The sequence below is a fragment of the Petaurus breviceps genome, unplaced genomic scaffold (assembly GCF_028583685.1).
Source record: "Petaurus breviceps papuanus isolate PSGF00001 unplaced genomic scaffold, PetGlider_PUasm1.0 214, whole genome shotgun sequence".
Taxonomy (NCBI): Eukaryota; Metazoa; Chordata; class Mammalia; order Diprotodontia; family Petauridae; genus Petaurus; species Petaurus breviceps.
In genome coordinates, this window is record NW_027185863.1 from 19,844,872 (window position 1) to 19,898,233 (window position 53,362).

At 36.7% G+C, this 53,362-nt stretch overlaps 1 long non-coding RNA gene across 1 annotated transcript; it reads left to right on the plus strand.

Moving 5' to 3' along the window:
• The first annotated feature begins 9,424 nt into the window (after positions 1-9,424).
• LOC138165789 (uncharacterized) lies at positions 9,425-44,226 on the plus strand. The gene is made up of 2 exons (XR_011169459.1): positions 9,425-9,483; positions 39,095-44,226. It is a non-coding gene; the product is annotated as an uncharacterized lncRNA (long non-coding RNA).
• Positions 44,227-53,362: the final 9,136 nt, after the last annotated feature.

Here is a 53,362-nt window from a genome sequence, read left to right on the forward strand (position 1 = left end):
AGAGAGAGAGAGAGAGAGAGAGAGAGAGAGAGAGAGAGAGAGAGAGCTGCTTTTCCTCTAAGATAGGCCAAGGACAAAAATTAGGACTCGAGATGTCTTACATTCAGACTTTTTTTATGTACAGTTTTCTCTTGTAAACATAATGACTAGACATCAACATGGAGTCAGGAAGAACTCAATTTAAATCTTGCTTCTAATTTGATAGCCCTGAGACTCTGGCTTTGATTTCCTCACCTGTTAAATGAGCAGTTTACACTCAATGATCTATATGGGCCCTTACAGCTCCTTATATATGATCCTCTCATCTTCCTTTGGAGCTTTTGGATTGCATTGACTTCCAGTCTGGAACAAGTTACATATGTACATTTTGGTCCTGCTCTATAATTTCATCCTATGTGAATTTCCGGGATGGAAATTCCCTCCACTGGTACAGATTAGCAATACTTCTGAAATTTTCAGTTTTAAAGAATTGCTTGGGAACAAGGAAGACTTGCTTATGGTCATATAGCAAATATTTATCAGAAATAAAATGGAAACTCCAAACCTTCCTGACTCCCAGATGAGACCTTTATTATGCCACGTGTTAGCACATTAATCATTGTCAGGATCAACCCTTGGTGTTAGAATGAACCAGGTGAGCCAGAGACTAGACAGACATTCCAGGCAGGAAATTAAGGCAGACTTCCAGAAGTCACCAATGAAAAGAAATTCCAAGAGTTGGGTTGCTAGTACTTGTAGATATCTCAGTGTATAATAGTGTGGTGGTGATGTTTAGTTGTTTTTCAATTGTGTCCAAGCTTTTGACCCCTTTTTTTCTTAACAGAGACACTGGAGTGATTTGCCATTTCATCATTTTGCAGGTGAAGAAATTGAGGCAAACAGGGTTAAGTGACTTTCCCAGGGTCACACAGCTAGTGTCTGAGGCCAGATTTTAACTCTGGGAAATAAGACTTCCTGATTCTAGGCCTGGCACTCTATCCACTAGGCCATCTAACTGCCTCAAATTGTTGTTCAGTCATCTTCAATTCTTCATGAACACACTTGGCTTTTTCTTGTGAAAGATGTTGGAATGGTTTGCCATTTCCTCCTCCAGCTGATTAAGCAAGCAGAGATTAAATGACTTGCCCAGAGTCACACAGCCAGTGAATACTTGAGGTCAAACTTTAACTCAGGTCTTCCTCAAGAACTCTATCCACTAAGCTGACTAACTGCCTCTCATGGGGTTGGGGGGAATCATAAAAGCATGGCATTTCTAAGTTTGTTCAGTCCTTTTGTGTCCAACTCCTCATGACCCCATTTGGGTCATCATGGCAGATACCAGAGTGGTTTGCCATTTCCTTCTCCAGCTCATCTTTGTTACTGTTTTATGGTTGAGGTGTTTCAGTTGTGTCCAACTTTCTGTGATCCCATTTAGGGAAACCCATTTAGGGTTTTCCAACTCATTTTGCAGATGAGGAACTGAGGCAAACAGAGTTAAGTGACTTGCCCAGTCATAAATCTAACAAGTGCCCATGGTCAGATTTGAACTCACAAAAATGAGTCTTTCTGACTCCAGACCCACACTTTATCCATTGTGCCACCCTAATGCCCTTAATAACAGTGTATGACTGTGATATTAGGACATTTTGGTAGGAGTCAATAGAATGGGAGGAGTTCCAGGAAATGTATAAAGAAGCTAAGAAAGCAGGTATTCAGGATGCAAGCCACAGGGACTTGTGTAAGACAGAAGAACCCCAGTAGATATCCTAGGAAAAGATTCACACATTGAATGAAGACATTTGTCAAGGAACAGCCTTAAGAATGATGAATAAGACAAAGCTCTAGGAAAAGCAAGCAGCAAGGGAAATAATTCTTAACTGCCCAGGTCTAAGTATCCCTACATTTCCTATATTGTGGTAATAGATGGACCTCTGAGTCTGAATTGGGGCTGAACCTTCATGTGGTAGCCACAAGAACAAACTAAGTTGTTGAGAAGGTTGATAGGCAGGAAGCCAGGGAGTCATTACAACTGTTTTGATAGAATCAGGGAGTTCTCACACAGACACTTTTAATATGCTAGACTTTAAATAAACTCTCTGAAACAAAAATTCCCATTGAAAGTGTCAGCTTGAAACTTCAGCACATTTGGCATCTACTCTTCACCCCCAAACACACACACACACACACACACACACACACACACACTCTCCTACCCAGAGGTTATACATTTGTACTTTCAGTATTCCTACTTGTTGTATAGACCTTTGAACTGATCTGGCCATAGGATGGTGATGATGATTAATTGATTGATCCCAGTGGTCAGGCTGAAAACAACTCTTAGGCCAGGGGCTCTTAACCTACAGTTTCTAAAACTAATTTTTAAAATATATATTGGATAACTACATGTAACAGCAAGCACCCTAGCATACCCAGGATGTCTGCTAGCACAGATTCCTTGATCTGCTTTTCTAAAGGAAAGCAACTCAAAAAGGGTTAACAATCTTACTTTAATCAAACATTTATAGCATTTACTTAGTTCAGGGGAAAAAGTCAGCACCTTGAACTTCAGAAAATACAAATAGAAATTACAAGTAGACAAAAAATACAGAGAAAATAACACATTTCAGCAAACCAACAGACAGGGCTTCTAGCTGTCTGACCATTGCCAATGTACATAGTTAGTTATCAGAGAGAGAAGCACTAACATCTGGGTTTTCAAAGCCAGAGGGCTTTACAGCTGCCCAGTGTCTCATCTGACCAAATCACAAATTCTTGCCATAAGTGAGCCCCAAAGCAAAACATCACCTTGGAGTATATATACCCTTCTTCAGGGTCAGAGGACACCACAACCTTTGTGACCCACTGCCTAATTACAAAGTAACAAAAGGTGTGGGCCTTCCTGAAAAACAAGCCTCCCCCCTATAAAGCCCTTACTGTTGGGTTCTACTTGAGGCCCAGTAAGGGGCAAGGGAGATCTTCAAATTCCCTGGGCCTGTTGAGGGGCAGGGAAGATTTTCAAATTCCCTGACCATTACATTACATTTCAATATAATTACTTTTCTTTGCAATACTATATATTTCAGTTGATGTTATTACACTGATTACCATGGCCTCATTGCCTAAAAGGTTAGATAAGTTAAATTTTGCCCCACCTCAAAGGTTTTCAAGTACCCTTCAGGGGTTTAAGGGTAATTAGCTTTTCTGCCAGTGTACCCTCACTGATCATGTTCCCCCAAGAGTAATGAAGAACAGGAACTCACAAATTTGTGGTAGAAACAGCAACAGATATAGAGACCTCAGTCTCCCCAGTTATAACATTGCAGCCAATTTAAGTTACACAGCCAGTCAAAGCAACCTATACCCATATACTGGGAAATGGCACAGAAGTCTCCATGTTGGCAATTTTGACATGCTCCAAAGGCCCCTGAGGGCATTTCCATATTAGATGATCTGGGAATGCCTGGACAAGGTCAAGTCATACAAAATAACCTGTGATACCTATCCATTTGAAAACATTTTGAGGAATCCATGGGTTTCACTAGATTGCCAATAAAGTCCATGCTACGAAAAAAAAGGATTGACCTTAAAAAAAAAAACCTGTCTTAATATGATAATATTAACTCTCATTTTTTATTATCTCTTTGGGCCTAATTACTATACAACAACCCCTCAAGTGTAGCCTGAAATTATATTTCAATCATAGCAGCCAGATCTACTCAGCGTAAGCAACTTGACCATCCAGACAAGTGGGCTTTGGGGATAGATTATTAGTTTAAGAGATGGCCATTCTGAGGGTGCTCAGTGCAATATACTGGATTCTTGTTTACAACTCTCAGAAAGGGGAGAGTGAATCTTGATTCTGTAACTGATTTGCTCTATAGTATTGAGGGCTAGATTCCTTTTTTTTTTACTTGAAATATTTTTAAACAAGGAAAAAAGCTGTCCTTTTTTCTTATTACTAAGGATCTGAATCATAATGTACCAGACACACATTTTGTCTGTGCCTTAAGTTCATCCCTATATCCCTTACCCACCACCCACAAATTTTTGTGTATCGGGAATTTTATTCAACATCTCTATTATATAGCTTGATATCCTTTTTTTAACTATAGTTTGCCTCTCTAGACATTATTGCCATCATCATCATCATCATCATCATCATCATCGTCATCATCATCATCATCATCATCATTCTTGGAGGGCATCATTAGACCCCGGGGGAAGTGTACAATATTTAAAATAAAATCTGACTAGAATAGCAAGTCTACTGCTTTCCCTTTAATTGGTTTTAATTTCTGTGTAATGCAGTGCATTGTTTTCTGTGGTTTGCTAGTACTGCCGTTTCAGCTAGGAATAGAGCTAAGGAGGGGAAAAAAGGAAGGATTGGAACCGGTCCTTCTTAAAGAAAGTCCTAGATACTCAACAGCCCATTGGAAATACAGGCTGAACCCTGAGTGTTATTGTGAGGGCCAGGCATTATAATTTTTTTTTAATTTTGGAGGGCAATTGGGGTTAAGTAACTTGCCCAAGGTCACAGGGCTAGGTTTTTTTTGTATGTGTGTGTTAAGTGTCTGAGGCCAAATCCGAACTCAGGTCTTCCTGACTCCGGGCTCAGCACTCTACTCACTGCGCCATCTAGCTGCCCCTGGGCCAGACATTATAAAAAGAAAGATTTTTCATGTAGGAACATGAATCTAAAGCAATTCTCTATTTTTCTTCTGGTAAATGAAGCTAATTTAATAAGATATATAAATGATATACAGAGGAATTAATATGTAGTAGTAATAATTTGAATATTTATGGCTAACATTTTCTGTTGTTCAATTTCTATGAAATAATGTCAGAAAAGGAGCAGCTAGATGATGCAGTGGATAGTGTGCCAGGCGTGAAGTCAGGAAGATTCATCTTCCTGAATTCAAATCTGGCCTCAGACACTTACTATCTGTGTGACCTTGGGCAAGTCACTTAATCTTGTTTGCCTTAGTTTCTTCATCTATAAAATGAGCTAGAGAAAAAAAAAATGTCAGACCACTACAATGTCTTTACTAAAGAAAACTCCAAAAGGGGTCATGAAGATTCAGACACAACTGAAAATGACTAAACAACAAATGTCAAAACAAAATTTCAACTGTTTTTAAAAATCCTATTTAAAGTTATTCACAATTTTTTTTTATATTATTGGCTACCAGGAGGAATAGCCCTTTCCTTGGCACTTATATGGTCATAATGGGGGGAAAGGGTGTGTTTTGGCCTAAATAAAAAAGATACTTTCTACTAATAATCCACATCTAAATAGCACAGTAGCACTTTACAGGTTACAAGGTACTTTTCCTTTTCTCACAACTTTACTGTTAGGTGGATCCATGTAAAATATTATTAGCCCTATTTTACATGTGAGAAAACTACAGTCACAGACTTTAAGTGACTTGACCAGGATCATATACCTAGAAAGTAATAGAAACTTGGAGCAGCCTTTGGCTCAATGGATAGAGAGCCAGGCCTGAATTCAGGAAGTCTCATCTTCCTGAGTTCAAATCTGACCTCAGGAAGTTACTAGCTGTATGACCCTGGGTAAGTCACTTAACTCTGCCTCAGTTTCCTCATCCATAAAGTGAGCTAGAGAACGAAAAGGCCAACTACTCCAGCATCTTTGCTAAGAAAATACCAAATGGGGTCACAAAGAGTCAGACAGGACTGGATGAGAAGTTGAAACTTGATACGAACTGAGTCTTTTGACTCTAAAGTACATAGATACCACTACTCTAAGAAACTGCTTCAAAATGCTAGTCCTCCCAGCACCAATCCATCTCAAAACTCCTGCTGCAATTTTGAATCTCCAAGTAGTCATTGCTACAGATATTAATGTGGAAAGATCCCTTTGGGAAATCGCTGCTGTAACAGCATAATGCTGAGTCATTTGTCATGGAGCTGAGAGGGAGGCCAGTAAATCTTGTATATTGTTTTTCAGTCATTTTAGTTGTATCCAACTCTTCATGACTGAATTTGGGATTTTTTTGGCAGAGATACTGGAATGCTTTGCCATTTTTTCTCCAGTTCATATTACAGATGAGGAAACTGAGGCAAACAGGGTTAACCTACTTGCCCAGGGTCACCCAGCTAGTAAGTGTCTGAGGACAGATTTGGACGATGACAGATGAGTCTTTGTGACTCCAGGCTCAGCTCTCTTTCCATCACACCACCTAGCTGCCCCTAAATCTTGTATACATGTGTCATAGCGTAGATTTAGTCGTGGGAGGGATTCCTGAGATCACTTAGTACAGTCCCTCCAACTTATAAATGAGGACACTAGGCCCAGAAAGATGAAGCAATTTGCCTGAGGTACCTTAAGTAATAGATGTCATGGTGGTGATTTAAAACTGGGTTCTTAGATTCCAGAGCTAATAATTCCACCAAGAAGTCACTGACTCTCTGGCCTTCATGCAGCAATAGTTATTTAGAGAATGGCCACTAACCAACAGAAGCAAATTGTCAAAATAAAATTAAATTCTTTTTTTTTTCAGCCAAAGTTTATTAAAGGTTCTCCATAGTGGGTAGACTCTTAAGGAGCCTAGGTAACTGTGATGCTTGTATGGGACAAGCAGGCCAGAATCATCTGACACAGAATGAGTCTGTGCTAGATAATTCTGGCAATGAAATCCAATTCTTAGATAAATTTGACATGATTAGCTGTCTCATGGTCTTACATATATTTTTGACTCAAATTCCCATGTGCTTAGGAAGAACTAGTCTGACTAAAACAGTTAATAAAGTTATGTATCTAGGTGAACATTTGGCTTAGTATATGGAGCACAGGGCCTGGGGACAGGAGGACTCTTCTTCCTGAGTTCAAATCTGGCCTCAGACACTCACTAGCTGTGGTGACCCTGAGCAAGTTGCTTAACCATCCTTGCCTCAGTTTCCTCATCTGTAAAATGATCTGGAGAAGGAAATGGCAAACCACTCCAGTATCTCTGCCAAGAAAACACAAAATGGGGTCACTGAACGTTAGACATAACTGAAAAACTCCTGAATACACACAGAGGTAGCCTTAAGGTATATGTAACTTAGGACAAATGATGGGAGCATACTTTAAGAGACTCCACATATTCACAGGTTATAGCAACCCTAGATGAATAGGCTACCCATAAAAAAGGTTAGGGTTGCTCCGGAGACCCCAAAATACCAACACACCCAGTCCTGCCAAATGAATTCCACTCGAATCTTCTCAGCCAAAGAAAAGTAAAACTTATTAAAAGTTCTCTTGCATTAGACACAGTAAGTCTGTGCTTGGTCATTCTATGATGCTCTCACTCTTACATGGCACTCTCACATGACATGGTGTGAGATGGGGTCTTATATACAGAAGGTTGTGGGAGGAATCTAGGGGTGGTCTAGGGGAGAAGTTTGGGGAGGGTCTTCAGGAGGAGTTAATGAGGTCAATGAGTGATTTAGGGTGGGAAGTCACCTGGAGACTACAGACAATGGTGGGATAGGCCAGTTTTTCAAGGGTGGATTGACACTTTCTAGATAGGCTCCAGGGTGGGAAGTAGATGAACAACAGAGGGCTAGGCTAGTAACTAGGCTACAGTTAGTAGTTAGTAACTAGGCTAGAGGTCTGGGCCCAGCCCCTATGTAAGGCTTATTGGGACATGCAAATGCCTCATCAAAGGAGACAATTTAATCGGAGTCCAAGGGGGGTTCCCACAGCCTGTACAGCAAGGACTCCAGGAGAGCTCAAGGGGCTCCCAGAGCCCATACCTCATCATAGAGACTCCCAAATCCAAGCTGATGATGAGAATGCAATGAGTATGAGGGTTAGGGGATTAAATGACTAAATTTTGGGTGATTCCAAATAATCCAGTGCTCGGGTATCTAGATGATTGGGTAAATACAGTGCTGGAACTGGAATTAGGAAGACCTCAGTTTAAATCCTGCCTCACATACTTACCAGCTCTAAGCCCCTAAGCAATTAATTGATCTCCTGCCTCAATGTATTGATATGTAAAATGGAGATAATACTAGCATGTACCACTAGGGGTTGTTGTGAGATTAAAGGGACATATTTGTAAAGTGCTTTAAAACTTAAAGTACTATATACATGCTAGCCATCATCATTATCATCTTCATTGAGATGAATGAACTGCCCAAGAGACAGAGTTTCCAGGTAATTAATAGTTATTAAATTACACAAGCTGATAATAAATTGATGTTTTGTGGTTTTGGTTACAAAAGACAAAGCCGTAGAGATCAGTGAATGCTTAAAAACCTTTGGAAAAGGAAGTGCCCCTGACTGGCAATAATCAACCCCTATTGGTGAGCAATTAATGAAACAATAGACATATTAGTGAGGAGGCAGGCTGAAAGCCTTCAGTTCTTCCTGCTGAAACCCTGACTTGATCAATTCTTGAACAAAGGAATCCATCCCAAAGCACTCTGGTGGGTTTCTACTTCAGAATTAAATGCATTATTCTCCTTCAGAAGAATTCACCTAGACTAGATTCTGTTTCTAAGGCCTTGTATTTGGGCGGTGTCCCACCCAAGATACAGAGCATGTACCTGAAGGATTTGGGCAAACTCATCAATCAGCAAAGTCCTTCAGATAGCTGACTGGCTTACCAGGGTTGGTCTCTGAATGAAGAAATAAAAAGGAAAAACCTCAATGCTGATTTAATAATGGGTTATTAATATAATAGAAAAACAATTACTTCTCATCATCATGAACATCATTATACTATGATGCAGAAAGTTATAATATAAAAGACTTTAGTCATAGAGTAAACCAAGGTTAATTATCAGGAGGCAAAGGAACAGGTAAGTGATATTTCCATAAACAATGAATGCAGAGCCCAGAGCAGCCCCCAAAGCCAAACTCGGGGCTCAGATTCTTGATTACTGGGCAGATGTCAGTCCTGGTCAATATGCCACCAAGGGCACATGGTGACAGTTAATATCTCTAAGCACTGAGTGACTCAAAGTTTCTTCCACAAGGTTTGTGTACCCCTTGTGACTAAGTGGAAAAGTACTGAGAGCTGGGTTTTTGTTTTGTTTTGTTTAGTTTATTTTTGTGTTTCCATTCAAACTAGTTCCAGCAGGATGGAGAATTACAGCAGAGACTGTGACCCAGGACTTAGGGCTTTATCATTGTTTCAAGATGAAATCCTGCCTAAACTGACTATATACAGGGCATTTGGAAAAAAAAAAAGAAAAGGAGGGGGGTGTGATCTACAGGAAAATTGCCCTGTGCCTGAAGGGAAAGCCAGGAGCTAAGAGAAGCTAATTCCTAGGAAACAGAAATTTAAGTAGAAAAGCAAAACTCAAGACATAATAATAATAATAATAATACCTAGCATTTAAAGGGGGCTTTATAATTTTTAGACATTTTACAAATATCTCATTTTGTCCTTGCAATAATTGTGGAAGGTAGATGCAATTATTATCTTTATCTTACAGTTGAGGAGCCTGAGGCAGAAAGAAATTAAGTGACTTGTCCTGCACTTACAGCTAGTAAGTATCTGAGGTCACATTTGAACTCACATCTTCTGACTCCAGGTCCAGCACTCTGCACCACCTAATTGCCTCACATTTCACACACATGACAGGTGATTATCAGATGATGAGTGGGGCTGGAATAAGATTTGAACCCTTTAACCTGATTCATAGGCCTCCAACACAACTGGTATTCATCACAGAGAATATTCCTGTCACTGGCTTCCCCTCATGGCCTTCTCACAGTTGCCAAAGCTAGCATGCATTTTATTGGTCCATCTTCATTCTGGATCTGGATTTGTTCAGAGCTCTAATATAGATCTTGATATCTATTCAGGAAAGTTGAATCTAACTTCCAACCCTCCACACGCCTTCAGAAGTCACACCTCTCATTCAGAGTGTATCCAAGGGCTTCCACTCAGGGTTCCTCTAATGTCCAAATGCATTCAGGAAACACCAAACTGCATGTAATTCTTTTGCTGGATGGTACAAGAGGCTCCTAATAACAGATTGGTGCTTTTAAGTTAGAAGCTGGAGATATGATCCCCAAAGTACTGTTCTACCCATTCTGACCATGTGGCATGAGAGACAGCTCCCAATTCTTTTTCCTTTCTCCTTTGGCTAGTAGTACATCAATACTGAGACTTCTGAACATCCCCTAAAACTTTAATGCTGTTCCTTAGGGTAGTGGCAGGCTCAAAACAAGCTGTCCCCAAATAATTAAGAGTGAGTTGTAAATGTTTGGTAGAGGTAATGCATTTAATTAGTTTGTACCTGATTTGCATATGGGGTATAATTTGCATGCCAATTACCTACTTTGAATGTTTTCAATTTGTCCATAATTTTTATTACTGTTATCAAAACTTGTCCCCCTAAATCCTGAAGAATCTAAAATTGGTTATGCACCCAAACATTATATGGAGTAGCTCTAATGAAGGTTTCTGTGATCACAGGGTCCAGGCACAAGCCTGGAAGAAAAAGTGACTTTCTTATGAAATGCTTAATCTTGATTCTGCTGCAGCTAAGACACATTATTCAATCTTGTTTTTGGCTTCTCTGTTAATAAAATGACACTGGAGGGGTGTTTAAAAAATTAATTAGGGAGTGTTTCTGAAATGCTACTAGACTTGAATGTGTCATCAAGCATTAGTAACCTAAAGGTCTGGAGGATAGATCCTAATTCACAATCAGTCCTGTTATTTTAGAAACCCATGCTCCTCATCTGCAAAATAAAGAAGGTGAACTAGAATTATGATTCTATGATCTCAGTCCTTCTCTGTGATAACCATCTGGTTTTGTTTTTGTTTTGTGTTTGTTTGTTTTTTTCTCTTTCTCTCTCCCTCGAGTCCCTCTAAGAAGCCCACGTTGTTTTCTTACAATAAGGAACAAAAATTAAAGAAGCAAAGTTACTCGTGTCTGTTCCATAGTCGTTAGGTCTTCTAGTGGCAAGCACCATGAAACCCTTGGATTGATTGATTCAGAATGAAGACTGAGAATGATTGGCTACTGCATTTTTCATAGGCAATTATTAGAACCAAAAAGGGGGGAGGGGAGAAAAGGTGGTCCTTTGAGGGTTACTGACAATGGAGATAAAGCATGTTTTTGAAATTATATGTAAATGCTGTGTTCAATTTTTCAGCTGTGACAAGAATAAGGTTATGTTTCTTTCTCTTGGGAAAATACTGTGGGCGGCTGTTGTTACTTACCTTGACAAGCCTCTTTTATGACTTCTGATGGAGAATGGGAGACACCTGGTGGACACTGTTCATTATTGCAACATGTGTAAAAGGAAGCTGGTAAAATCGAATATTAATGCTTAAAGCAGTGAGAAGGAAGAAAAATGATTCTGAGAAAAAGTAGAACAGAATGTTCTGGTTTATTTATTGGCTGAATTATGATTACCTAATTGATAATTCACCTGTAAAGGAAAAGAAAGGTAGAAGTTAAGTACTTAGCTTTAAAATAGAAATTTGATAAAGACAAAAAATAGAGGCCTTTAAATAAGAATTTAAATGGAATTTTTAAAAGATTTTATATTACTAAGAATATAAATTATTTCTCTGGAAGTTAGGTCCTTACTAAGGTTTTGAAAATATTACAACACTTCCCCCTCCTATAATACTTCCACTCTAGAAATCTGTTTATACACACAAATATGTATATGTACATTATGTTGTGTGTTCATATATATATTTATATATGTGTGTATATGTATGCATACATATATGCATATATTAGTAAGTCATACTTCCCCCTGGAAATCTGTTTATACACACATATATGTGTATATGTACATTATGTTGTATGTTCATATATATAATATATACATACATATATTAGTAAGTTGTTGTAAATTAAATGTTCTTGCTATATTGACATCTCATTCTGTCATTGCATGATGCAGGATCACAAATTTCTCTAAAGAATATCCCAAAGGAGAAAAAAAAAAAGATGTAAGCAGAGTAATTTTAATGACCACAAGTTAAATAAAAGATGGTAACTCAATTTATATAGTTTTACATTTTTTTCTAGATACATTTGACTCTTTGCTGACTGGTCCTTTAAGATCTCAAGACAGACATTATTCCCTTGGGCTCTCTTCACAAACCTGTAAAATTCCCACATTAATATCTGACTAGTGACTTATAGAATCCAAAACAGCTGATGATAAGAATGCTGAGCTTTTAGACAAACCAAGAGTCAGGGTTATTTTCTGCCCCTTCCTTGTACCTTCTTCATTCATTACACTTTTGTTCTTACTATCATCTCATTCTGATCAAAGATCGATAGTTGTGTGAAAGCATCTTGGAAACTGTAAAGTGCTTAGAAATGTAAGGTGCTATTCTTACTGTTATTGCTATTATGAAATACATCCTGTTTTCCTCCTCCCAACTCATCAATCCTAGAGATGCAATCAGGCTTGACTCTAGCATGGATTGAATATGTGTAATATTTCTGGGTTCAGAAAAGAATCGATGCTGGTAAAGGAAAATATACATTTCAACATGGAAATGAAAGAAGAAAAAGGGATTTCCTTGGTTAGATTTCTCCTGGATAAAATTTATTTAGACTGTGTCTCATGCAAGGCACCCTTATATATACAAAGTTAAATCAGAAAATAAGACCTATTTCAGAATCTTTCCACCTAGCTTGCTCTAACTCACTTTCCTCTTGTAAACATTCATGTAAAGTGAAACCTGTGCTTTAGAGTCCTACCTAAATGTCTCTGCTACCGTGGTGAGAAGCAAGGAATGAACAGGATTGAATTTGTTAATTTCCATTGGGTTCCCAGTCAGCATCTCCAAAGGGCCATAACTCTGGAAATAGCAACTTGGTATAAATGCAGCTTAGCACAGTGAGAACAGGTCCACATTAGTGTCCCTCCCCACTTTTAGGGTGAACACATGCAAATGACTTTTGTTTTTTTGGCCTGGAATTCAAACTATTCAGTGACTTTTTTTTTTGATGTGCTTGTCCGTGTGTAGTCATGAATCACAGAAAAGAGAATGTCAGCACTGAAAGGGCTTCTTATTTTATAGATGGGAAAACTGAAGCCCAGATAATTTACCAAATCTTTAGTCTAGCTGATCACCCAATGAGCTATTGGTGAAGTCAGGACTAGGATTTGGGCATCTTGAATTCCCATTCCTGAACTCTTTCCATTAACTTTTTATTTCATTTTACTAAGGTAATAGAATTCCATTACAACTCTAAACTCTTAGCTATTAGTAAAGGGCTTGCCAAGGGAAGGTTCTTAGATATAGTCATTCTTTTTTTTTTCTAGCTACCATGTTTCCCCGATAATAAGACACTGTCTTATTATTTTTTTTTGGACAGTAACCCTGTACCTTGGGACCCAGATCAATCTTCTTCAGATACTTGTCATCAACTGTACCTGCCTGGTTGTCAAAATCTATGGGTTTACGTTGTCAGTTTCATGATTTTTCAGAAGCTACATCCTTTGATTTCCATTCGGAAAACCCTTCTGGGTTTTCTACTCTGTTTCTGAATGACACTTCCAGGGGAATCAGGAAGTATTTATGGATAGACTCTATTTGATATCAACTTCCAGACCTGTGGGTAAATACATTTCCATTATCCCTCATTCCTTCTACCCACAGACCAAATGAAAAATTGTGAAGTAGGAAAAGTTTAACTTTAGAGCACCTAATTCTGTGTCTTCCCCCATTCTCCTTAGCATAAGCCTTCAGGCAATTTCCATACTTATTTTCTCTTTTCCATTAAGTCTTCTTCTATCAAAAACAAATCTCAGGAAAGATTAGGGATTTCATTCACACTAAACTAAATAGCAAGTAAAAAGGCTTAAATGGTTAAGCTTTAAAATTTGAAATTTTTAAACTTTAAAATGTTTAAGCTTTAAATGTTTAAGCTTCGTTTCAATAGGCTGACAAAACTTTTACACAAAACAACAGAGGGCAATAGCGAAATATCTACGGACGGTAGAATGTTTCCAATACCCCTGAAATCAAACATAAGTAGGTATATTTTCCACTTGTAGTTAAAGTTGGTTGAGTGACCAATTTTCCAGATACTAGTTGTGGCTTCACTTGGTATTAAAATTTTTGGATATAATGCTACAGAGGTCCCTCCAATTGTTTTCTGTTGAGACAGCCCTATTTTTCCCCCAAGCTCCAGATGGATGTTTCTTTCCAATCAGTAAAGCCAGTTTCAAACCAATTAAACATGGAAACTTATAAAAGGTTAACTCAATGATCAATGTTTTAAAAGGAATACAGCAAGAAAATAGAGTTTTCTAGAACAGATCAATAAAGAGATGTTTGGAAATATCTACATAGAAAATGATTATGACAACCAAGAACAGGTCATGCCAGAATAATCTAATTTCCTTTTTTACATTATCATTAGATGGGTACATAAGGGTGATGCTATTGATATCATTTACCTAGATTTTAGCAAAGCTTTAAATAAAGTATAAAATATATCAGCAGTTACTAATAGTCTAAGGCCAAAATGACAGGAGGTATCTAGCAATACACCAAGAGTTTGGGCTTATTCAACAAGAAGAACCACTTGCAATGGGAGAAATTTCAGCAAGCCAATTTAGCCTTTACATAAGAAAAAAAATAAATCTGTCCAAAAGTAGAATGGCTTTCTTTAAGAGGTGGTAGATTGCCCCACACTCAAGTAGAGACTGAATGATCATAGGTTATGAAAGATTGTTTTCTGGAATTGAGTTGGGCATCTAGATGGCTGCTTAGCCTTTCCAACTCTAAAATGATGTGATTTTATGGATTAAGCTATTTTCTTTAATGTGTACTAAAATGTTTGATCACATTTTTTACAATACTCCTTGTGTGAAAGTTATTCTTCAAAATTATGATATACCTTACTTGCCCCCAGCATGTCACCTACATGGTGGTGGATAAAATTCACAATATATAGCTAATTCTTAAACCAAGATATTGTTGTTGTTCAGTTGATTTTTTCAGCATATCCAACTCTTTGTGACCTCATTTGGAATTTTCTTGGCAAAGATACTGGAGTGGTTTGCCATTTCCTTCTTCAGTTCATTTTATAGATGAGGAAACTAAGGCAAACAGGGTGAATTGACTTGCCCAGGTCACATAGATAGTAAGTGTCTGAGACCAGATTTAAACTCATGGAGATGTCCTATAACATATAGCAAAGGTCCTAAATGACATGTAAAATATTTACCTTGGGAAATTATGGAATGATTCCAATGATATTACTATTATTCAAAACATATTTGAAACTCCTCTTTACAAGAGATTCCTGAGTCTCTGGCACATTCCTTTAAATAACCCTTAATGTTGGCAAATCTTTTTGCTTTGAGAATAGACTTGATATTTGGAAAGAGCCAAAGGTCATTCATTATTCAGTCTGAAAACCAATGTGAATAACCAAGTCAGGTGAAGCATTTAGATTTAGAAATGTGTTGTGGCAGGAGAATAACGAACTTGATTTTCTTGTGTGGCTTGTGGCTTATAACTCATTTCAAATGATGAGAGACTTCACTAAGTAACTTCAGCAATTACAATATCACTGAAATAATTCTGTAGCTTCCTTTGTTGATGGCTTTGAAAAAAAGCAATTGGAAATTATGAAGATGTCTTAAACATGCAGTCTCATTACATAGCCAGCACTTCTATTATTAGACATTAACTGGACTATTCATTTGATTGATATACATTACCTTAATGGTCATTCCAAATTATTATGTAGGATTTATCCATTACTATGCTGAAAATATAGACTTCATTTTGTCATACCTATTTTTTTTTTCCTCCCAATGGATTTAGGGACCTTTTGAATTTACTTCTCCTTCAGTGCAGTGCAGTGGAAAGAAAAGAGCCTTTGGGGTCCACAGACCTTCATTCATTCTATCCAATCTTGGCTCTGCAACTTACTTCCTGTTTGATCTTGAGCAAGTTACTTAACCACTCTGTACCTCAGTTTCCTGTAAGATGAGAGTACTGGACTTAGTGATTTCTAAAGTCTCTTCTACATCTGTTTCTAGTATCCTTCTGTTATCTTTACACATTAGACATCTATAGATCACCAGACAACCAAAGTGGTCCACAATACAAAAGTAGGTTAAGAACTTCTCTTCTCAACAAACCAGTGCACAGTTCATGGTAATGATCACAGTTCAGATTGATCCTGAATTGTTACAAATGATGTAATTTCGTATCAGAAACTGAGATTTTCAACTCTGTTTACATATGGTTGGAGGTATCCTTATTTTTACTTTTAAAGAATGCTGACATTGTGATTGTCATAATTTTCAGATCTTCTAATACCAGGAAATTTTAGAAGTATTAGGATGCTTTTCATAACAAGGTTAATATTAGCCCTGGGGCTTATAAATGCAAATAAAATACAAATTATGACTCATTTCCTAATTGTGCTTGACTTTGCCTGGCATCTTTTTAAAAAGTTTGCATATTTGATTGAGCTACTTGTGGGTGTGTAATCCTCATTTGCTTTCTCTTTTCCTTCCCATAGTTTTCTTAAGTCTTTGCTAAAATTCTGCTCACTGTTCTGTATCCCTCCTTCCAAATCCACCCAACATAATTTGGCCAATCTATGCCACAAATTTTAGCACTTTATCCTTTATTCTAAGACCATTTATAAGAACTTAAAATTGGGCTGAGGGAGGACATGAATTATAGTCCTTACACATATAACCACTCATTTACAACATTCATTTCTATTAGTAAATAACCAGTGTATTCAATTTTGGCCATGTCATGCACACGAACTGGTGAAATCCAGAAGTTTTGATTAAGTGGAGTAACCCCACTTACTTTGAGAAGAATATTACAGAAAAAAATAATTTTATTGCAAGAGAGTTAAATATTTTGAAATATGACTAGATTTCTAATTGTACAATGAATTCTTTTACATGGATAATTTTTAAATGCATTTTTCTCATGCTAGACAGTTGGCAGTGACTAATATAAAAGCTACTGCCTCTGTGCTAGGCCAAGGTAAAGAATGAGGACATCTGGGAAGAAAGAAGTAGAGATTTTTCTGAAAATAGAAGAATTCTGAACTCTTGTAAAATAAACTGGATATTAGAAATCAGATACAAAGTTTAAAAAATGAGATCATTTTCAGTATTTTATATTCTGTGTTTCCACTATAATGAAATGAAATTCCCCTCTACTAAAAAACATGGTAGTCAGTATTTGCACTGTTTTTACTATACAGTAAGTTCTTTAAAAAAATAAAATTCTGTCCATTCCAATAAAACTTGGAATAAATGTGATTCTGGCCTGTGATTTTCCTAAGTAACAAGAAAGAACCCTTTTCACGTGACTTATCATTAAAAATCAATGAGAATCATGCTGCCAAAAGCCAGATGAGATTTTTGGAGAACATAACCCTCTGTGGCTGGACACAAGAATTTCCACCCCCTTATGAATGTTATTTTATTCCCTTAATTCTTATATTTTTCATTCCTCTTGTCATAAATAATTTAAAGACACATAGTAATTAATATTTGTTCACTTTCCTTTATCATTAATCTCTTGAGGTTCAGTTACTTTCTTCAAGCTTTTAGTTTTCCTGGCACTACTTTAGATACTTGGATCCAGAAACTCAACAAAGATATGATCCAACTGTCGGGAATTTAAATTCTAAAGCATACACAGGACTGACAAGAACCAAGGGGCTAGGGAATAATATATACATAAGCAACATGGCATTGTCTGGGTGCAATTCAACAAGCATTTATTAATGGATTGAAAAAAAGCATTTACTCAGCATTTACTATGTTCTAATTACTTAGGATACCTCTTCCCCCAAAAAAGTCAAGATAGTGCTCTCAAGGAGCTCATACTGTAATTGGGAGAAACAGCATATAGCAAAACAGATATAAGGTCCTTAAGGCATAAGGGCACAAAAGCAGGGAATTGGTAAGGCTGGTAAAATGGCAATGCTTAAAGTTCTGGAAAGTTTAACTGCAAGGCATATGGCAAGACCCAGAGGATTTTGGGCTGAAGTTGTAGGGCAGATGACAAGGCCTGGTGGTCTTCTACCTCACCTGAAAGAGTTTTGGTGGTGACTTGTAGCCCATATTATTAAGCACCTAATTTATACAAAAGCAATGTGTGTTGTGCCTTTGTTCACATAAACAGGAACAAACTCTGATGTTTTTTGTCTGAGACATAGTGGTCTTAATCCACCCCACCCCCCATACATGTATTCCAAAATTTTCTAGAAGGGGAGAAAATAAAATACAGGTTAGAAAAAAAACAAGTTCTCTTAGGATGTGCATTTTTTAAAAGGAAAGTAAATGCTAAAAGTATACTATTATTACTAACTATATGTTAATACTAAACATTAAAAACTGATTGGTTCCCTTACTATGGAAGAACATTTGAATATTTATGAATTAAAGTTGCAGTTACATTTATGTTACTAAAGATAACCATCATTAAAATAATTCTCTTTGATTATCAGTACCCTAAAATTCTTAATATAACATGCAAACATATTGTAACTTATTCCTAGCCTTAACGTAGAGTGTTAGATGCATGCATTCATACACACATACACACATGCATATATACATGGATACACAAAACAGATAGATTTATATATACATGTGTGTATGGGTATATATGTGATCAAATTACATATAAGCAAGACGATGTTTGCACTTTCTAATTGTCATTCACCACTTTGGATATAATCCCATATTGTCTTTAATGAGACCAGCTGAATATAGTATTATTAGTTATGCATTTCCATATTTCTACTGTAGTATACACAAATTATTTTAAAAATAGATCATTTACAAATATAAAGTAATCTCTTCATTTTCTGAGATCAGGAAAATATAAGATTACATTAAAGGGAATAGTAAGCAAAGATCAGTCTAAGAATAGAGAAACTTGCCCAAGTTTTGCGGATGGAGTTTATTTTATAGCATAGGCTGGAGGCTATGCCTGTGCATTCCTCTTTGTAAGTCCAATAGCAGATTGTAATTATTTTAATTGTTCTAAAGAAGCATGCTGGATTGTATGCCAAGAAAACAAGTTGATGAAAGCAAAGGACTTTCATTTATAAGATTAAGGAGAGAATTAAAAAAAAAAAACTACTAGCTTACTTGAAGAATTTTGTTTATTAATTTTTTTAGCATGCAAACTCAGAATAAAGAGCTTAGAATAGCATTTGTGCTTAAAATTCATATTTAGCAATAATTTATTAAGCATCTACGGAATGAAAAAAAGCGTTTGCTTGGTGTTTACTGTTTTCTAGGCACTCTTGTAAATACTGAGAATATAAATAAAAAAGTATAAGTTTCTGCCATCCAGGAACTTACATTTTTTTTAAAAGCAATCAGGGTTAAAGTAACTTGCTCAAGGTTACACGGCCAGTTATTATTTCTGGGTGTGGTGCTGAGCCTCTGAGCCCGGATTTGATCCAGGTCATCCCGACACTGGAGCCGGTGCTCTTACTCGCTGAGCCACCTGGCCACACCCAGGAACTTACATTTTAATAATGGATAGACAGACAGACAGACAGACAGATAGATAGATAGGATAGGATTGCTAGGATGTGCACACACATACTCTTTCCCTGATTTTCTTTATCTATCCATCTATCCATCTACCTATCTATCTATCTATCTATCTATCTATCTATCTATCTATCTATCTATCTATCTATCTATCTGTTTGTCTGTCTGTCTGTCTGTCTGTCTGCCTGGAAAACCAGAGAGAGAGAGAGAGAGAAATATGTAGAAAGTGGCATTGATCCATGTGCCCTTTCCAGGAACAAGAGTGTTATCAATTTGATTCCTGAGCCTAGAGCCAGAGGCAGAAAGATGGAAGAGGAGGTTTAGCAGAGATACTGAGAGATAGTGGTTGTGCTAAGAGTAAAGTGACTTCAGGGCATATGGCAATTTGTCTGGGAAGGATACCCAGATAAATGTTTGGCTTGGTGGTCTGGGACCATCTAAGTAGAGTGAGCTACTTTAATTTATACTCCTCAACAGGTAAGACTGTTAGACCCAACTATGGGAATTTTAAATTCGGTTGAAATCATTCCCTCATGGACAAGGAGAGTGTTTGCAGGTACAGCGAGGAGAAAGAAGTCAGCAGATAATGAGAGATTAAAGAAAGGGCATGGGTTTGATTAAATGGATTTGCTCCTGCTAGGGATATGAAGAGAATTAAAAAGATAATAAATAATAAACATATAATATTATATATATAACATGATAATATATAGTATATAATAACATATAATAAAAAGAATAAATAGCAGTGTTGTAATTGGCAAAGAAAAGAAATCCTTAAAGACTAGGGCAAAGGAAAAGTCCATTTAAGACAACAAAGAGGGGATTTGAGATGTGGAATAGGGGAGAAGAGGGTGCTCATAAAGGATGGTCTCAATTGTCTCAATAAAGTAGGAAACAAGATCTATTGTTAAAAAGAGAGTAGGAGGAGGTGACTGTAAGTATAAAGAAAAGATTGGAACAACTACCATGGAGGAAGGATGTAAGCAAATGAGAGAAAAATTAAAAGACTGCTTTAATAGTTGTGCCCTGCTCAGCTTAGATAAATAAATTGGTACTGAAACAAGTCGGCATGTTTGTATGATCTCCCCCTTAAGCATCTACCAAAATGTAAGAACAGAGAGGTCAAATTGATAAGGGGGCAGGGAATAGGTTGGTGTTAGGAAAAGTGTAAATGACAAGAGGAAAAGGATCCAAGACTGTGTAGTTGAACTGTTAAACTAAGAATGAGACCAGAAAAGTGATTATGGACTATGAGTAGAGGGGATGAGAGAGGGATCAGAGGTCATGATGAGGATGAGGAATAATTTATGGAAGAGTGAGTTAGAAGGGGAGATGGAATATTAGGCAGCCATAATCCGAGTTCAAGATAATAAAGATAGCGTATTTATTGTGAAACCCAGGTTATGTCCATCCCTATGGATAACTGATGTGGAAAGACGACATAGACCACAGGAGCTGATAAAATTGGTTAACCAGTAAATGAGGAATTTTGAGGAGACATGAACATGTATATTGAAATACCCAAGTAGGGGGGCAGGAATAAGAATTTGAGAGAAAGACTGATCTATTTAAGAAAAGAGGGAGACTGGCCTGGAGGCCAGTAGGTAACTACCACAAGTGTCCGATAGGCTTGGCAATATAGTTAGTTGTATCATAAAATGAACCTTGAAGAAGTTGCCGGGTGATGGGAGCAAGGGGATAGCCTGAAAGTGGAAATGAGAACAAAGGCATTTTTCTCTTCTTGGTCCAGTGTGTTTGGGAGTAATGAGAGAAGGAAAACTCATTGTCTTCTAAGGGAAACTGGTTTCTTTGAGTATAATAAAATGGAAAGAGTGCAAGTAGAAAAGACGGGAAGAGATGTTTATAATAGAATAGGTGTTACAGAGGGCATGATGGAATAGTTGGGCAGAAAAGGATGAATATGTTGGGACTGAAGTGGATAGGGATTAGAAAGTGGCTGTGGGGAAAAAGGATGTTCCACTTAATAGATGACAAACACTAAATTACAGTTTTTAAGGGAAAAGAGTATATGTGCAGCAACAGGGGAGGGTGGAGCAAAGAAAGAGAGGAGTTGCCAGCAGTAGCGTAGAGGAAATACCAATTAAATGAGAGTTCATCTTGCAAGATCTTGAGACAACAGAGACCAGAACCAGGTGGTACTGTCTCAAAAACAAGGGACAAAGAGTTTGAAACAAGGTGATCAGGTTGGTTACTTGGGGCAATCAAGGCCACAGAAGCCTGACTAAATTCCTACAACACTAATTGTTTTTGCCTCATACCAAGATCAGCAGGGATGACGCATACCTAGAAGATTTCCTGAATGTGGAATGTGTTGTTGTTGTTCGGTCATGTCCGACTCTTTTCGACCCCATTTCAAGTTTTTTTGGCAAAGTTACTGGAGAGGTTTGTCATTTCTTTCTCCAGCTCATTGTACAGATGAGGAAACTGAGGCAAACAGGGTTAAATGACTTGCCCAGGGCCACACATATTGTAAGTGTGTGAAGTCATATTTGAACTCGGGGAGATGAATTTTCCTGACTCTAAGCCCAGCACTCTATCCACTGTATGACTTAGTTGCCTTGAGGTGAAGGGCATACTTGGCTTATAATTAGACCTTGTATCTAAGGTCCTTGGATTGTCCTAGGGTCGAGTGGAACAAGGACTGGTATTTGAGACTGGTCCAGATGAGATATTGGTGTGAGTCTGGTTCCAGAGCCTTGAGACTTTGTGGTTTTCTCAGAGAATTCAGTGAAGTAGAACCCAAAGCGATAGTTGGTCCTGGGACAAAGAGACCCCAAACCCACTTGCTGGAGTGATCCTCTCCTAAGTCTAGTGATGGAGGAAGAAGGACTAGATACTAGTGGGACAAAAGTTCCAGTTCTAGTAAAAGCTCCTTCTTACCTGTGTCCTTAATAGATGAAGGCCTTCTGACTTTTCCACAAACTTGGCACTCCATCTCGCATATACAGATATGTTCTCTGGTGGATTCCCATGCCTGGAATGTTCTTCCTCCTCCACTCTGATTACTGATCTCCTCAGATTCCTTTAAATCCCAGCTCAAATCTCACTTTCAGCAGAAAGTCTTCCCTAACTCTCTGCTTTCTCTCTTTCAATTATTTAATATTTTTTGCATGTAGCTTGCTTTATGTATATTTGTTAGTATTTTGTGTTCCCCATTAGATTTTAGCTTCTTGAGGACAGAGACTGTCTTTTCCCTCTTTTTGTATCCTCAGAGTTTAGCACAATACCTTGCACATAGTAGGTACTTAATATAGGTTGATTGATGGGAGACTGATAGAGATGAAAGAGAATGTTTTACCTTAAAGCCAGGTTAATGACTTTATACTTTATTCCACAGACTATGAGAATTCGTGTATTTGTGTAAGGGGATTAGAGTAGAGAATCAAAAAGATTACAAAGGTAAGAATAGAGAAGGATAGACTGGAGACAGAAAGGCAGCAAGCAAGAGTATAGTCCAGGAAAGAGGAATTAAGGGAGGGTCAAGGAAAGTCACTTGAAGGATACCATCATTTAAGGAGAGGAAAGAAGATGAAGAGCCAGCAGTAATGGGGAGAAAGAAGGGCAGTGAGGGAGGCAGGAGGAGAACCATAAGAGGACATTATCACAGAAACCAACAGAAGAGAGAAGAATCAAGCCAGAGGAACTGGTTAGCCATATCAAATATTGCTTGTGAAGGAGTTTGAGGGGGAAGAAATGTCATCGATGTCTTTTTCTTTCCTAGCTACTAGGCTTAGAAATTGCTTGTCTTACCCTCTCTGGATAACATTCCCTTCTGTAGAATAAGGATTTATTTTTTTTCTCCCAAAACTTAAATAGGAGGAATTTTGAAATTTTCCACTTCAGAGCTGGTAGCCAACTCTACTGAACATCCTCAACAGTTATGAATCTTGTCTTTCAAGGGTGAAAGTAAATTTCGGAAATTACCAAAAGACATCTGCAGTCCTAATGCAGATAAATGAGATTATTAACCTTACTGAGTAGCACAACTTTGTGATTAAAGAGGTGGTGGAGTTCTGATGTCCCCTCAAATTCTCAGTGATTGGATTGGATGGCCTTGACATTAGCTATGGAGTCAGAAGCTGGGACTGCAGATCCCAGAGCTGACGCTACTTTCACTACCTTGTACATGTTATTTGATCTCTCTGGGCCCATTTTCTCAACTACAAAATGAAGTTGGGTGGCCTCTGAGATCTCTTCTGCCTCCAGATCTATGTTCCCAAGTATAACAGGCATTTGGAAGTATGAGTTCTACTGTCTTTTGGAAGGAATCATAGCTCAGATGCTTTAATAGCAGGATGGCCTTCAATAAACCACTTAACAAGTCAGTTCTTCACTTTCCTGATCTATAAAATGGGAATGAGGAGACCGGGTCTATATATGTCACAACACCTTTAGGAAGAAGGTACTGTAGCAGAGTGAGTGTGTTATGTAAATGTGAGCTATTACTCTTATTTATGTGCACACTTCTTATAAGATTGCTTGTTTTTTTGTCACTAGTACTCTGAAGGCATACTTGAAGAAAATCACAGATGACTTTCTTTTATAAAAGGGTTTTAAATTCTCCATGTTTTAAATATAATAAAGAATGTGTTGCTGACATTTAAAATTAACCACACTCCCTATGGAAGACAGAATATCTGAGAGGTGTTTAAATGATTTTAAACTATTAGGCAGTGTTTGTATGTACAAGAGTGCCCATGTACCTGAATATGTCTATGTATGTTCTTTGATTACATAGGAAGTCTGAGTTTCTCTCTGACAAGAAAATCAGGAAATAGAACTGGTTTCGTAAATGCTTTGCCGTTGATCAAAGCATTAGACATACTGACTGTCTCTTCAATTATGCTTCCTAGCTTGAAGCACTGCAGCCACAGGGCCATGTACATAATTTCCTGTTTTCCAGGGTATTTCCTTCACATAGGTACTGTTACTAAGCATTTAGAAATGGAAAAAGCATGCTGATGATGGAATGGATATTCAAGAGCATTAGCAGCGAGCAAAAGGGTCACTGATCTACAATGTACAAAATATGTGGGTCCTGTGGTGCCTTGCTTACAGAGCAGAAGAGCCAATAATATATAGAAATATAATATAATGCAGGTGTGTTCTTAAATGAGAACACACTTTTTTTTTTCAGGTCTGATCTCTGGCAATAATAAAAGCACTAAATTAGTAATACAGGCTAAGCACAAAACCACAGACAAAGAACCGTGCAAATCACCAAGGTCTTTAACTTCCTGCTATAGACTAGAAATATATAAATAACACTCTATACAATTCCTTTGGGAATTTAAGGAGGGGAGATACAGCTCATACTCTCAGGAAATTTATCTTATAATTCACTGATATAAAGACAAAGGCTATCCAGCAAGGACATGCATGATCCAGTCTATTTGGGACAGTCACTCAGATCCTATTTGTCCTGATCCTAGAATATGTCCTGGCATAGGTGAAGTCTAACCAGGAGCAGGTTAAGTCTTCCAGGATGCTATGATGACCTCAGAGGTTCCTGAACATTAGGAATTCCCAGATATTATTATACTCAGTAATAAACAAAGAGAGCCAGTGATCTTTGAAAATTCATCAATCTAGGGTAAGCAGATACCAGGTTTATTTAAATACACCAATCATGAATAAGCTAGATAAGGATAAACACTGAGATTGCTATTAATTCCTTTGGTACTAAATGCTTATAAATATGCACCTATCAGTTACTCAGCTCCTATATTTGCCTGTCTCTAGTCCTTTCATGGGGCAGCTGGGTGGTCCAGTTATCAGGAAGACTTATCTTTGTGAGTTCAAATCTGGTCTCAGACACTTACTATCTGTGTGACCCTGAGCAAGTCACTTAAACCATTTGCCTCAGTTTCTTACCTGTAAAATGATCTGGGGAAGGAAGTGGCAAACCAATCTATTAACTTGGCCAAGAAGACTCCCAATGTTGTCACAAAGAGTCAGATTCAACTGAGAACAACTGAACAACAACAGTCTTGTCACATCTCTCAAATTCTCAATGATTTTTTAAAAGATCACTGGCAGCAATGATTCTGTTATCTCATCTACCAGTTCTTTCTATATCCTGGGAGTTAATTCATCCAGAGCTAAAGACTTGAACTCATTGAGGGACGTTAGTACTCTCATCATCTCGGTCTCGGATTTAGATTCCCCGCTAACCATTTTTGTTCTATCCTTCCAAGTTTGACTGATTTTCTCCTTGGGAGTGAAAGTGGATGGGGAATAACTTGAGATATTCTGCCTTGTTCATTCATTTGCTCTCATCCCCTCATTCCCCCCATGTTTGCGACATGGCAACAAGATTCCTTTTTTATCATCCATAGCATTTGTCACTAGCTTTAGTTTCTGAGTTTTTATGCTTTTGATACTATCCTTCCAGGACCAAGCCACTGCTTTCTCTGTCTCTCTGTCTCTCTCTCTCTGTCTCTCTCTCTGTCTCTCTCTCTCTGTCTCTCTGTCTATCTGTCTGTCTCGCTCTCTCTCTCTCTCTCTTTCTCTCTCTCTCTCTTTTTGCCCTTACTTTGATCATCTATACAAATCCTCAAAAATTTTAACTTGGTCAGTATATTTCCTTTATCATCCTACCACCTTAAAAAAAGGAGAATTTTCAGTTGTTTAAAAAAATTAAATACATTTTTAATGCTTTTATATTGCCATCTTTCCCAATGACTTCTCTTCCACATAGAACACCCAAATTTATAGTATATTTCTTCTTTTATGAGAAGAGTAGAGTATGTCTTATTCTCAGTCCTCTGAAGTCATGATGTGGCATGCCTTGATCAGAATTCTGGTATCTTTCAAGTTTGTTTTCTTTAACTTTGTTTGTTGTCACTTTGCCAATTATTCTCCTGGTACTGTTTACTTTGAGATTTATTGGTTCATGTGAGTCTTCAATTTCTCAGAATTTTTAATATTTATCATTTTTATGGTTCTATAATATGCCCTTATTTGAAATATAATACATATACATATATATGATATTAATTAAATATATTATACAGTAATTTATTCAGCTATTCACAAATCAATGGTCACTTTGTTTCCAGTTTTTTGCTGTCCAAAAAACATGCTATAAATATTTTTGTGCACATAGGATATTTTTCTCTGTCTTTTATGTCATTGAATTAAAGCATATTTTCAGTTTAATGAATTGTCTTGTACAATTCCAAATTGCTTTCCAGAATTACTGGGCCAATTCACAGATCCACCCTCAGTGTCTGCCACCCCAGTGGACTTGATATTCTACAATCCCTTTAATATTTACCATTTTCCTTTACTTTATTGATAGGTTTAGACTGAAACCTGAATAATTTTAATTTATATTTATATTTTAATATTAGTGATCTGGAGCATTCTTTCATATTATTATTGCCCTTTTGTATTTATTCTTGTGAAAACTGTACTTTTTTATTACTTGAATGGATTGTGATCTCTATTCCTAGAGGGGACTCCTGAATTGATGAGATCACAGATCCATTGTATTTGAGTGTTATTGCATTATTTTCAGTACTTGAAGTCTAATGTAGTTTCCTTGTTTATGTCATATATGTATGTGTATATATATGTGTGTGTGTGTGTGTATATATATATATATATATATATATATATATATATATATATATATATTCACTATTGGCTTGTCTGAGATGACCATAGTCATTTTTTTTAAGATCACCTGAGGCATGGCATATTAGAGCCAACTCACCTTAATTCTTCATGAATTCTTATGTTTTAATGTTTATGGTGGCTAGATTTATTTTCTTTTCCACCATGCCCTGTTATAATATTTCCTTTCAGGGATTCCTTGGCACATTCCTCTCTTCCTGGCAATTTGGGATGTTTTCTTTGCTTTGGAATTTGGAAGATGTTTGACATTCATATTTATTGACACACTAAATTTAAGGTTTCTTTCAGATAATATGCTACAAATTCTTATCTATTTTCAAATTAGTCATTCTAATAGTCCAAGGAAGTTTTATTTTATTTCTTGAAACATGATGTCAAAGATATGTCCAGTAGCAGAAATTAAAACTCTCAAGAACAATGAAAAGTCCCTGTAACATTGGTAGAGTTGGAAACCCTGGTGAAGGCAATGTCCATAGCTCTCTAGGAGTAATATTTCTTTTGGAATTGTGGCTCTTTCTCAGAAATCAGTATGCCTAGCCTAAAGAGCATCTAAAGTTCTAGCAGTATTTTTGAACCCTTGGTCACAAAACACAGAAGCCACTGCTACAATCGTTATTTTTAAAGAAATGACTTTATTCTGTAGAAGCCCAATAGATGCATGCCTTGTTTCCATCCATCTCTGTTCTCCCTCCAAGCAATACTTTTTCCTTGGATCAATAGCAATATGGGAAAGTGGGTTTTATTCTAATTCTCTCTTTCTCAATTACATATATCCATTTCAAACATGAGATTAATGTGAACAAAGCATGAACAAAGGCATGGAGACAGGAGGGGACTGTGTAAGGCCATGGAATTGTAGAGTATTCCATCTGGCATAGAATCAGGAATATATTAAAGGGAGTCATATGACATGAATGTAGGTGCATTAGTTGCAACCCAATTTTTGAGGTCTTGAAAGCCAAGATTAGAAGTTAAAATCTATTTGATGAGACCTTGGAAAGCCACTGAAGAGTTTTGAGGAGAACAGGAACATGAACACAGTGATATTTTAAGATTATTTGCATAGTAACATTAATGGTAAATTAGAGAACATTTGCAGACTATTTTCCAAATTGTAAGTCAAAAAAATTACAAAAAATAATTTCAACTGTCCAATTCTAGAAGCCTATTTCAAGGAATTCATTGGAATTGTAGTAAGAGTCAATAGAGAGAGATTTATGGGATATCTTTGTTTTATTTTCTTATAGTAAGACCTCTATAACCTTTAAAAAAAATCCTTACCAACATAGGGAAAATGGCTCCGTGAAATGTGGGATTTAGTACTTTGAGTATTAAGTTTCTGTTTAGATTGTATTCTCTTTGACTGCAAGCAATCTTTACCCTTCCAGCAAAATGCTAGTTGACTTCAGTTACTGTTCATTGACTGTGGGAATTCTCTGCTTAGTCTCAAAATATTTTCAAAAACCCAATTTATACTTCTGCATGATGTACAAGGGAAAAATAACTGAGGTTATTGACTGTTTAAGTGAGGAAGTTCTTTGCTGAATCTTTTAAACATAGACCTCTGCTTTTAATTTCATATAGGATCATTTACAGTTTTTTTAAAGTATTTTATTTTTTTCCCAATACATGTCAAGAAAGTTTTTAGCATACTATTTTACAAGACTTTGAGTTCCAAATTTTTCTCCCTCCCTCATTCCCTTTCCTTCTTCCCTTCTTTACTTTGGTTGTTGTCACTTTGCAAATTATTCTTCTGATTCTGTTTAATTTGAAATTCATCAGTTAATGTTAGTAGCTAGGCAATTTGATATAGGTTATACATGCAAAACATATTTCTGTATTAGTCACAGTCATGAAAGAAAAAAAAAAACAAATTAAAAAGAAAACACACACACACAAAAGAATAAAGTAGAAAAAAAAAGCATGCTTCATTTTGCATTCAAAGCCCATCAGTTCTTTATCTGGATGTGGACAGGGATTTTTTTTTGTGATTCCTTTGTGCTTGTTTTGGATCATTGTGTTGCTGAGGAGAGCTGAGTCATTCATAGTTGATCATCCCACAAAGTTACTGGTACTGTGTACAATGTTTTCCTGATTCTACTTATTTCACTTTACTTCAGTTCTTAGGAGTCTTTCCAGGTTTTACTGAATTCTATCTGTTCATTGTTTCTTATTGCACAATAGTATTCCATTACTTTCATTATATTACAGCTTATTTTTTAAGACAATTTTCATTTCCCCATACAGCAAGTACATTGTGCTCTAAGATGTACAGATCCTTTGACTTTATAGAATAGTGATCCCCACTGTGTGCATTTCTTGTGTGCTCATGTTATTTTATTCTCAGAAATATTCACATTTTCTTTGTTCTACAGTACAGAAGGACACATCTTTATGTACCTTTATTATAATTTGATCAAGAAGTATATTCAATAGGGTTTGAATATCCTACCAACTAGTTCGTGGGATCATACATTTAGACTAGCACTCATAGAATCCAACCCCAATCTTTTACAGATAAGGAAGCTGAGACCCTGAGAAGTTATGGCCAAGATTATATAGGTGAAAGCCAGGAAATGAAGTCAGGTCCTCTGATACCAAATCCAACATTCTTTCCTCTGTAACACAATGCTTCTCACATTTATCGTAATATTGTAAAAATCAATAGCAAGTTACATTAGGATAATAAGTTACCCATTTCCAATTCTAATGCCCATAACACAAAGAGAATCAGTACTTAGGTATGTCTTTACAAAAAGAGTGTGTGTGTGTGTGTGTGTGTGTGTGTGTGTGTATGGCTTTCTTGCATGTTTTAAAAAAATGAAGCAATGAGAAACGTATGTTTTATCTTTTATACAGATGTTCAAAAGCATCCAAAAGTTATTTTTTTCATGAAATTTTCTGAACTATCCACCAAAAAAAAAAAATTAACCCCTTATTTATTTGCCCAGCAATGGCAATGGCATTAGGAGGGTGATATCTTGACTTGCAAGTGAATTGGATTTAAGTGAGGCAGGGCTGGGCAAAGTCATCAGTCTCATTCTCTCCTCCAGAGTCATCTGAGTCTGGTAGCAAGACACAGGCCAGGACGACTGGCAATGGCCACTGCCCAGTATATATATATATATATATTCATGCTAGAAAAGCAAGAAAAAATATAGACCTCATTTATGTAATTTTATTCATGCTACCTTAGAGGAAATGACCTGTTTGTTAGTGTAATTTGGGGTGACTGGCAATATTTATGTTTTTTAAAAACTTTTAGTGCTTACTCTATATCAACACTATTTCAATGGAACCAAACTTAGAAGTCATATCCTGAAAGTTTAAGCATATATCTTAAAAGCTATTTTCTTTAATGCCAAACATGGATTTGCATGATAGCAAACATATGCGGAGGAATAAATCAGTCCATGACAGCTTGGGTGGCAAGATTGATAGAAATGAAGCCACAGAAATGGCTCTGGCCCTGGCTAGCCTTTCCCCTGTACCTGAGTTTTCCATGTGGTTTCAAAATTGTTTATTTATGCCATTTTGAAGATGTTTTCCAGACTAATCTCTTGGTTCACTATTAATGAGTCACATTCCAATTCCGTCTTATCTTTAGCAAATTCTTTAACTCCACCTAACAAAGACAAGAAGGAGGGGGGAGGAGATAGTTTGGGATGAAAGTTTGGAAACACTTAGCTCATATCAACATAAACCTAATGTTGGCAAAATGTGCCTTTCTGTGATCACAATGAATACTCTTCAAATGACATCATTTTTGTTCTAATACTTCTATTCAATTAAGAGAAAAATTTTAGTTATCTCTACTAATATGATACTTGTGACAAATTTCAAATCATTTTTTGCTGCTTAATAAAATGTGGTCTGCCTTCAAAATTTTTTTTATTAACTATCTATACCAATGATATTCACAGATCACTCAAAGCACCAAAGCATATGTGGGAAGGGGATGAGTATGTATTTCTATGGAAAAGAGGAGGCAGTTTGTATTGAAGGACCAGGTCTAAAATTATGTGATTCTATTATTATAGCACAACTTAGAACCAAATAGGATTTGTTCAGACCAAATCTATCAACTACATATGATATGAAATGATACATATTGAGTATATGCAAGTTAAATGAACAAGTCAGGAACAGAACAAGAAAAGGTTTCAATAAACTAGTTATTAGGATTTATATGATACAATTGGAGATCAAGAGAACAGATCACAATTAAAACAAAACAACAGGAAAACACACTGAATAAAAAGCAGTCCACAATAGATTGACTTTAAAGGATATGAAAAATAGTTTTCAGTCAACAAGCATTTATTAAGCACTTATTGTGTGCCAGGCACTGTGTTAAACTATGGGGATAGAAAAAAGGAAAAAGACAGTTCATACTCTCAAGGAGCTGAAGGTCTAATGTGAGGCATGGTGGACAACATATAAACAATCATGTACAAACAAGAAAATTCAGAATCAATTAAAAATTACTCTGAGTGGAGGCTTTAGCATTAAGGGAGATCAGAAAAGTCTTCTTGGTAGAAAGTTGGATTTTTAGCAGAGATGAAAAAAAGTCAGAGAAGTCAGGTGGTAGAGATGAGGAGGGGAAGAGAATTCCAGGCAAGAGAACAGCCAGTGACAATGCAAGGAATCAGGAGATGTATAGCTTGTTTGAGGAACTGTTAAGAGACATGTATCACTGAATCACAGGGTGCATGGAAGGGCAAGGGAATAAGGCGTAAAAATAATAGAAAAATAAGGAGTCAGGCTATGAAACGTTTTGAATACCAGAGGGTTTTATATTTTATCCTGCAGGTAAGAGTGAGTCATTGGACTTTATTGAATGGGGGGTACAAGATGGGGAATAGCAGTGGTGATATGGTCAGACCTGTGCCTTTAGAAGGATTAATTTAATAGCCAAATGGAGGGTGGACTAGAGCAGGGAGAGATATGAGTGAGGGAGACCAATCAGTACCCTACTGTACTAGTCTAGGCATGAAGTGATGAGGGTCTACAACTGTGTGGTGGCAGAGTTAAAGGACAGAAGGGGGCATATAAAAGAAATATTATGAAGGTAAAATTGATAAGACTTGGCAACAGATTGGATTGGGGAAGAGAGGGGGAAGAGATAGTGAGGAGTTAAGGATGATGCCTAAGTTTAAGTTTGAATGCCTAAGGGGATAATGTTATCCTGGATAGTAACAGGGACATTTGAAAAAGGGAGAGTTTGAGAGTAAATATAATAAATTCAGTGTCATAATTAAAGAGTCCTGGAAAATCAGAAACATTAGATTTGACAATTAGAGACCATTGTTGACTTTAGATACACCAGTTTCCACTAAATGTTTGAAGACAGATTGAATCAGGTTTAGAAAAAATAAGAGAAGTGAGAACACAAAGTTTTGAACACTTTCTCAAGGATTTTTGCAATAAAAGGGAGGAGAGATACAATTTGAAAGCTAGTAAAGATGATATGATCAAGTGAGAGTTATTATTGTTGTTGTTTTCAGAATTGGAAAGATATGGACATTTTTTTCAGAGAGTGGGATGGATAGAAGGCATGATCTGATGGAAGAGATGGTAGGTACAGGGCTTGGCCTCAGCAAAGAGAAGTTCCTAGCCCCATATTCCAAAGACATCAAAGAAAGAGAAAGAACACATATGTACAAAAAAAATTATAGCAGTTCTTTTTGCAATGGCAAATAAAACTAGAAACTATCCTTAATTGAGAATGACAAATTACAATATATGAATATGATGGGATACTACTGTTCTCTGAGAAATTATAAAAGGGATGATTTAAGAGAAATGTTGGAAGACCTATATGAAATGATGCAGAGTGAAATGAGACAGGAAAACAATGTATGTAATGACAGTAATTTTGTAAAGACAAACAACTTTGCACACCTTAAGAATAATGCAATTGAACAATAATAACTCCAAAGGATTGATGATTCTGTCTTTTCCTGATATGAAGAAGGCCTTGTGAGTGAGAAAGTTTGAGAAAATAGGTAGAAGAGGATATTTAGTCTGGATTGTGCTAGAGAATATCCAAGATGGAAGCCAGAAAGTGAATGGTATTGTCTTGGCCCAGAGCTGATGATAGCTAGAATCATGGTCCCAAGGAAGCCAAGAGGCCTCTGGTAGGAGCTTTGTTCCACAGGAGTCACCCCACACTGGCTCTATTATGTTGAGTTGGACTAAATGACTAATGAAGTCCTTCTTAACTCTCAAAAATTTTAAAATTATGCAATAGTGAAAAGAAAAGGACCTCTCTAATTCAATGATGTAAGGGAGAAGCAGAAATAATTCATGTTAGCTAATTAATGTCTATTGTGTAGTCAAAAATAACATTTATTAAATATCTCCTTTGTGTAAAATATGGGGAATTATAAGACCAAAATTAAACAGTGATTTACCTTACTGCACTTATATAATGCAGGGAAATACAAAATGAACACAAATGAGTAAGTAAAAAGTTTATTAAATATTAGGTGAATTCATATGGGCAGAGAACATTAATTACTGCGCAGGGGTGAAGCACAAAGATCTCAAGTGAGAATTGACACCTGAGCTGAGCCTTGAAGGAAGACAGAGTTCAAGGGTGGGGAACCTACAACCTCAAGGCCATATGTGGCCATCTAGGTCATTAAGTGCAACTCTTTGAATTCAGACTGAATTGAGGACCTAGAGGGCCACATGTGGCCTTGAGGCTGCAGGATCCTCACCTCTGGAAACTAAAGTGAGGAAGAAGAAATTCCAAATATGGAAAGGCTATGGAAAGGCATGGGGGTGAGATAACATGTGCTCCGTAGGGAACAGAAAGTTGGTCAGTTTGATTGGAAGAGAGACTACACGAAGCTGAGTAACATACCTAGAAAGGTAATCTGGAGCTGAATTGCTTGGGCTTTAAATATCAAACAGAGAAGGCTGTATTTTATCTTAACAATTGTAGAGAGGCACTAGAGAATTCTGAGCAGTGGGAGTGGTGTAGCCATACTTTAGGAATATCTATATCTATATTTTAACATATGTATATATATACATATATCATATATAACATAATAAAATATATAATTATATATTGTAACATATACATATATATGTAAAAAAATTGCTTTAGGAATATCAGTTTGACCCCTTTGTGGAATATGGATTAGAGATGAGAGAAACTGGAAGCAGGGGAATCAACCAGGAAGCTATTGAAGTAGACTAAACCATAGGGTATTATTGCCTTGACTAGAGTTGTGGCATAGAATAGAGAAGAAATAAGGACAAATAAACATTTTTCAAGTTATCTCCCACTATTAAAAAAAATCTTTAATCTGGGTCAAATTATAATTATATTGACAAACATCTTTATTTCATTTTTCCTTTAATTCCTATGACTATGCAATCACATATAAAGACATAAAATACATTTTCCTTTAGTTCATAACTAGTATATAACTAGTTCCATTTGGAAAGGTTATCAATGGAGAGCCAAAGTTGATGTGGTTTAATGAGGACATAACTTCTTATTTGAAGTATCTATGATTTCACAATTGCTGTATTGCTCTCAAGATCTTTCTAGAATTTTAAAAACAAACAAAAATTTTTTTTAAAGGAGTGTGTCTTGGGCAGCTAGGTGGTTCAGTGAATAGAGGCCCTGCAGTCAGGAGGACTTGAATGCAAATGGGCTTCAGACACTTAACACTTAGTAGCCCTGTGACTTTGGGCAAGTCACTTAACCCCAGTTGCTCTGCTTTCCCCACTCCAAAAAAAAAAAGCAAAAAAATAAAGTTCAGTCATTTGGGGCAGCTAGGTTGGACAGTGAGTAAAGCACCAGCCCTGGAGGCAGGAGGTCCCGAGTTCAAATCCAGCCTCAGACACTTAGCACAAAACAAACAAAAACTAGTCATGTGACCTTGGGCAAGTCACTTAACCCCAATTGTTCTCCAAGAAGCAAAAAAAAAAAAAAAAGGAGTGGGAAAGAGGCCATTCTGTAGTTGATTTTCATCTTTATTAGCCAGCAAGAAGAGGTGACTTTGACCCACAATAAACAACCTTTTTCTCAGAAATTAATGTATAACAGCTTAGATCCATCATTTCATTCTAAATAGATAAGAAACATTTAAAGTCAACAGGGTTCACCACTTCATCAGCTCAACAAATTAATCAGTGGACTCCTCTGACTAGCCTTTTACATAAAAAAAAAAAAATTCCATAGTAGTTCAGATAGAGAAGAATTGTGCCCCCTCTCTGTTGATGAAGAAGGTTTCACGTAGGAAGTAATATGTAATTTATGCCTTGAAGGATAAGTGTGATTTTTTATAAATGGAGATAGCTGGCAGTTGATTTCTGATGGAATGAATGGAAGGCAGACAGATAGATTCTATGTTTTCAGGTAATAGAGAGTATGCCAGTTTGACTGAGTTTATGGAAGAAAAAAGTGAGAACTAAGGCTGAAAAGGTTGATTTGAGATAGATTGGGTAGCCTTAAATACCATGCTTAAGATTTTGGAAATCATTTACTAGTGAATGGAAAGTCATTGAAGGTTAGGTTTTTTGAAGAGGAGAATGAGCATTGCTCTAGAGTGATCAATCTTCTGGTATATTCTGTCATACAGAATGGATAAGAACAGGAAAAGACTGGAAACAAGGAGACACTTGTACAAATATATACATATACATGTACATATATGCATGATAGGATCATATTATCACAAATATAAAGGTGAAAATATATGCATGTGTGTATGCATATGTGTGTGCACATGAGCACACACACACATACACACACTATGTCCCTTCTACCCATGGAAACTATGTCCTTCTTCAAGCCCTTCCATTTCAAGTCTCCTACCTCTCTTCCTTCAACAAACAACATCTGTTTGCTTCTGTATGTGTAATCACAAAGAATGGGCACATGTGATAGGAGTGACTCTGCCACTGAGGCACTAAACAGTTGAATGAGTGTAAAGCCAAGCATGAGCAGCTTTCCAGAGGGCTGCTGCTGGGAACAGCTTTAAGGTTCTGATCACACAGTATAGTGAACTCTCTATTCAGCAGTAAATTAAAGCAAAACATTCACAGAAACCAAAGTACAGCATCCACAATGTTATAGCAAAACAAGTTATTGCTAAAGTGGCCACATAGTTTTCACCAAAGTGGTCACATAATTTTAAACAATATACAATAATCCAGGAAGTCCTTAACTCAATCATACTCAGGGAGCAAGCCTCTTTAAGGGACATAAAATACAAAGGTCAAAGTTCTCTACCCCTAGGTCACATTGTCTTAATCTCTCTTTCAAAAAGTCTCTTCATTGGAGATTAGTTTCCAATTATCCTTAATTCAATCATCCTGAAGAGGTACAGGATACAGAGTACACAGTCCTCCCACCCCTAGGCCACAGTAAATCATTATCTTCTCAGTTTGCATTAAATACCCAAGGAGAAGTCTTTTCATCTTGACTTCAGTCTGGCTCTCAGATTCCATGGTTCTTCTTCCATGGTCCCAGCTCCTGCCCAAATCTAAGTCACCTTAGTTCAAAGGCAGGGGGCTCCCAATTCCTCGTCCAGACCCTCATCCAGCTCCTTGTCCAGTTCCTGTTCCATACTGAAGCTTACAATGTCCAGTCCACCTCAAGTTCTTCACAGTTCCTGTTTCTGGGAAGACAAAGCTTAAAAGAACCATAATAACACTCATGCACATTGCTGGCACCATCATCAATTCACTATCTGTGAAATCAACACAGACCCACCAACAAGGTCAGTGAAGTCAACACAAATCCACAAACAAGGTCTGAGAACTCAACATAAATCTCAGTATAGTCCCAGGACCTCTGAAACCCTTCTCCAGGACTTCTGTAAACAGACAACAAGAAAATCCTCTTTCAAGAATTCCAGTAAGGTCCCAGGGCTTCTGGACAATATCAACGTCCTTTATCAGCAGATGAATCTGACAAGTAACATCAAAACAGACAAACAAAGTACAGGCAACACAGCCATGCTTCCTCCAACTTCTCTCTTCAGCCTGGGCTTCTCCTTATATATGGTTATTAAGTTCCTCCCTGTTCCACCCCTTCCTGTTGCATTAGCAACAGGAGTTCTCAAGTTCTGCTTCTTAACAAAAGATATAATATAGACATATAATAGATAAAATTATAATTATTTATTTATATTATATATTATATTGTATTATATTTATAATTATATATAATAATATATAATAATAATAATAAACAATATAATATAGACATAACAAAGACATATAATCATGGACAAGCCGTAAAAAAACTTGAACTGAAACAAGGTGCTAAATAATTAAATAGCTGAAACAAAGTGTTAACTACTTCTTTGCTTACCATTACAATGGGACACGATAGGGGTTTCTTTTGGCTAAACAAACAAACAGACTCTGTATGTGTGTGTGTGTGTGAACTTGAAAATGAAATCATAAAACTATTTAGACTATAAGTAGCAAATTCACATTTCATTTTAGAATTTACATCGAAGCCTTATGTAATTATATTTGCATGCATACAATATCTTTAAACATCACACCAACTAGTTCATTTGGCTAGAAATATATGCATTTAAGTGGCAATCATTCACCAGTGTTCATTAAGCAACCATTTCATGGAAAGCATTGTGTTAGATGCCATGGGAAATATCATGAGGTATAAGACACTTTCTTCAAGAAGTGTGTAAAGTAGTTGAGCATATTACCTAGTGCAACTACTTACATGACACTTTTCTTCACTTTTGTTTTATCAGAGATATTTTCTTTTCTTTTTTTTTTTTTTTAAGCAATTGGGGTTAAGTAACTTGCTCAAGGTTACACGGCCAGTTATTATTTCTGGGTGTGGTGCTGAATATCTGAGCCCGGATTTGATCCAGGTCATCCCGACACTGGAGCCGGTGCTCTTACTTGCTGAGCCACCTGGCCACCCCTAAGCAATTGGGGTTAACTTGCTCAAGGTTACATGGCCAGGTGTTTTTGGGTGTGTGCTAAGTGTCTGAGCCTGGGATTCGATCTCCAGGTCTTCTCAACACTGGAGCCGGTGCTCTTACTCTTTGTGCTACCTGGCCACCCCTATCAGAGACATTTTCAACAATTATAATTGGGCGCATATGGTCTCTGGAAATGATCCAGAAAAATAAGATTTGCTTTGATAAATTTCAACACACTTGTTTGCGTGATCCGTATAGAGTCAGTCATCACAACCTTGAACCCTTCATGGACTGTGATCAGAGTCCATGCCATGTGTAGTACAGTAAAGTACTTTTTTAAGGTGATCAGGGATGATGAAGGCTAATTTCCACATTGAAATAACTTTTTCACTATCTACTGTGATAGTTAAATATGTAAGATCCAGCTGGTAATTTTTATCACACGGACACAACTGGAGCATACGTTACCATAGGCAGACCTTGGTATCCTTTTAGTCAATTTTCCTATTGAAAGATGAGGAAAGAAGTAGCAGAAGAAGCTGTGGGTTCCTGAGAAGGAGAAGGCACAAGTAGCAGCTCAGTATGGCATCATGAATACAGTGCTAGACAGGGGGTCAGAGGAATAGGAATTCAGATCCCCATTTCACACACTTACTAGTTATTTTGCTTAGCAAGCGAGTAACCTTTCTTAACCTCCATTTTCTCCTCTGTGAAATAAGAATAATAATACCTCAAAGGATTGTGAGATTTAAAGGAGATGTTGATATAAAGGGCCATATAAGCCATTGATTTTTCTTGAAAATTGAATGTAATTATTTTAGGTGTAATAAGTGCTTGAAAATGACATGGGAGGTTGGGATCACATCTCCACTTTTTATAGAAGAGAGGCAGAGGAATTATGAGTATCAGTCCAACTTTAAATGCTGCTACATCCCTCTCCCCCAGCCTGTCATTCATTCTATGTTCTCTCTCTTTTTTTTTAATTTTTATTCTTCAGGTTTGTATGAAAACTTTCCAACCAATGCAGAACCAGAATGCTGTGATGTCAGATGGGGACTATTGTCAGATAATGAATCCAAAGGGACTACCAATATAAATGAATCGTGTCACAGGACGTCGCTCACAGTTTCATCAGCATCAAGACTGTGCAACAGCAGACTCAAACTGTGTGTGCTTGTACTGATTCTCTTGCATACAGTACTCACAGTCTCAGCAGCACAGAATACAACAGGACTGGGCTTTGGCAGCATTACCACATTGGAGGACAATTCAAGTAACGAGGAATAAATGAAAGGATGTGTCATGATAGACACTCAGCAGGCCCACGCAAAATGAATAACTGCAGTAAAATGTAACAGAAACTGGGTGCTTTTACCCTTCAATCACTTATTGCAAGGCCTTTGGGGTAAAATTCAAAAGATGGGCCAGAATCCAACTAACAAGGACACAAACACAGCTTTTTATTGACTGAAAGGCTGTATGGTGATTTAAATTTCTCACACCATTTTATACACTGTGTTTTAATGTTTGGAGTTTGGTTTTTGTTTTTTTGTTTTGGGGTTTTGTTTTGTTTTATTTTTCCTTTTTGTTGGTTTGTTTGTTTTTTTGCTCTTGTTAATACAGGATCTTTATTTTTTGGGATGGTTTCTCAAAGCTAAACTAAGTCTTTTCACTGTCTATATATTTCTAGTCATTGTGTGTGTTCATCTGATAGTTCTGTCTTTTATGTCCTGTCAGTTTCTATTAGAGGAATGGTTGCTATGACTTTATGGCATAGCAAAAAACAAAAAATAAAAACAAAAAAACAAAAAACAAAAATAAAACAAAACAAAAAAAACCAAAAACAAAAAAACAAAAAAAAAAAAACAAAAAAAAAGAAAAAGGAAAAAAAAATCCTAACTGTCCCTTCTGCCCGTGGAAACCATCTCCTTCCCCAAGCCCTTCCCTTTCCAGTTTCCTTCCCTTTCCCCTTAAGCAAACAACATCCGCTTGCTTCTGTCTGTGTAATCACAATGAATGGGCACACTATCGGTGTGACTCTACCACTGTTGCACAAACCAGCTGACTGAGCAAACCCAAAGGGGCATGATGGGGGTTCCTTTTAGCTGAACAAACAAGTGCTCTCCATATAAGGTGGAATCGGACAGTTAAATTTTTACATAAAATGAAACAAAACAAAGCAAAAAAAAGCAAAAACACTATAACAAACTGTGTTGCTCCAGTTCCCATTTCAAAGAAGTCCAGTCCTTTCTCACTGGTCAGTTGAACAGGAGCAGCCTTTTTTAGAATACAGTACGTGAAACCAGTTAAACTCAGCAAATGGACTAGTTGGGAGGCCTTCCTCTTGGAGGTAGAAGGTTGGCATTCATTGTGAATTACGTTTTCAGTTCTGCAACAGTTACGTAACCAGCAAATATTTGTAATGTTTGGAAGAAGACAAATTAAGAAAAGATGTTGGCATCACTTTTTTCCCCCTTCTTGGCAAAGAAAGTAGAAAACATTCAAGCACCTACTGTGCAAAGGATAAGTATGATTTTGAATCCATTGTTTTTCTGACATGTTGTTAAAAGCAACTCCAGTTATTAAGGGTGCACAGCAATGCATTAGCACAGATGAACAACCTGTTGTGATTGTTTTTTTTTAATAAATAAGTCAGCTGTTTTCATTAGTGTGCAATAAACAGCTATCCTATCTAGCTATCAGTAGACTTGGGAGAAGATTAATCTGATTGCCATTTTCATCGCTTTTTTTTTGGGAACATTTCACCCGCTGAGTGTGTAAAAATTTTCTTTTTAAAAAAGGCTTTTTAGAGTTTACAGTAGAATCAATGGAAGGAAATGTTATTAAGGGCTGTTTTTCAAAATAATAATAAAAATTTAAAAACAAAAAACAAACTTTACATTCCTTCCTATTCTCTAACTACACTTGGGAAAGTGCACTTCAGAGATGTTTTCTGTGTAGCTGGGAGATGAAGGAAAAATCTTTAAAAAAAATGTTCTCTTAACAAATAAAGTTTAGTTACCAACTTTCTAGCTATGAAATACTCCTTGGTAACCATTTTTGTTCTGACAGAGTTTAATCCCTCCAACAGAGTAATTACCCTGCCACATAGCTACATATAGTAATGCATATTTTGTTTCAAAAAATAAAATAGATTTCTGTTCCAATCTGTTCAAAATTGACAAAAGAAAAAAGCTACTCCTTAATAAAGTGATAGAATTGTTCAGATGTCAAAGTGCAAATATTTTACCAGACTCTTTGTTTTGATAGTGTTTTCTTGAAAGTGAGAAGTCTACAATGATCTGTGCAAATAGAAAAAAAAATGCACCTGAAAATGGGAAAAGAAAAGCCAACACACAACATTGAACTCTTGTTTTATGTCCATCTTTTTCTCCCCATGCAAACGAACAAAACTATTTTCGCGCTAGGAAACGGGGTGCTTTTTTCTCTGGGTTGCTGAGGATGGGGAAGGGGTGGATTGGGGATGCGACACCTGTATTAACAGCATTGAACTGTTGCAAGTGGGGGCCATTTGTAGAAATAACAAATTAAAAAGCCTTAACTAGTGGTAGAATGTAGATTTCCACGAGGGCAGGGATAGCCATTGGAAAGTTAAGGAGCTAGGGAGAGCTGCAAGAACGCAGGGTAGCTCGAGTCACTCCTGAGAAAGCGCTTACCAGGTGCGCTCTTGTTCAACTGACCTCCTAATTATAGTCATTATCTTGTGTGTATGGTCAGTAAGCAGTTTGTTATAACCTTTATCTACCTCTGCTGTGCAAAGACCATTCAATAGTACATTTTTTTTTGTTGTTGTTCACAATGGATCATTTCCATCTTTTCAGCAATCTACCAATACAATAGTAGCAAGTCCTTTTCATCTCAATTTTACTGGCATTATCCAGAAGTTATTCTCTCTAAGCACTGGACTAAGTGACCAAAAAAAAAAAAAAAAGAAAAGAAAAAGAAAAAAATGAGCTATATTCACAGAGTGGTACCTTTTCCCTTCCTTTGTACTTTTTAAAAATTATTTGTTGATAAAGGCTTTCTTTAAACAAAGAAGTGGGACAGGTCTCTTCCACTGTCTGGTGTCTTTGATGACATGGGAAAAAGATAGTTGATGAAAAAAAATTACCACTGCGTTGCATGAATAGAAGCATAGTCCAAATACATAATTACAAAAATTGAGTGAAATAATGGGGGCAGTGTGGTATAGTGGAGAGAGCCCTGGTTTTGGAGTCAAGAAATATGAGCTCAAATCTCGGCCCTGTACTTACTACCTGTGTGACTGTGGGCAAGTCACTTGACCTCTTGGAGCCTCAGTTTCCTCATCTGTAAAATGAGGGAGTTGGACGGTATGATCTCTAAAATCACTTCCAACTCTAAGCCCTATGACCCAATGAACACAGTCTTAATTGCAAAGTATCAATTTGGGGGCAAAAACGAATCCCTTATCTCCACCAAGTCAGACTGCATTGAAATGGTTTATAAGTCCTGTTGTTTTCTGTTTGTTTGTTTGTGTCAATTTATTTGGTTCTTCTTATGATTTGGACCTTAGCCCATGCCTGGTATGATTATTGCTGTGATGCGTGTAACTGCCCCAATATGGTGTCTCCCCTCCAGCTACGGGTGATGCAGCTTCTCTTGGTGGCAGCTGGGGAATCCTCTGTAGGCAATGACTCCTTTCTGAAATTAAGCAACATGTAATCATGTATGATGCAAGTTTCATTTCATCCATTTCTCTCATCTGTAATAGATTTCCCAGCACAAACTTGAGCATGCTTGATGTTGTGCACCTATTACTTTAACAAGAATAAATTCACCCCTGCCCTTTCTGTACCTGTCATCTTGTTCCATTTCTCCTTGTACCGTCTGTCCACTGCATACATGATGATGAATTACAATATTAAAACAAATATTTCTGCAAATTTTAAAAAGAAAAGAAAAGCAAGATTTATTTTATAATCATATGGATCAGACCCTCCCCATGTCTATGATTGTCTTATTTTCTGCAATAGTGAAATTCCAGAGTTTGTGCAATATGTCAACAATGCTAAACCGAATGTGAGATAACATAACTAGAGTTAAATATTATTCCTTATTGCGTTTATCTTTGGTAATACATTATATTGACTTTTTTCTTTCACTAAAGAGAACAATTTTGGGTTTTGGGTTTTTTTTTCAAATACAGTAAGTGAAGGCTGTCCTTTCAACCCACCCAACATAATTAATAAGGGGGATTAGCATAATATTTTTGGCTCATATCAATGAAATGGATTAGCACAGTCTCTACATAAAAAAACACATGCAAAATGAAGTTTTACCTGAATGCTGATATGAATGGTTAAAAAAATTTTTTCCCCAGAAAAATAGGAAGTATGGAGCTTGAAAAAAAAAGCAGAGCCACATTCAAAATACCTGAAGTGGCAGGTTGCATTTGGTATGCATGGGTTTCTGAATATCTGCTTAACGTTACAATATAGATGGGTCAGTGGTACTGTTTACTCTTGTTACAGGTATCTACTCTGTTATCAGTGTTCTAATTACAATAAACTCTGCATCTGCACATTGAAAAAAAAGATACTAATGCTGCAGACAGGTATTTGATTATATATGCATGCATATGTATATATAATGAAAAGGGAGATTTATATCTATGGCACATCTATATGTAGATCTATAGATATATATGTATATATATCATCAACCAAGTAAACCTTGAACAATAATATTCCTCTTTCATACAGCTTACACATAGTATTCCTGTGAATGATTCTTATTTTGTTTGCTATTGTTTGGTAGCATGCTATTTTAAAAACAAAACCTACTGTGACATGGAAGACAGATCAAAAGAAACTTCTCCATTACTGAAAGAATTACGATCCCAAACTGACAAAAGTTTTCTCTATCTACCAACAGTAATGGCATTTGGAAGAGGATGGAAAGAGATGGCATGTGCCACTTAGGGAATGAGTGATTGAACAACACAAAAATTAAGTGGTAGGGAGCTAAAAAAAAATAAAATGGGTGCAGTTCAAGACCACACCTATATGAAGTTTAAAATTATTTATAAGCATTTGCCACAAAAGCTCTGGGCCTGTTGAAAGAATTTAAGCCATAGAAGGGACAAAACCAACCAAACTAACATATAAACAAATAAAAAACCATTACAAAGTGTGACTTTAAAATATTTATCTTAACTCTTCAATTTCATTATACAACATGGCAATATTTATCTGATACCTACCAGTGCAGGTGAAAAGTGAAGGATTTTGACAGCTGAATATTTTGTCTATACAGCACCAAACAGCTGTATATTTAGAAACATCTAGAAAAATAATCACCTTCAATTTATTTTGATGATGATGATGTGTTACACAGATATCCCCTTTATCTCCATAGTTAAAAATAGGAGGTTTCTGAAGGTATTAGACTTTTAAAAATTATACTTTTAGTTATCAAAAGATCAACGGGAAGGAGGGAATAATCCCTTTAGGTAAAAGTTCTAAGTCTAGTTTACAGTATCAGTACAGATTTTAGTGCATTTCTCCTTCTAACAAGGGGATTCTTTAAAAGCACAAAATAAACAAAAGGAGATGATCGATCACATTTTAGCGCATTTCTCCCTTAGTCTATGTCTCTCCAGTGTCTCTTTGTTTATTTTTCTCTGTCTTTAGAGTGGAGTGAAATGGCCTGCTATAATGCAAGAGGAATGCCCCTTTGCTGGGCTGTAGTTCATTGGTCTTTTAGTTATCTGTTTGAAGTAAAAGGTTTGGGGTTTGTTTTTTGGTTTTGGGGTTTTTTTTGGCCACATATCTCCAGGACTTGATGATCAACTACAATGTCAATATACTTTGAAAGAGGCAAAATTGATTGGCATGATATCACAAACTGGGGAAGGTCTGGTTAGTGGATCACTTGAATTTGGGAGTTATGAGTTGCAGTAGGGTAAAAGGTGATCTCCTGTTCATACTAACTCTCCAATGTGGTGAGTAGGATGGGGTGGGAGTGGGGAAGGGAGGGATAGGGAGGAGGGATGGGGAGAAGAGTAATAAACTGGCTAGATTGGAAAAACAAAACTGATTAAAACTTCCATGCTGATCAATAGTAAGATTGGGTCATAAGTGCCTACTGAACTTCTAGCCTGAGTGAAATGGAGAGACCTAAGTTCAAGAAAAAGAAAAGTGGAGAGGGAGGAGAAATGGAAGGAAGGAAGGAAGGTAAGAAGGAAGGAAGGAAGGAAGGAAGGAAGGAAGGAAGGAAGGAAGGAAGGAAGGAAGGAAGGAAGGAAGGAAGGAGGCAGGGAGGGAGGGAAGAAGGAAGGAAGGAAGAGAAAGGGGAAGATAAAATCAGATAAAATTAAAGAAAAATCTTTTAACTTACAAAAAATTGTTCCTTCCTTTCTTTCTAAGCATAATAAACCTACAGAGGAAAAAAGTTAGCAAAATAGCAAAATTTTCCAGAAGAAGAATGCAGAAAGTTTCATTAGTACACAAAAAAAGACACGTAATGAAATTAGAACTAAAGGCACTCTGAAAAACTAGGGGACAATTGGAAAATGTTTTTTAAGATAATCAGTTTTAAAGAGACAGTGATAAAAACCTACATTTTAAGTTGCCTCTGGATCTCTTAGTTATTAAAATGAAAATAGATTGAATCTAGGCTGTTTAATGATGACCATTCTTCATCTGGATCAAGGCTCCTGTTTATATAGGTTAACTTAGAGACCAAAGAGCTTTGGAAGTTAATAGGAAATGATAGTTAAATGGATTAAGTCTGGTTAAACTAGTCTGCATTACTTGTCTGATCCCTAGATTACAAAAACACTGCTTTTGCCTCAGGTTGCAAGTTTTCCTATCCCTGGTCAGGAACAATGACAGCTACAATTAATATAGTAAAGAATTACAAACTGACCCAGTGAAATTTGTTCTTCCTTTTGTTGGAAGAGGTCCTGGGGCATTTTTGAATGCAGTTAACTTGGTCTTGAGATAAGATTTGGTTTCCAGGGCTATATAGGTTCCTTTAGGGTCTTGCCTACTCATTTGCAAATTAACTGGCTAGTTACTATAGAACTGAAAAAACAATGTCCCCTAAAGCTCAAATTTTCTACCAGTTTATAGATTATTTCAGTAGATCATGAGAAACAATATAAAATAGAAAGAAAGTGAAGTTAACAGGATAAATGGTTAGTTGGAATAAATATAGACTGAACATTTTTCTCCTCTTTTTTCCTTCCTTTCCCCTTATTCCTCCCTTCTTGAAGTTATTTTTTTTTTTACCTGTGGCATCCTGAAAAGGTTGTTGGTTTGTTTACTCAAATCTACATGCTCTACATTTGCCCTTTTCTTTAGATAGACTAAAGAGGACATATGCTTTGTTAGGTCTGGAATAATCAGTCAATCAACAAGCATTTATTATGTATCTACTCCAGGCCAGGAGACTATACCTTAAATCTATATCATCCTTTCCATCTCAGTGGAGCTCCTTTATGAATCCATATAACTTGGTTTTGAGTATAGAAGATCCTTAAGCAAGAGTTTTACCATTAGGCCGCTCCCTGGAGTCAAAGAAGAACTTTGAAGACTATTCCAGATGAGGAAGTGACAACATTTCAATTGAATGAACAGCCTTCTAGAACACCATGGAACTCTGAAAGAAGATGCTTAGTGTTTTATTAAGAGGTCTCTGGTTGTTACATTCAAATGAGGGGGGAAGGAGGAACCTACAGGAATCACTGACATGTTCTTTTAGATCATATTTGCTAAAATCAACCATTTGAGAAGTCAATTTATTTTTTGGGTGGTCTTTAAGGGTGAGCACTGAAGATCGGTATTGTACTGCTCAGATGCAATCTACTCCCCTCCAAGATATGAAATAAGGTTCAATAAAACAATCAGGTTGAATTAGATCAACTGCTCTACACATAGTAGGTCCAATTAAGTGTAAAGACTTAGATTTCAGTCCTTTTATTTTCACTTGATACATTGGAGAAAAGCACAGAATTTGGATATTAACAGTGAAGCTTTGGGCAAGTGACTTTCCTTCTCTAAAATGCTATTTTTTCATCTGTGAAATGAGAAGCTTGCATTAGGTGACCTTTAAAGTAGCTTTAAATCTGTAATACCTATCATCTTTCTTTCCTTTCTGTATTATTTTAATGTCTCTCTAGCTGTATCCCTTTGTCTGAAATAACAGTGCAGAATGTAGTCTGTTTATTTCAGCTCTCTTAGTGATTGAGCAATATAGCCAAGAGGGTCAGTATTTAGTGTGCAGACTGCAGAAATGATTGGATTGGCCATTTGCCCAGGACATCTGGACACAGACACCTTTACCAGTTGGACCTCAGAAGAAGAGGGTCCCTAAAAAATGAAATCGCATGATTCTTCAAAAATACTACCAAACTTGCTTCGAGGTCTGTGAAGGTTTTCTTATGCTTCATTCCCCACCCCAGGTCCAGAGATGAGTTATTGATTCTTTTTTGTTTCTTTTTATTTTCCTTCCCTTCCCAAAAACCTATTGGGCATACTCTGACTTATGATGAATGATGAGATCTTGCAGAAAAGGTGGGGGGAAATTCAAGCTCACAGTGTTCAAAAGATCAGTGTTTCTGAGATTGAAAGTGGGTCAAATATAGCTCTATGCAAAAGTCACATTGAGCCAAAGCTGAAAGCTTTGATTTGGTAAGACCTGTTTGGTTTTTTTCTTCTAAAACATAAAAAAACAATTCAGGGTTTTAATATGCAAAAAACAATAATAATAATAATAATAAAATACAGCCCAGATGAATGCAAGTGGAAGATGAACAATCTCAAATTTTTTTAATCATTTAAAATGACTGAATTTGGAATTTTTTTTCCTTTTTATACATTTTTTTTTACCATTAACAAAATATAGCTGTTTATTTATTTCATGTCATTTTTCAGAAGCTGCCTTTTTGTAGTTTTTGAATCCTTTCAAAAATTCACATGGAACTATGCAGCTATAAATTACATGCTTGTGTTAATTAAAGGACTTGGCAACTAAAATTATTTTATTTGTTTTGTTGTTCCCAAATATGTATGAAGCTAGAGTTTTGTGTTGTTACAAGCAGATTTAATTACATGTGTTTACTGTTTTTATTTTCATTTTTTGGTCAGATTTCAAGTTTGGATTTCATTTGAAATGGACTAACCTGGAGTCAGTGTTCTTTTAACCATGTGGAATGTCCTATGTTTCTTAACATTTAAAAGAAGGCTAAATGGGCCAGTCATGAAAAAAAATATTAAAAAGAGGTGAAATGTAATATTATATTAAATATTGTATTATTATAGCAAGTTTAGTTGAGCAACTAATACTCCTTAATTTTTTTTTTTACTGAGAACTTTGATGAAAAAATTTATTAAGACTCACAAAGAAATCTTGTTTTCAAAAATTATTTAAGGGAAACTGTTGAAGATTGTGGGAAAAAATTACTAAGATAATTCTCTAATAAGAATAAATTTAAAGATGCAACCAGTGAGTCTGACTTTTTTGGGGTTAGGGATTTGGGCTTGAATAAGTTTCCTGCATATGACACATAGGAAAATTACTTTTGAAAATTCAATTAAGAAAATACACCTATTAATGGAACTGAAAATTCATTTCTCACAAAATTTAGTTTAATTTTTTGACTAAAAATAGTTCTCAAGTTCTCTACATTTTTCTTTAATGTAGATCCAGTCTTACTTGTCCCTCAGCCTTACATATTTTTACATGGCTTCAAATCGTAGCCCTATTTTTTTTTTGAGAAAGAAAATGGAAATTTCATAGGGTCAGAAAAGGTATACTACCTCAACTTTCACTTTTAAAAGAAGCATATCCATTTTTTTCATGCAATTACCAAAAAAAAAAAGGAAAATATGGCAATTGACTTTTATTTTCTACACTCTCTATAACTATCACAGTGCTGTAGTATTGTGAGAGCCCACATAGACCTGTATTTGCATTAAAAGACCTGAATTTAATTTTTTTTTTCACACAAATTTCCCTTTTACCTTTTGAATCCTGGGTTTTTCTTAAAGCTCTCCTCAAGGGTGAGTATGAAATGAAATGAAGTGAAAAAAATATCATGACACTTCATGGTAAAATAATGAGGCTTCAGGATTTTCTTCCACCTTTGTTTTATGGCCAAGACTCCCTGTGGTAGCACATTTATCATGCTATAGAACGATGACACTTCTTTCTGACTGTGTGTACCTAGAGCTTCTCTCTTGGAAAAGTTGTAAAGAAGGCAGGAGAGACCAGACTAAATTTGCTATGGTCAAAACCAAGTTAGATGGACATGGGAAAAGCTGGATAGTGTTTATTGCTTACTCAAAATAAATTACATTTCTTTGAGATAAAATATGACTTCCTATTAAAATATAGATGAGTATTATTTGCATGAACATTTGCTTTCCTTTCCTTGGGTAACAAGGTGGATAGAGTGGTAGTCCTGCAGTCAGGGAAGACTCATCTTCTTGTGTTCAAATCTGGCCTCCAACAATTACTAGGTTTGTCACCCAAGGCAAGTCAATTAACCCCATTTGCTTCAGTTTCCTCATCTGTAAAATGAGTATCTTTGCAAAGAAAACCCCAATTGGGATCAGGAAGAGTTGGGCACAACTGAACAACAAGTAAAGTTGGATGAATTTCCAAGAAAGAAAGAAGACATGATTGAAGAAATATAATGTTACCTACCATTTCCTATTTGAAGAAAGATGAATTTTTATTTCACTTATCCTGTCTTAAATTCACATAAACATGTTTTAATTGTCCCTTTTATATGAGTGTAAAGTCTTTATTTCATATATTTATATATGCATAATTTGTATATTTACTTTTTTTTTTTCAACTGGACCTTGACTTCATTGGTGTAGTAGCTAATGTTGATAATTTCCTCTTCCAATGCTAATCTGAACCTGCTCTTCAAATTTTATTCCTAGGGAGTTGCCTGGGGGCACTGAGCATTTGTAACTGGCCCATAGTCACACAGCTAAGTGTATAAGGCAGGATTCAAACTCAGGATATACCCAATAAACTTGTGACCTTCTTCTAGTTCTTTTAATTTTTTTGTGGATACCAGTATTATTACTCAAGTTATTATCCTCTCTGTCTGTCTGTCTGTCTGTCTCTCTCTCTTTCTGTCTCTGTCTCTCTCTCTCTCCCTCTCTCTCTCTGTCTGTCTCTCTCTCAACTAGGTTTCCCTATGTTATCCAGTATGAAAGTGTAGTGGGCAGCCCAATCCCAATACTGATTGCCATGGAAACTTTAATCTGCTCTGCTTTTTTTTCTGACCTGGGCCAGGTTGTTCCTTTTTAGGCATCCTGGTGGGCCCTCCATTCCAGAGGGCTCACCACATTGGAGTCAGACTTAGTATAGATGCCTGATAGCCTTACTGCAACTTAGAACTCCCAAATGTATATGATCCTCCAGCATCAGCTTCCACCTCTCTGGGAGAAGAGGTAGCCCATGCCACCACAACTCTCTGTTGTTTTCTGAGCAACTATCTCATTTTCCAGGCAGGCATATCCTTGAGACTACTTTATACCGCTTCTTGCCGGCTACTTCTAATTCTTTGTGAGCTGTAGACTACTTACACCCATTGTACATTTTTCTGTTTCGTTTTTGGGTCATTCACATTTTCATTCTTTGAAGAATGTTGTGTTCAGTGATTGACAGCCATCTCATTAAAAGGATGCTTGTCTGCATGCATGCGATTTTCCTTGTATGGTTCCTCTCTAAGGAAGGAGTTTATAATCACCCTTCCTTAAATACTGTGGCGACTCTTGTCCCCATTCTCCTAAATCTTTCTTTGTAGGTCACTTGCTAACAGCCTTTCTCTAGTTCTCTCGACACTGTGTGAACAACAATGGAACCCGCAGGGTATATGGTTACTATCTTTTGCTGTTGTTAAGAGAGCTTCCATTTATAGTCACATGTCTCCTTGCTAATGTTCCTTATATTGCTTCTTCTGCATAGTTCTTCACTGTCAATGCTATCTACCCTCCCTTTGTCTCTTAATAATTCTTAAATTACCCTTGCTTGACCTATTTTTCTAGGTCAGGTTTTTTCCCTATGAAGTCTTTCATATTTTCTTCTACTTTTTCAGTCTTTTGACTTTGTTTTAGTATGTCTTGATGCTCCATGGAATCATAAAACTTCCATTTTGCCACTTCTCACTTTTTTAGAAGTTATTTTCTTTGATTAGATTTTGTACCTCCTTTAACAAACTATTAATTCTCTTTTCATAATTTTCTTATACAACTCTTACTTCTTTTCCCATTTTTTTTCTATCACTCTTATCTGGTTTTAAAAATACTTTTGGCTCTTTTAAAAATCTTTTTAACTCTTTTAAGAATTCTTATTGGACTTTTGCCAATCTGCATCTTTCTTTGAGGTTTTACTTTGAAATGCTTTCAAGTCATTGCCTTTGTCTGTGTTTGGGTTTTAATCTTCCTTGTCATTATAATAACTCTTTATGGTCAGCTTCATTTTTGTTTGCTTACTCTTTCAGCCTACTTCTTGACTTTGGACTTCCTATTAATGCTAGGCTTTGCATACCTTTTGGGGAGGTATATCTGGCCTAAGCTGCTCTTCTTTTATGTTCTGCTGCTTTGAAAACTCAGCCTCGGCCTGCAGCTTTAAGTGTTTCCAAAGTGTTGTGATCCAGGGAAAGACCTGTTTACTGTGCTCCTGGTGTGAGCACTGTAACATCCTGACCCAAGTTTGGGTCTGTTGGCTTAGGTGTGGTTAAGACTGTTAACAGACTTGGCCACTTTTTAGCCTGCTGGGAGGTTCTGCAATTTCAGAATGACTGAACTGATATTTCTCCTTTGGTTCTTGCCTCTTGAGGTTAAAACTGAGTTACCATTCTGCACCTGACCTCAGAAACACAGAGCTAAATTTCTGAAACTAGTTCCTGGATTAGTACTCAGCTAGACCCCACACTAACTGTCAAATGCTCTTCTCCACCCTGGATGTATGTATGACCTAGAGCTAGGTAGTAGATAACAGAGCTGCCAGATGGTATCTATCCTTGCTCCTAGCACTAGCTCATGGATCCATTGGCACCTCTTTTTGCCCCAGGGTTTCCTAGCACTGGTGCTCTGTCTTGGCCTCCTTAACTTCCCTGGGTGCTGGAACACACCCTGCCACCACTCTGATCTGGGATCTTGGCCAGTCCCCACCCTATAATCTGCAGATTTCTGTGTCATCTTACACTGCCCTGAGCAAGAAAAATGACTTGCTGAGACTTTTTCTTGGTTTACTGTTTCAGAATTCAATCTGGCACCTTTTCGATGTTGTTATGGTATAGGTGTGCTGACAGAGCTAGGCAAAAATGCTTTCTCTCACTCCACCATCTTGACTCTATCTCTTCCACCCTATGCCCTCCCATTTCTTCTTGGGTGACCTGCAACTTTAATTTTTCCAAGATTCCATGATTCATATATAGTTATGTAGCATAACTAGAAAAAATATGATGATGAAAGATCAGCCTTTATTTCTGAGAGAAGGTTGGGATTGTTAAAAAGAATATAGCATTCTCCCATTTAATTTTCATCCCATTTCTTTATATATCTCTGCCTGTCCATGTCATGAAGAAAGGGTAGGTAAGTAAGGAGACAGTAACAGAGCACTTAGCTACTCCTGTTGAATTCAAGTCACCTGGTGCAGATGTATTAAGTCCTCAGGTTCTTAAGAACTGGCATATGTGATTGGTAAACCACTCTTTTGAAAGATTGTGGGAAATCAGAGTTGCCATGACTGAAGAAGGAGAAATGTAGTACCAATTTTTCAAAAAGGAAATAAAGCAGAGAATGAAAACTCTAAGTCAGTGATGATTTTATTTCTGAGAAAATTTAAGAAAGGATTATTAAAATTGTTGGCAAAGATGTAGAAAGAGAAGTAGTGATAATAAAGAGCCAGCATAGCCTAATCAAGGACAAGTCCTGACAGATTGACTTTGTTTCCTTTTTTTGAAGAAGATTATTAAATCAGTAGATGAGATAGCAAACTAGATATTAGCAAAGTCTTTTGATATATTATTTCATACTATTTTTTCGAAGAAGGTGAAAATATATGGATTAGATGATAATACCATCAAATAGATCTAAAAATGGAATATCAGAATCAAAGAGTAGTTATTAATAGTTCAATGTCATCCTGGCAAGAGGTCTCCAGTAGAGTATCTCAGGAATCTGGCCACCACACTCTTCTGTTTAATAGATAGATAGATAGATAGATAGATAGATAGATAGATAGATAGATA